Below are 72,089 nucleotides of genomic sequence, written 5' to 3'. Positions count from 1 at the left end.
ACCATCAACGATACATGCAATGATGGACAATAGGCATGGTGAGTATTATCTTCTCCTTTGTTTGATATAGTTGTTTTTAGTACATACGTAGATTTCGAGGATGAAATCTATTTTTTAGGACTGAAGGATGTAACAGCCTGCCAGAAATTCAACAAAGGAATTTCTTCAGGTTTTAGGAACCTCGTGAAAACTCTGAAAGTTTTCATTAATCGACCAATCGCATAGGTTTTTGTCTATCAGCATAGTCAGTGTTACCACTTACTATGGTTCCGGAAATGCCATTTTATTTATTTGAAGTATGTAGAAGCACTAGAATGAAAAAGGATCTGTGCCATTAGACTCAGAGGAATAGTTAGGATTTTTTAACACAATAAAACAATTTTAGATTTTCGGAATAACGTTTGTTTGAAAATGCATTTTCATTATTTCAAGGTACTTCGGAGTCGAATTTTAATAAACGATTTGCACTTTGAGGTTAGTATGATTATTAAGGATTTTACATTGCAAAGTTTTTCACTTTTTCAGTGTGAATAGTAGCCTTGGTGTTAGCACCTATATCAATGTTTTCAAAATCATACTGTGGAATGTCTAAATTAAGTTATAAAAGTTTTATTCGGACACTTGGCAAAATATTAGTCACACTTGGTGAGTAGTAGTGGACACTTAGCACCAAGAGCAATCATGAGATGAAAATGTGAAGGAAACCAAGTTTTGTAGTCATGCCACCTAAGCAAAACTCTATTCCATCCAACCATCCAATTTGTGCCAAACCAAATATAGTTTCAACCCTACAGAAACCCTAAAAAGTTGGAATCCAATTGAAACTCCGAATGGTTTTTCCAAACTCCAAAGTTTGCATCCAAACCCCAATTGAACCCGGTTTTAGTTTAGTGTTTAATCACGTTCATATCAAACATCCAAGGTTGGCCCTCCCATATCCTACTTAATTTAGCTTCAGATTGAAATTCAAAAATATATAGGTTCTCTCCCACTTCAATTATTTTAGTTCCAACACAGAATTTCAAGACCTTGCACATGGTATTCTTAAAAGCCTCTTTGCTGATTTTTTTATCTGCTGTAACTTTGCCCACTAGACAGAGTTTACCTCTTTCTGTGGTGTCTTTGATATCCTTCCCTATGATCACTACTTCATCCTTTTCTTCTTCTATCAGTGATAATTTATTCCACAAGTTTGCTAAAACTTCTCCCATCTTGCCCTCAGTCTTACTAAATTTATTGAAATTTAAAGATATAATATTGCACCTTTTTTTAATAGTGAAAAGATCTCAACTTACTTGCATACAGTAAAAATAATCACATTTAAGAAGAAACTTCTATATTATCATATATAAAAGTACGCTATACCTATATAAAGACCGTATGTTCAACTTCTGAAGATTTATTACAAGAATAATTTTACTTATCACACCCACACACCACACACCACACCTATTTTATTTTATTTCTTCATTTTTTCTATAACAAATATATGATGTATGGATGATAAGTAAAACAATTCAATTAGTTTAAGAAGAATAAAATAAAATTAATAAAAAATAATTTTAAAATATGTAAAATATGTAATGTGTGACGCCCCCAAATTCTGCTTGGGATCGGACGGACATTTGAAGCGTTGAAATATGCAACACAAGGTTACCTGCCCTCGTTCATGACATATAAGATGCAATATTCCTAACATGCATCTAGCATTATGCAATATTCGCAGCGGATAATATTTTTTTTTAGCAATACTATGCACCAAACCGAAATATCCTAAATATTTAAAACATACTTCATTCATAATGACGTACTAACAACTGAGATCACAACACTAATCCAAAATGGTTGTGATCAAAAGAGTGTTGGAGATTGAACGCCACAAATACAAGTAGTAATGAGGTAACTGATGTACTACCATCTACGTCACACCATTGTTTAGTTGATCATTTCCAGTTGGACGATTCTCGATTCTCCTTCAGATCCTGTAACAAAATCTACCATTCGGGGGGAATGGTAGTTGGGACAACTACAGTGAGATTTGATTACAAATCTCAACAAGTTAACAGGAAACTTCCACACAAGTTAATGACACATGCATGACAGTAAAAGCATGAATGCATAATCAAATCATAAGTAATCATAGCATAACTTGACATACAACATAACATAATTGGCATAACTTAAACTGAAACTGAAGCTTAGCATGAACGTGACTTGAAACATAACATGGACTTGAAACATAGCACGAACGTGAACTTGACATAACATAAATGTGAACTCGGAACATAACATAAACGTGAACATAACATAACATGAATTTGAAACATATTCTTGTCTTATGGGATTACCATGATTGCGTGAACGTAAACTTGAACATAACATAACGTGAAACATGACTTGAATGTGAAATACATGAACTTGGAATCTTATTCAATAGACTTAATCATTAAAGTGACCATATGGGTGCTACACAGGTCCCCTTGAGCCGTGTGTCCCTGCTGATTACCGCATCACATCACAGGTTTCTATACCAGCTGTGAGTGTGTTAATACATACTCCACAGTTGTTGTGGCCCCACGTATTCTACGTGTCACAATTGCTGTGTCTCATGTAGTGTATGCTCCACAGTTGTTATGGCCCCATGACTTATTTGTTTGTGCCACACTTGCTGTGTACACACGTAATATAATGTGTGGCACCATTGGCGTTAGTGCCTGGCGCGCTCCGGTGACCAGCTAATTATGCTCCATTTGCAACCTGTTGACTGTACTTCATCAACCCAGGAAATTTCACACCTATTTAGACACTCCAACGTGAACAAAGGAGTTCCACTAGGATATTACCCCATCCTAGCGCTTAGGATCGTGATTGACATGAATAACTTAACTGGCATACATGACATTTCGTAACGTGACGTAACATGAACGTAACATAAAAGACAGAAGTCCTGACGTAGCATAACGTGACATGAACTAAGATGAAAGACATGACATACTTCGAGACATAAATGTAGCAGACAACATTTCATAACATGGCATACATGTAAGATGCAACATTTCATAACATAGCATACCATGTAACAAACAACATTTCTTAACATGGCGTAACATGTGACAGTGACATGAAATACATGTAACATATGGCATACTTAACTTAACATGACATATTTGCAATGTATAGTAATACGTGACAGAATATCTTGTGTAACAAATGAATAATTCATAACAGAATAAATTATGTGTAACAGATAAATAATTCATGACAGAATAAATTCAGTGTAACAGATAAATATGTAATGACTTGACATGGCACATATGATAACATACATACATAGACTTTAGTTCCCTTACTTATCACACATTCATATTAAATTGATAGTAAGTTAAAAGCTAACTTAACTCGATTTTCGCGCTTCGAGACAAAACTTAAATGCGATCACGAGAAACTGAAAGTAGTGATTTCTAAAAATTAGAACTTAATCACTAACAATTAGAAATATGGAGAAATATCAACTTAGAGTAAAATTACCATTTTACCCTCTACATGTGAGAAAATGACCATTTTATCCCTAACTTAAGGATTTTGCATCATAACTCCAAAAATACCAAAATTTACATACCTTATGTAAATTTTGTCCTAAGATCAAATATCAATTCAGAAAAATTTAAAACTAAACACAACCATTAAAACTCTATAGGACCGAAACTTACATAGGTCATTTCCTTTGATTTTTTTGTTGTAATTCTTTCAAATTTCAAAACTCATGATTAAACCAAAATTTTGCTTCTACTATACTCATAACATATTCCTAAGAATAATCATGTTTTGAATCATGAACAAAAGTCATCAAAATCACTAAAACCATACTTGAACTTTTTGGTTTTTCTTCTAAGTTCAAAACAGAATTTTGTTTCTAACTTGTTTCGATCAACCTCTAGATCCATGACTTATAAAGATGTGATCTTCAAACAAAAACATCACATGGTTTAAAAAGATGTTCTAAAACAGATCCAAGCATCAAACTCAAGATCACATGGTTAAACATCAACCAAAACATAAATTTAGCCAAGAACATCATCACTTTGGCCTAACCAAATATCTCCTTGCATAAAATTTCATATCTTCGAAACTAACATCAAATATCTTCAAAATAACATTCTAACATGTATATAAGAGGCTTAGGATCTTCCAATAAAAATATCAAAGCCATTGGAATAAGATTAAACCATAAAAGATTTAAACTTTCTCAAAATAGAAACTGTTTTTCCTCTTCCAGTTTCTAAGTTTCTAGACCTAAGAAAATAGTTCACCAAAACTTTTAATCATGCAACAAATCATCAACCAATAATCATTTACACATGTTAACAGTACTTCGTAAAAATTTCGGACCAAGATCTATTCATTAGCTTGGTCAAAAACTCCAAAATATAACACACTCTCTAGTTTATCGCCCAAAATGACCTTTCTGGGGTATAAACAACTTTTGATGGATCAAATGATCTTCAAATGGAACTAATAAGGTATCCACGTAAACTAGACTCCAAAAGAAACAACTTTAATGAAGGAAAATTTGCGAGAAAACACTTACAAAAGCTTTGAAACGGGCGTTCAAAAGAGGTACGAAAAACTGTCCGAGAGTGTCTTTTGTGTTCTATGAAGGAAAAGTGTAAAAGAGAGTTGCTTTTCGTGGGAAGTGGACTGGAGAGTCTCTTACACAAGTTATGGAAAGTGATAGGACTGAAAGGAAGCTTGAGTGTTGCCCTTTTCTTCTCATAAAAATCAGTCCAAGATCTTTTCTCAAGGTGGAGTGTAAGAGTGAAAGAGTGAGGTGGCCTTTAGCTTTGTATTTCAAGAACCTTCTAGGCCCTTCTTAGCAAAGATCTGGACAGTGGGGGTACAAAACTTAGCCACGAAGCAATGCTAATGATAACCAAATTCGTGGGCCTTAATGGGCCTAAACCAAATGGGCCTAAATTTTGTGGTTTAAAGAGGGTTTGGGTTGCTATCAAGCCCAAATCCAATATCACTTGGTCCGATCAATTTTTTAAGGTTAACAAGGTTGGATAATGATGTTCTAACCCAAATTTGAAGGATTAATAGCATGTGGAAGTGATTTAATCAAGTGATTAAACACAATGCTAGAATCGGATTAGAAAGGGTTTAGAGGCCAACTTTAGGGTTTGGGAAACCGTTTAGGGTTTCGGTTTCAACCAAGCTTTTGGGCTTTCAATTGGATTCCCACCATTTAGGGTTTTACTAGGATTGAAGCCCTCTTTGATCTGGCACGATTTGGTTGAGCAGATGAAACAAAGTTTTGCTTAAGTGGCATGATTTCACAGATTGATTCCTTCAAATCCATCAAACGCTCCTCATGGTACCAAGTGTTTAATATTATTCACTAAGTATGGCTAAGATCTTACCAAGTGTCCAAATAAAATTTCTCTAATTTAATTTGGACATTCCACACTGTGATTTTGAAACACTACAATTGGTGTGCTTACCGAGATTACTATTCATTTCGAAAAAGTGAATCATAAACTTAGTACTAAAAATTCCTAAATATTCATATTAACCTACAATGAAAATCTTTTACCGAAATTCAACCTCGAAGTGCCCCTAAAAATAATTTCACAATTTCCAACAGACGTTTTGTCCGGAATTATGAAAATAGTCTATTGAGCCATAAAATCCTAAATAATCCACTGAGTCTAATGGCGTAGACCATAATGCATTCTGACACTTCTAACCACCTCAAATAAATAAAACTTATATTTCTAGCACCATAGTGAGTGATAACACTGACTATGTTGACAGACTAAAACCTATACGATTGGTCGATTCGTAAAAACTTATGGGATTTTTATGAGATTCCTAAAGTCAATAGAAATTCTACCAATGAATTTCTAGCGAGCTGTTACATAATGTGGGATGCTGTGTAGCATTCCTCTTACTACAATATTCTAATTGCACCGAATAAACTATGAATTAGACCTACGGGAAAAGAATGGGCTGCTTTTTTTTTGTCAATGATTAATAGATTTGGTTGTTTATTGTAAGTCTATATATTGGTGTTTTCCTTTGACGTGTTCTCTTAATGGTGAATCCAAAATGCATAAACTCTTGGCGGAAAAATGCCTATCCCTACTCCAATATATGTCACTAATAGGGGTGAAAACAAACCAATAAACTGAATCGAACTGGTGGGTTTGGTCCGGTACCGATTCCATTTTTTCCAAAACCGGTTGCAATCGATCCCGTTCCGATTTTTCTTTTTCTAATACCTGATTCATATATATATATTTTAACTTTTTATATTGTATAAAATATTTTTTATAGAATTTTTCTGTATAATTATATATAAAATAATTTTATATTATATGATAAATTACTAATTAATATAACATTAAATTTTATCTTATATAAATAACTATATACTATCACTTTAGTGTATAGTATTAGTAGTTATACTAATACTATATCACTATATATTATAACATACTATAATATATCACTATATTATATAGTATAATATATCACTATATTATATATTAATATATCACTATATTATATATTATAATATGTCACTATTGTCTATAATAAAATTAAATAGATATGATAATATATTACAATATATTGTCACTATATTATTATATACTTTAATATACATACTATATTATATATACTATATATATAATATACTGAAAAAAAAGGACCGAACCAGAACGGAACTAATAAAACCGAAAGTACTAGTTTAGGGATGTAATCGGTACCGTATTGGTTTTCCAAATCTTGAAATTGCTATATACCAGTTCTATTCTAAAATATGTCGAAAACTAGATCGAATCGGACCAGTTACACCCCTAGTCACTAATAATTATTCAGGTTTATATTAAGAAAAGATGCATTTTATATAGAAAAAATTCATTCCTGAGTTGATATGTAGAGTACGCTTAGTAAAGTGTTTACATATTATAATTTTATTTAAAAATTTTAAATCTTACAAATTAAATATTATCATTTAAGTGATGTAGATGGTGTGCTCTACACATAGGTTTGAAAATAGAATAACTCTTCTATATATAGTAGATATATATGTGATGTCAATTATGTACGCTAGCTTCTCATGTAGTTGTCATATTATGAAAATTGCGTGTTAAGTAGCTCCAAGTAAGAAACTGACTGCTCCTTAAAATTCAACTACTGAGAAAATATGTGATTGTGATGATCTAATAAAAACTACTGGGTTTTGGGAAAAATCACATCATGCTCTAAATCTTCAATTCCAACTCTTTTCTCCTACGCAATATTAACCCAATAAAAAAAGAGCAAAAATCCAACACTTCAACCCATAATTAGCTATTGATCTTCTTCTTTTATTGTTGTTATTATTATTATTATTATTATTATTATTTTACGAAGGGTACTTATGCATTCTATATAATATAGCCCAAGGATAATTAAGCAATTAATAAACTATCACTTCATGAGTTGGACTGACTTTATTTAACAACTTCTTGGACAATTGCATGTCCAGCTCTCTCTCTCTCTCTCTCTCTCTCTCTCTCTCTCTCTCTCTCTCTCTCTCTCTCTCTCTGTTTTTCTGATACTCATTGCATTTTTTCTGGGTTGAATAAGTTGGATTTCTATCGTTTATTGGAAAATGCAATTGACTAGTGATATAAGCGACCTTATTACCATATATATATATATATATATATGTATGCAATTGAAAAATCAGTTTGCTTGAATTTTCAATCTAATAAGTAATTAGTTTCTATTTAGGACAAAAGGGATATTTTGAACAGTTTGTAGAACTAGTTGTAGAACTAGTGGACATGCATGAAGAATATGTGTATATAGAACTAGTTTCTATATATATCTTGTTGCTTAGTTTTTGTCTATATGTGCATATGGGAACCTGATATTTTTCAAAGACCGTGACACTTAGCAAGGATTGGTTGAGACATTAACAATCATGGCATGACACGTCTTGAAATTTTAGACAAAAGTAGAACCAGTTTCTCACTAGCTTGGTCCAGCCAAACAAGTACTTTTCAAGTTTTCTTCCTTCCATCTCATTGATCAATTTGTATTCGTTGTGGAAAATATTTTCAACATCCGTACATCACAATTTAATGACTTTTGTTTTTATTTTTTATTTTCCAGGTCCAAAAATCTGACCCATGAAAGTGTTTTTTTAACTTAATTTTATTTTTCAATCTGATCATTAATTATTTCACACAAACTGAGTCTTTAATGATATGTATGCTATATAATGAAAATCCGCGTTCTGTAGTCAAATCCCATTACTTTGACCACAAAAAGTCCCTTAATTCCCACCATAAGAAAATATGGTTCTATTGTTGGTTCAAAAGGAGGAAATAGTAGTGAGATGGAATATGGAAATGGAGGCCCAAAAAAATATGAGTATTGCTGATCATCTATTAGTTGATGGCAAGAACGATGGAGGGTTTCTTCCTGGGTTTCGATTCCATCCTACAGATGAAGAGCTTGTTGGGTTTTATCTTCGAAGGAAGGTGGAGATGAAGCTTATTAATCTTGACCTTATCAAACAAATTGATATATACAATCATGACCCCTGGGATCTTCCAAGTATATATATATTCTCTTGATTCATTTTCTTTTAACACAGATTCAATTGTCCTAAATCTTTGTTACTTTCATTGGCATCATGTTCCCTTTGATTTATCTGTTTAATTTTGGTGGTGAAACTTATGCAGAAGTTGGTAGCTGTGCTAATGGAGATCAGAAAGAGATCTACTTCTTCTGCAGAAGAGGAAGAAAGTACAAGAACAGCATAAGACCCAACAGGGTGACAAGATCTGGATTTTGGAAAGCCACAGGAATCGACAAGCCAATATATTCTCATGTTGAAGGAAGTGCTCAGGAATGCATTGGTCTGAAGAAGTCATTGGTTTATTACAGAGGAAGGGCTGGAAAAGGTGGCACTAAAACTGATTGGATGATGCATGAGTTCCGTCTCGCAGCCAGCCAAAGCACCAACCTTATAAATAACCCAAAAAACTCTACCCAAGAAGCTGTAAGATTCTTTTAATTAAAAACCATGCATTTATTTCCCAGTCAAATTAATAATTAATTTCCTTTCCCTGTCCTAACACAGATATTATATATCTTAATTTTCAGGAAGTTTGGACACTTTGTCGGATTTTGAAGCGAGATGTTTCTAACAAAAAGTATGCTTCAGAGTGGCAAAAGAACAACTCTAAACGAAATCTGGCCGGTTATTCGAGCTCAATAACATGCAGTTCTGATCAGTCCAACAACATCACAGACGAGTATAATTCGACCTTTGGAGCTTTGGCTGCTGAGATTGGAAATGAGGGGAGACCTATGATCAGTAGTAGTAGTATTACTGATCATCCTATGGACGAAAAGAACAATATGTTATTGGCACGACAGCGGATCTTGACAGGTCAGGTTCCGTATAATATGGCCTCATCATGTTTAAGCGACGCGAACCCAAACGATGAAGATCGTCACGAAATATCATGTAAAGAAGGAAACTGGGATGAGCTGATGTCAGTGGTTGAGTTTGCTATTAACCCATCACTGCTATACTGTCTTAAGTAGATTAAGGTACAATATATAGATATATATATATATATATATATATGTGTGTGGTGTGAGAATAATAAATAGAATTATATATATATATATATATATGTGTGTACGTATGTATCTAGGTCATGATCTCTTAATTTAGAAAACCTTTTTGAGGGTTAATTACAAGTAGAAAACACATGAAAATTAAATAATGCAATATAGAATATTTCGTACTGCATGATAATGATGTTTTATGAGTCAGCATTATAACTGGACTTGTACTGTATCCATTATAATTAGAAGTAAAGAAAGATCAATGGGTGTGGATCTGCCTGTTCTTAATTCCCATTTTCCCATTATGATCACTACTTTTGGCTTGCATGCATGTGAGAATTGGTACCAGCTAGCCAGCTTGCTGCATTTTTTCTTGCTTTTTAAATGTGAAAGAACTAATTACTACCTATCTCTGACCTTTTTGTTGTAATACGCATATAAGTACTTGTGCCGAAACTACCGAGAGGGAATAATTTCATCCATTCATGAGTAGTACTAGTACTAGTTGTACTTGCGCCTAGCTAGGAGGGTCAGGAACACAGGAAACAGGCAGCCAGGGAAGCACTGGCCCCCACTATTTTACTTATGAGAAATGCTCAATGCAACCGCCTCTCATGCAATCGCGTAACCGCCACATCAGCTTAATGAAACGGTGTGTTTTACTTAAGAGAAAAATAAAAACCGAATGACCAAATAGACTTAATTGAAAAAAAAAAAAAAAAGGAAGAAAAGAAGAAGCATACGAGAAACGGGAGTGAAGAATTCATTTCAATACAGTAAAAGAAAACATGAAGAACAGCTTCATTCCTCACTGCATCATCGTCGTTTTTGGGTATCTCGTGTGTGAATCATAGTTTCGTTTCCTTCCTCACTGCGTCGTCTCCGTCTGTGAATCATAGGGTACCAATTTGGCCAGTTTTACCCATTTTTTTTATGTCCATCTCTGTTCGACCAGTTTGACAAAGAAGGTATATCTCATCGTGAGAGTGAAGAACTGGTAGATCGATCTTGTATTTTTTGTAGCTTCGTGTTGTCTCTGTGGCTAGCTTCAGGTAATATCGAAATCATCAAGCCAACAACAATAGAGCACTCAACAAATGGATGTGCAGCAGATTTCAAATTTTCACTTTTTCAGCTAACAGTTAATACAACTATTTAAATCTCCATCAAGATATCTTCTTAAATCTGACAGACCAAAATTTCTCATGTTGTTGCTATATTATTGTAAATTTCTAGTCCAGGACTTGTGAAATCGAAATGTTATTTGTAATTGAAATCGAATTCGAAATCAAAATCGGGGAGGTTACCTCAAGGACTTGATTGATTGCCCAGTTTCACAAATGAAATCTGTTGCAAAGTCAAAATCAAAAAAATCGGGGAGGTTACCTCAAGGCCTTAATTGATTGCCCAGTTTCACAAAGTCACTTTCGTTTTTTTTTTGGTGTCCATGTCTCCAACAAATCTGCCTTCATGTGTTTTCTTCGTGTGTGAGCTTCGTGTTAGGGTTAGGGAGAAGGGGGACGAACACACAGAATGGGAGAAGGGAGAAGGGCAAAAAACACCGTTTCATTTTGGTCTTAGGGTTTAGTCTTTGCCAGTGAAACACATTGTTTCACTTAAGTCCATTTGGTCATTCGGTTTTCATTTTTCTCTTAAATGAAACACACTATTTCATTAAGTTGATGTGGCGGTTACATGGTTGCATGAGAGGCGGTTGCATTGAACATTTCTCTTTACTTATTTATAGTAATCATTTTTTTTTCCCTTTTGTAAGTGAAACAAGTCAACACGATATTGCGAAACCAGCAACGTGATTGCAGGTTGCCTTATTTATCAAGATCCTCTGCACTGGTGATTGCAGGTTGCCTTATTTATCAAGATTCTCTGCACTAATTCGGTGCCTTCCGTCTTGCTCATAGTTGTTCTTCTTTCCTTCTTTATTTCTTTTTCTTTTAAGTTGTATTCTTTCCTTTCTTGTCAATATTTATTCCTTGTACAGAGTACAATGTAATCAAGTGTATATCAATATATAAATGGAATATAGTTTACAAGGTTTGGTGAGTTCAACCAATACCTTTTTACAAATTCTTTCACCTTTGTGCCAGAACAGTAACATACACGGATACATGGGTGTTTTGTTCTAGCGAGCATTCAGGCCATTCCAAATTATTTTGGTGCATCTGGCCAGATTCCGGTATTCTTTTTGGAAAGGATATTTCGGTCCAAACTTAATCATGACGGGAACCCAACTACTGTGACCCGTTCCGGTTTGGACTAACTAAAGTGAGTGATATGACTGATATGACCATTGATATGACCATTCTAGCTCATAGATTGTGTAATATGATAAGATTATCCTTATTTGTTAGAGTGATATCACTACTAAAAAAGCTCGAAGATTGTGTGATATGATAGGAATATGTTGGTTGGTAGAGCCCATTTCAACAACTACATTTTTATCAATGTATTAATAAATATTATATATATATATATATTACATTTCTTCAACTATATATATATTCCAATATAATTATTTATGTATAATTTATTTATTTATTTGTATAACGATAATTTCGAAACGATATATCAAAATAGACCGATATCGAAATATTTCATTCGAATATTTGAATCAAAACAGAATTCAAAACTATGATAGTAATTATTATTTTTAAAATTGTAATTAGGATTTTTCTGTAGTAAAGGATTACTGAGTACTATTAATAAGTTCCCAATTTAATAGATACATGAGTTGAGTTAATGTACATGAATAGCTGTGAGCATGACTCCATACATAAACAATAATTAGTTAGACTATAGATTTATATGTTATAATGTAATAATTATATGTTGGAATGTGGGCTGCCATAAGGCCCACGAAGAACCAATAGCCGAGTTAGCAGGTTGGAAGTAGAACATTGTGGAGCAACCATTATGTCCTATATGCAGGTTGGAAGTAGAAGACAGTACATGCATTATGGAGGTGTGAATCTGCCAGGGTTGTATGAAGTGCTTACTCAAAATGCCTCCAAAAATGTTATCTACCTCAGCTGTCTATGTTGCAGTGCTTTGAAACCCTTACCAGGATCATGAAGCCATAGGTGGTTCAAGAATTTGTTGTTGTGGCTAGGCAAATATGGTGGAGGAATTCTTTCATCTTTAAGGAAGCATTTGCACATCCCTCTGTCAATATTAGGGAGGCTAGAAACACTCTTGAGCTACTAACTAAGGAGAATCCAAGAAGAGACCTTAGAACCAGAAGGGCTTGCATTTCAGCAGACTCATCATGGCAAGCTCCCTCCCTTTGCACTATCTCAAGATGAATTGGGATGGGGCAATCGACAAGGTCCAAGGTCTCATTGGAGTAGGAGTGGTCACCAAGGACAGTGCAGAGCATGTTATTGCTACAATGAGATCCATCAAACACCTCTTCACTGACCCTTTACTAGTTGAGGCTTATGGGGCATTTCAAGTAGTGAAACTTGGACTGCACCTTGGCTTTACACAGGTCATACCTGAAAGGGATTCACTACAAGTTATAATGGCTCTCAAGAGTGATAAAGAAGGCTGGAGTAGTGCTAGTATGTTCATGAATGAAGCTAAAATGTTAAATGTTACTTCAAAGGTTTGCTAAGTGGGAGGTTTCTCATGTTAGGAGAAATGACAACTCTATAGCTCACTTGTTAGCAAAAGACTCTTTCATTTTCTGACCCTATTGTAACATTGGAGGAGATCCCATCATGTATTTCTTCCTTAGTTTAATGAAATGAAGATGATAATTTGACTTAAAAAAAAATAGCCGAGTCCAAAAGTAGTCCAATTGGCTGGCGATGTATCCAACTCGATCCCTGACAATGTAGCAAGGAGTTGATGAGCAAATGCCATCTACCGTAGATGGTTTAGATCAATCAGTTACAGTTATTGATCTACTAGTGATATCAATCTTAATTTTATTGTCAAATATATATCTTTAATCCACCTGAAGATGTCAATTCCATGTCACTAATTTTCTCTCTACGGATGTCACAAAATTTAGAGGTATAACTAGTTCTAATGCATTTTTGCAAAAGTATAATTATCTCAATGGGTGAGTTGTTACTTATTTCAGTTAGAAATAATTCAATCTCCTTCATGTGTAGAATAAGTTCTTCCACCCCATTATATGCCCACAATGTATATTCCATCTCACAAATGGAGGAAAGAGCTTAATAACACATGCATGTAGGGGATCATCAATACAACATTAACAAGGTGAAGATATAAAAAACCATGCACTTAAAACCATGTGACTTAGGCCCCATTTGGAACTTGGACTAAACTGAGTTGAGTATAATTTTAAACTAAGTCTAACATCCAAACATCCAACTTTCAAATTACTAAACTCATCTCAACTCAAAACCTCTTTATACGTGAGATTTATAATGTTTTTCAACTTAACACATTTTACACGTGAGACTCACAACCTTTTTCAACTTCTCATAAATACATCTAAACTCATCTTAACATTTAACCACATCTAAACTCATCTTAGGTGGGCCTCACAAAACTCACCCTACCATCTCAACCCACTACTATTCATAAAGAACTCAACTCATCTCAACTCAGTTCAACATCCAAACTGAGCCTTAGGCAAATGCTAAGTAGCGACTAAACCAAAAAACTCTCATATTATGTTACTAAACAATGCCAAGAGTAACAAGATGTGCACAACAACATATAGCATTGTAAGCAATAGGATTATATAATATCAACATAATTATAGTATATAGAATTCCCACTAACCTAATATATACAATAAAAGACTTCAACAAACCCATATGAGCCAAATGCTCGTGAAAAATGTTTGGAGCTAATCCTTTAGTTAGTTGATGATCTACTAACTTAAGATTCATAATTGGTGCGTTTATTGGGGAACTATGATTCTGAAACTCGATTTCCTCTTACAATGGGTGTCTTTACCAAAGAGCAAGATTGCATAGTAAATTTATTTAATGCAAGATTAATGTAGACTTTCTAAGACAACCTAAGGATCCCACTAAATAGACCATGAAGAATCTATAAGCCAAGAACATAAAGAAGTTTTATCAAGATCATTCATATCAAATTGAGAAGATAACATATGTTTTGTCTCTAACAGAAATGAGAAGATAACATCTATTTTTTCTCTAATTGAAGCTTGATGTTGCTTGAAGTATGCAATATATCATCAACATGAAGTACTAGAAAATATATTTACTCACACAAATCTTCAAATATATACATTTGCTAACAACATTCTCCCAGAAAAACCATAAGGAGGAAAATCTCATCAAATCAAATACTAGTACCTAGATGCATGTTTAAGCCAATAAATAGGTTTCTTGAGTTTGCAGACTATGTGCTCCTCTCGAGCTACTTGAAAAGATTTTGGCTGTATGGTGCATACATACTCATATAGAATCTAATTAAGAAAAATTAATTCAATATCCTTTTAATATAGCTCTAAGATATAATGAGTTAACTGCCATAATTATTCTGAAAGAATCTTTAATGAATATAGGTGAGAATGTATCTTTGTAATCAATTTCTTCTCTTTGATTCTAACTCAGTCATAAGTTTTACCTTGTATCTTTCCACTTCTATATACCTTAGAATTCTGTTTGCTTTTTTGAAAGACCAATCTAAAACCAATAGGCCTATATCCATCTTGAAATTCAATTTGATAATAACCATCATCACGATCATTCCTAAAGAAAATTTAGGCAAAGACAAATGACTAAGCATATATCACACCATATTCGTAAGAATATAATTTCTCCTTTTTGAAAGACTCACTGTTCAAAAATTCCAACCATAGTATATTGGCTTCATTACCAAATTGTTGAGGAACATTAAAAAAGGTCTAGGATTAAGCCAAGTTTCATCATCTTTTCCATAATACTCACCACCTTTGTTTGACCTTATTGCTTTAATTTTCCTTTGATACAACCAATACAAGTATAAAAATTTGAAAAAAATATAAATGAATTAGAATGCAATATGTTAGGTCTAGGGCCCGAGTACCCATACCCCACCCTCCCTCATCATGCATGTGAGGAACCTCCTAGTGCATAAAGGGACAGACCATTCTTGGAGTTGAGTGGAAGCCGAAGATTAAAAAATAAATAAATAAATAAATAAAAAGAAAAAAAAATGGTAGTAGTGATCGATTAGAGATGACCCACCTTAGTACAGGAAATCAGGAGTTTTTTGGGGTTAGCCGGTTATTATCGTAGGTGTGTGGAAGGATTTTCTAAACTGTTGAGTCCTCTCATAGCATTGATGGATGTGTTAGGTTCATCTGGACCGACCGATGTGACTGGAGCTTTGAAGAATTGAAGAGACGACTAACCACAAACCCTGTTTTAGCTCTACCCGAGCTGAATAAGCCATTTGTGGTGTTCACTAACATGTCAAAGTACATATTAGGTTGTGTTCTAATGTAAGAAGGCAAGGTGGTGGCCTATGCATCTAGACCACTAAAGGATCATAAAAAGAATTACCCCACCCATGACGTGGAACTAGCCGCAGTAGTGTTTGTCCTAAAGATATGACGAAAGGATTTGTATGGAAAAGAGTGCAAGGTTTACACAGATCACAAGAGCTTGAAGCACTTATTTACATAGAAGAACCTCAATATGAGACAGCAAAGATGGTTGGAGACCATCAATGATTACTTGTGCGAAATGAAGTACCACTTGGGCAAGGCTAACTTAGTCGCTGATGCCCTAAGTCAAAAGTCGAACACAAGGAACAAAGAGGAAACTTCGGAGCTAGATTTGTTGCTTGAAGACATAAGACACCTACTGGTGAAAGAAAAGTTACCAGGAGAGGTTCTCACCACCCTATAACAGTTGAGGATAAGTGGTTTCGAGGAATTACAAGAGCAATAGGAGAAGAATAAGAAATTGTTGGAAGTCCGACGAAAGATTTGTAGAGGTGAAGGACCTGCCCATTTTAGCTTAGACAAGAACAAGATCTTATTGTTAAAAAGGTGAGAGGAGATCCCAACCAACCTAGAAGTTATACAAGGAATTTTGGCAGAAGCCCATTCCTTGTCATATGCCATGCATCCGAGAGGAACAAAAATGTACCTAGATCTCAAAAAGGGATATTGGTGGGAAGGGATGAAGAGGGACATCGCCCATTTCATTGAAAAATGCGATACGTGTAGGATGGTAAAGGCGGAGCATCAACGACTGGTTTGAAACTTGCAACCTCTACTGGAAGACATCGCTATGGATTTCGTAGATAGACTACCTCGAACTCCTACAGATAATTTAAAGATGCAATATCGGTAGTAGTGGACTGATTGACCAAGAGTGCTTACTTCTTACCGGTTAGAACCACTGATACAATGAACAAATTCACCTAGCTATACATAAGGAAAGTGGTAAGGTTACATGGAGTCCCTAAGACTAAAGCATAAGATCGAGACCCTACGTTTACATCTCACTTTTGGAAGAGTTTACAAAAGACGATGGGCAGGAAACTGAAGTTTAGTAGTGCCTACCAGCCTCAGACGGATGGACAATTGGAAACGATCATTCAAACCTTGGAGGATATGAGACGATCGTGCATACTAGATTTCAAAGGACCCTAGGAGCAGTAGGGGTGGGCAGCAGGGCCCCACACCCCACTATCTCACCCCCGTCTACCCCGCCCCCACATGAACGGGGTGGGCCTTCATTCCGTAGATGCGTGGGCAAGGGGCCCTACCCGCATCTATGGCCTCCAGTAGAGGTGGCAGCCGGAAGGGGCCCAACCCCACTCTGGGTTTCCCCCGCCTCGCTTATATATATATATATATATATATAATATATAAATAAATTTATATGTATTGATATATATATATATAAAAACCAGGCATGAAACGACGTTGTTTTGGCTATGACAAAATGACGTCGTTTCATGCATGAAATTGTTTTTTAACTTAATAACATATGACCAAACGACTCCTTTTTTTCATAGACAAAACGATGTCATTTGGGCATATGTTAAGACCCTTACCCTCCCCCGCGACTCACCCCTTCTCTGACTTCTGTGAAATCTCTCTCTCTCTCTCTCTCTCTCTCTCTGAGTCTCTCTCACTCTCTCATCTTCGTCGCCGTCCAACGTCGCCATCGTGCCCACTACGTCGTCGCCATCGCCGTCCATCTGCATCTCCATCACTGAAGGTAAGAATTTGCTCTCAGTCTCCGATTATATTTATTTAATTTTTGGTTGAGTTATAGAATGAAGATTGGATGAAGGATGAGATTTAATCAGAGATGGAGGATGAAATTGTGTGCTGTGGAGACTGATTGTGTGTGAATGATTGAAATTTGAATATGTGATAGTGATTTTCATTTTTGTGGGTTTCAAAATTCAGACTGGAACCCAAAATTAATTTAGGTTTCGAAATTCGGATTAGGGCTTCAAAGATTGGAACCCTAAATTAGTTTAGGATTCCAATCCAAAACTCCTAAATTAATTTAGGATTTCAAAATTCTGATTTTTCAAATATTAGAACCCTAAATTTATGGTCTTGTAATGTAGATCTACTAATGTTTTGAAATCTAGTATGTTGCCCTTGATATTTGGGAAAGAACATTTCATGATGTCTGCCTTTTAATAACTGGACTCAGCAGGGTCTATTTATTCTACTGAAGTTAAACGTAGAGTTTTTGAGAACCATTCTCTCCCATTTAGCTTGGATGAATGGCCCAATCTTGAGGGTTACATGTGTTCCTTGCACCCCAACCAGCTTGATGATTTCACCAAATCATATATTTTGATGAATATTTTACTGCCAAAAATTGGGAACAATGAACATCGTTGAACATTTAAGACTAAGATATAGAAATTTCCTGACATGTATAAAATGGGATGCAAGTTGCCAAGTCCTTGACATGTCAAAATTAAAAGGGAGGTTGGTGTAGTTTGCAATAAATTTATTTTTAAAAGATGACATGCTAGAGTTTGTGCCATGGGCTTGTTTGGATTGAAGGTTTTTTTTTAAACTTCTGAAATCTATGAGAAGATTTTTATAGAGAGATTTTTATGGTGTTTTGTTAAAGTGGTGGGGCCCATAGCAAATATGTTTGGATTGAGAATATTTTTTAGATATTTTTTATTGTAGTTTGAAAAATTGGTGGCATACATTGCAATGATATTTGGAGAGAAATTATTGCAAGCGGGTTTTGTGATAGTGGTGTTGGGTTTTGTGTTTTTTAATCACAAAAACAAATGCAAATGATTGTGAGTAAATCCATTCATCATCGTCCTTTCATTATCAATTGGCATCTTTTGATTGTTAATATTAGTAGCATGTTTTTGTTTTAATTTCATATTTGTTGATTGTTTTGGAGAATGTCTTCTTCTACTCCTTCATATTTTAGTACTAGTTGTCCTACCCCTACCAGGCCTACCTTAACACCTAACCGTACACCCAGCACTAACCCTAGTGACACCTATCTTGCCCCCAAGTCCACACAAAGTAAGAACTTCATTTCCATAGTTTGATATCAGTTTACCAAACTATAGGTGACCCCAATAACCCCCAAGCAAAGTGTAACCACAGTGGTAAACTCTATGGTTGTCATTATAGGAAATATGGTACATCACAGTTAAAAGTGCACTTAGAAGAACAATGCAAATGAGTCTAATATTGAGATCTTTACAAGAGGAGAGTCAATCTAGATTAGAGACTGGACTTAAAAAAATGGCGGATGAGAGTAGTGGGGGTTCTACGTTGAAGGGGTATACTAAGTATGATCCCGATAAGTATAAAAGAAGGTTAGCTCGTATGGTTATTATGGATGAGCTACCTTTTTAGTTTGTGGAGGGGAGAGGGTTCCAAGAATATTCTAGTTGCTTGGAACCTAGGTTTAATATTCATTCTCGCCACACTGTGGCAAATGATATTAAAAAACATTACCAAAAGGAGAAGGATTTGTTGAGGAGCCAATTGGTGGGTCAAGTTGTAAGCCTCACTACCGATACTTGGACATTCGTCAAAAAATATAATTATATGTATTTAATTGTGCATTTCATTGACTGTGATTGGACACTACATAAGATAATTGTGAAGTATTATCTAATTTTCGATTACAAGGGTGAGACGATTGGGAAGGCCTTGGAGGCTGCAATAAAGAAGTGGGGGTTGGCACGGGTTTCAACGGTTATAGTTGATAATGCCTCATCTAATGATGTCACATTGGGATATCTTAAAACCTATCTTAGAGAGGCAAATAAGACAATCTTGGGTGGTGACTGTTTGCATGTTAGATGTGCTGCACATATTTTGAATTTAATTGTGTCTGATGACTTGGGAGATGTTGATGACTCGGTTGCAAGAGTCAGAATGACTGTGAGATTTGTGATATCTTCTCCTACTAGATTGGAGAAATTCAAAACCGCTGCAAAGAATGCGGGCGTAATATCCAAGAAGGGTCTTTGTACTGATGTTCCTACGAGATGAAACTCAACCTTTTTTATGTTGGAGGCGGCCCAAGAATATAAGGTAGCTTTTCAATTATTAGGTGATGAAGATATTCAATATGTTAAATATTTTGATGAGCACGGAGGATTAGGAAATCCTATTGATGATGATTGGGAGGTAGTTGCTATTTTTGTAGATTTTTTAAGGCTTTTCTATGAGGTGACATTGAAAATATTGGTTCTACATATAATGAGTTTACTTAAAAAATATGTAGAGTGAAAGAAGAATTGGATGAGATGTGTATGAGTGACCATACTAGGAAGTTGGAGATGACATTGATGATAAGGGTTAAATAGGACTAGTATTGGGGGGATTTGGGTAGGACCAATATTTTGTTATATTTGGCTGTTGTTCTTGACCCCCAGCTCAAGACTGATGGCATGGTATATGGTTTGTGACTTGTGCATAGGGCCGCATGGGCTAAGCTTATTGTAGGCATGGTTAAAGACACCCTCGATAGATTGTTTAATGAGTTTACCGTGATCAGGGATGGTAGCGCACCTACACCTACACCTACCCCCAACACCTCCTCCAGAAGCTGGGGTGGGGAAAAAGCGTACAATGGTGTGGGTCTAAAGCCTCTCACAGAACCCCTAACTAGTCCATCAATCTATAGAGGCAAAGTCAGAGGTAGACCGATATTTGGCAGGGGATCTTCTTCCATATACGGAAGGGTTTGATATATTAGCTTGGTGGAAGATCAATGCCGTGAAGTATCCCATTATTAGAGAGATAGCCCGTAGTATTTTGGCCATCCCTATTAGCACCGTAACCTCAGAGTCGGCATTTAGTACCGGAGGGCGTATATTGGATCCATTCCAGAGTTCTTTATCTTCTACCACTGTGGAGGCATTGATTTGCACGTAGAATTAAATAAAAAAGACTCAAATTCATGTTCTGGATGTTCTTCACTATAATGAGGCCGACGAGGAAGAGGGTGGTGATCAGCCTGGATCTGATAATCATTGATTTCAATGTTTCATTTAATTATTTTGATTTATTTTATTTATAATTTATATTCATTTCATCAGTATTAAATTATTAATTTCAAATTTAATTGTTGTAGTCATACATGATACGACGTCTACCTCCGCTGCAGTATGACTTCACTATATTGGACCCCGACCCACCATCACCATTTGCCACATAGGTTTGTACAATTTGTATTATCCCTTAATTTTTTTTCGTATTTATTTTATTTTATTTTATTGTATCTAATTGCTTTTATAATCTTACTGTCATATCCGTAGCTCAAGTCTCAATCCTAATTCCAAGTCAAAATTCAAATGATATATTCTCAATGTCGCATCTTGATTCCCATCTCATCTTGATTAGTCAGATTTTAATAATTTTTTCACTTATTTCTTGTTTATAATTCTAATTTATTTTTCTATTCAATTATTAATATTTCAGATTTTATGATCTCACAACTCACAACAGGCAACACTAAATTCTATTTCCACCCTTGGCCACCCGCCTCAAATGTCAAAGTCAAAGTTCAAAGTTCCCCATTGTCACTTTTATCATTTAATTACATATTCAATTCTTTGTAATGTTGATACAATCAACAATGTCCCTTTTATGTATGTAATTCTGTAATTGTTTTCCTTTTCTCTTAATTTGTATTATTGTAATAATTTAGTTATTATAGTTTTATTATAAATTGTATTATTGTAAATTGTAATAGCTTAGGAGTTAGGACTTAGGAGTATTAGACTATTAGTAGTACTTCTTTAATCTTTTTTGTCTTAATTTGTATTTTTTTTTACTGTAAATTTATTGCAAGGTACTTGGATGGGATACTCTGCCCCGCACCACGGGGGCGGGTACTGGGTGGAAAAGTCCCACCCTCGTCCCATATGAGGCAGGGGTAGGGAGGGGATGCTACCCGCACCTTAGGGAGCATGACGTCGCACTTATTGAATTTGTGTATGATAATAACTATCAGGCGACTACCTAGATGGTCCCTTACGAGGCACTATATGGGCGAAAGTATAGGTCGCTTATATGTTGGAATGAAGTAGGAGAGGCCAAATTACTGAGACTAAAAATTATTCAAGAGATGACGGACCAAGTCAAACTCATACTGACAAGGATGTCTATGGCCCAAAATAGGCAGAAGAGTTACGCCGACAGTAGGAGGAGTTAGCTAACCTTTGAAGAAGGCGATTGGGTGTACCAATGTGTCCCCAATGAAAGGTGTTAAGAGAATTAAACTAAAGGGGAAGTTGAGCCCAAGATACATTAAACCCTACCAAGTAGTGGAAAAAGTCAGAGGTATTCATAACACGTTCCACGTTTCCTCACTTACGAAAAGCTTTGAGAACCAGCAGCCTTGGATACATGAACCATAACTAGTTTAGATACAATCGAGTCTTACGTAAAAAGAAAGGTCGATATGTATCATAGATATAAATGAGCAAAGATTGAGATTTAAGGTCATACCCTTGGTAAAGGTACAATGCGGAGATGTGGGAAACAAGAAGTTTATATGAGAAAGTGAGAGGATCACGAAGGAGCAGTTCCCATATTTATTCTAGCCGCAGTCATGAGCTGTAACACATAAAGTAGGGGTAAGATGGACTATACACGAGGAAGGACACAACCATAAATAGGTCATCATTTTTCCTAATCTCCAAATCAGAATCAATGAGCCTTGGGAGATGTAATGTTGTAGGAGAAGAGAACCACTAGGTGAGCAGCCATGCCACCCAAAATCATGCGTCGATTCTTAGAAGAACGACGTGAGAAGGTCATGATGGTGCAAGTGTAGCACAACGAGAAGGAAAGAGGAAAATGCCGGAATGTGACAAGCAAAATGAGGGCAAGGGTGAAGGTTCACCAACGTACTATGAAACTGAACCTAGCCTAGATGCTAGGATATGAAAGACCACAACTGACAAGCAACATCGAAGAAGAAGACAGAGGAGACATCAGGAGTCATCCCATGTCTCGACCGCTGATGAGGAAGGACAGCCCGTTGACGCAATTAAAGGAAAGCTCTATTTGCAGTTGAAGGCGACTAAAGGCATCGACATGTCTCCTATCTGGGCATGACTCCCTTGAGAGGACAAAACAAGGGAGAGCCCTACCAGATTTTGAGGAAGAAATCCCTTATAAGGTGCAGAGGATGTGAGGAATCACCTGGCACGAAAGGAGACAGATCATTCTTAGAGTTGAGTGATAAGCAAAGATGAGATCTCGCTTTTGAGACTTTATTCAGAAGCACTCGTGAAGTCAACTACTTTAGGAAGCAAGGAGCAGAGAGGACAACAGACTTTCCGACGTAGGAAGGTAAGTTGGCTTCTAAGACCGTTCAAAGAAATGTGGGGTGAATGTTGTGAGTAAGAGGCACTACATTATCTTTGTAGCTTCTCTGCCCCCCATTTTAAAAGCATGAATAAATATTTGATCATTATGTAACACCCGGTCCAGCCAAACTACTTTACAGAATGTTTTGGGTTTATAAAAAAAAAAATCGTTCGGGATTACGAGTAAAAATTTTTTTTTAGAAGAGAGTTTAGGCCTAAGATATTTTTGGTGGTATAAAATGTTTTTTAATAGGTTGATAATTAGGTTTTAAAGTCTTTAATGGATCAAGTGGATGTTCATCAGAAAATTTATGGGATAAGTGTATTTATTTTAGGTTGAGTAGAGATCCAAAACTTTAGATAAAAGCCATACAATAATCTCGTTAAGGGTCCAAGACGTGGTCCTAAGTATATATTTTATTTTTTTATTTTTTTTACTTTATGTTATGTTATGTTATTTTATTTTATCTTCTTTTCTTTTCTTTTTAGACGTAAGAAACCAGTCCGTGGAATTGTTTTCCAGACACCATCGCTCAGTTTGTGTCCATTTTCCTTTTTCATGCAGTGTTCCCATCCTCTCCTCTAGGTTTCTTATCTCCTTACTATTTATATATCTTATATATATGTGTTAAGCATCCTCAGTGCCGCTGCCCTTTCTTCATGCTTCAGCCATTTAAACTCATCTGAGCTTCCACCCCCAACCTCAGTACAGACCACAGCCAGCCACTGAAGAACCATCTTCTCCGTTAAACACCAACCGAAGAGCTCGGTTTACATCCAGTAAATCGCCACACCCAAAGCCAGTCCACGAGTCGTAACTCCACCAAACACAGTTCGCGCCCGTTCCTCCACCTCTCATAGTCCATCACCCAAGTCGTGCGCCACCACCCTCTCCGTGTAAAAACCACCTCTGTAAGCCACGAAACTCCCCTATTTTTAGCCACCCGAAACAGAGATCCATCCACCAAACCACTGCACTGCACCACACCGCACCAGCCACTCCAAGCCTTCGCCACTCGCACGGAAAAGGGTTGTCGGACATCCTCAGGCCACCTCAGCCGGTAACAACCCCCTCACGGTGAGTACCCCTCTCGGTTACTCTCTCCTCTCTCTCCGCTCTCTCTCGCACTCCCTCCCGCTTATCTCTCTCTGCCTCTCTCCCGCTTTTGCCGCCCAGCGTAGGCAGCTTTGCCACCACATGCCCGCCCCAGCTCAACAGCCATGCCACCACGGTATTTCCAGCCCAGCCGTCGCACGCAGCCCCTAACTTCTCCTGGTGTAAGCCATGCCGTCGTTACTTCTGTTATTTGTGTTTCTGTTTCCGTTCACTGCTAGTTTTCCCTCATAAGTTATATATATATATATATATATGTATATGTATATATATGTAAATTGTTAACTAATAAATGAGTACTATTATCAGTTTACCCTTAGTGTATGTACTAGATATATGTTTTCGTATGAGTGATATTTTTGGATTTATGTTTAAATGGGTTTTGTTTGAAGTCTCATAAAATAATTATTTTTGTGTAAATAATATTTTAATAATCATTTTATTGAGTTTTGTAATTATTTTAATACTTGTTTGATTTAAATTTCTTATTCGGTGCAAATTCGACTAAGTGGATATTGATGGTTTTAGAAAATGATGGTATTTTAGGAATTATGAGAATTTTAGGTTTTGAGGATTTAAAATAGGTTCTTTTAGCATTTTAGGTTTAAATATCGAAATACGAGATTGAATAGAAATTTATGAAAATCTACGTGATTATTTTATAGGTGACGATTAAGCTTGTTCGGCTTTGTTGAGGAAATTTTCGAAAAAAAAAACTAAGAAACCCAGGTAAACGGGGTCCCTATGCTAGATTTGCATAAAAATAAAATGGACTGAGGTTGATTTTTGAAAATATGTATGTTTTGTTATGAAAAGAGATTTGAACTACCTCAGTTATTTGTTCTGCATTACTCATGAGATTCTGTTTAAGAATAAAGTATTTTCTGGCATGACTGGTGTAGACATGAGCTATTTTGCATCCTGTTTCTGAACTGTGCAAAAGAGAGCGAATATGAAAGTTAATGCATAAAATTATGTTTTGTGATTTCTGAAAACTCTATTCTATTTTGAAAATGTTCTGTACTATAATATGATATGATTTCTGAAAACACTGTTATGTTCTGAAAATATTTTGTACTCTAATATGATGAAATTTCTAAAAGCTTATATTTTGTACTCTAATCGGGATGTGGTTTGTGGATGGTGACCTATTTGACCTACCACGGGTGCTAATAGTGGCTTCTGTTTGGGTTGGTACTAACTGTTCTGTTTCTGGTGTACCCATTTTGGAAACAAAGTGGTTTTCTGGTGGTCTTTCCTGTATGCACACTCGAGGCTCCGAGAATAAATAAGGGAAAGATTCACATTCTGTTTCTCCTCGGTTAGCTACCGGGGTTTGCACAACCCTACCACGGGAGTTAAACATGGCCTCTGATGCGATATGATGCTCTGGTACGATGGTGGTCAGTTATGCTATGCCAAAAGAATTTGAATAAGAATATTTTTGAACTTTTGCTCTGATATTTTTGATAACATATTCTGACTCTGCATTCTGAAAATAAAGTGTTTTGTTCTGCATTCTGAAATCTGTAAATGCTCATGTTTGCATACTAGTATATGTTCTCTACTTACTAAGTTGTTGATAACTCACCCCTTATCTCCATAATGTGTTTCAGATAATTTTGATGCAACAACTAAGAATCAGGAATAGGGAGTACTTGCAAGCTTTGTGGATCATAGAAGACTAAGTGCCTTAGGGTACAATGACTTGTGGAGTGTCTTTTGGTAGCGTTGATATTTTATGTGACTTTGGTATGTTGAGTAATGAATATTTCTAGTCTTTGTGGAAAAGTTTATGTATATCAATGAGACACCACTGATGTGCCCTTATGTAGGAACATGGATATTTGTGTTGAACGAATAGGTTAATATGTTATGGAGACTCTGGTTTATTTTAAAAGTATTATTTGGAAATGATTTTTAGGTGATATGAGTTAACTCTCCAGACCCTCGTGGTCAGGGCGTTACACATTATGTTTATGCCTATATTTATGCACTGATTTTCAATGTTTTAAATGTTTGGATGTGTTAACTCTTTTCAATACATGACTCTGGATCCTAGTGTGGGAACCCAATATCTCTGTGAGAACGTCTATCTCTATGTTAGAAGTTGGTAACGTGAATCTATGATCATGGGACGAGATGGAGAATTCTCCGAACCATTCCTATGAAAAGTCGCCACAAGCTTCATACGAGAAGGAGAATGCCTCGTGGGGATTGGAGTAGATCAAGTATGAGGAATATTAGGGTGATTTGAGTAGGATCAACGTTTTGCTATATGTTGCTATTGTTCTTGACTCGCGAAATTGATAGAATGATGTTTGGGTTTGAAAACACTAGCGGGAAGGAATGGGCGGATCAACTTGAGCTAAGGGTTAAGGACACTTTCAATGGGTTGTATGATGAGTCGCCACATTCAGGGGTTAATATAAAGGTTTCACCATCCATCGCATCGCCTCCAACCGAAGCCAATAGTCCGAAAAAGCGTAAGTGAGGTATGAGATTTGGCAATACCCATGAGCTTTGAAAGAATTTAGACGTCTAATCAAACTTGAAAATGTACTTGTTGGCATAATCACACCCATATGTGGAGGAATTCAATATCTTACCTTGGTGTACGGTATGCCATCAAGTATCCCGTCCTTAGAGAGATAACCTCCAGTATTTTGACCATTCATATTGCTACCTGAAATTATTCAAGTACCCCTGTAATGCAGCGGAAATATCTACCAATTTACTCAACAAATTTGGTTACGAAGGGAAACCCTTTAAAGAACTCTTTGAAAGTAAAACCCTACGACAGCCAAACCTAGGAAAGTCAATCTTATTATTTGAAAATCAATTACAAGTAATCTCAATTACAAAACTTTTGTAACTTGACTCTCTTACTTGACCAGACAAACGCCCCGTTTGTCTTCTACTATAGTAGCAGCCAGAACCTCTGGCGATCTTCAAACTATTGACTTCCATCCTGGAACTCTAATGACTGAACTTGATCACTTCCACTCCGACATGGAGTAAGTACACACTCAAAAAGAGAAATCCTTCACAAGAATTCTCACAACCTCAAGCACTTGGATCTTTCTCAAATCTCCAAGCTCTCAACATAAACACTGATCCAAAGGATACCTGAAACCTTCAGCCGAAGTCTCTTTAAATAAGCTACTTAGTGGTTATCCAATTCTGCTGACGGTTACATTTAGTTATAATTCTGTTACGCTGCTAACGGACTGCTAATGGCCAGCGTTGAAGCTTCATCAGATAACTGTTTTGGATAACTTATTGATAGTTTGAAATTCTTTCTACTTGATATCTTCTTTTTGAGTCTTCTATTCAGATCACTTGATATCTCCTATCTTTTTGAACATTCAATCTTGATCAAAAGTCTTTTGAACGTTTATCTATTCAACCACTTATCTTAGGATTCAAATATTCATAAAGATAAAGACAAACATTTCTCTATTAATCTATTTATCTTTGAATTTAAATATTCATAAATAAAGATAAAGACAAACCTTTATCTATTAATTTACTTATCTTAGAATTTAACTATTCATAGATAGAAATAAAAACAAATTATATTCATCTAATAATTCAAATAGGTCCTAGTCATCTAATCCTAGCCAACAAAATTTTACATCAACAATCTCCCCATTTTGCGGATTGGTGACAAAACCAACTTGATGAATGTAATATAAAACCTGTCAACAGCACAAACAGTAGACCAAGAGACCGATTAGAAATTCCAAGCAAAAAAATAATGACATAGAACAATGACTAAGATTAAATTTCAGAAGATTTAAAATCTAAGCATGTTCTAGTCTTGAAATTGAATTATATCTATATTTTAGTTCTCCTCCTCAATATTAAACTTTATTAATCAGAATAATAAAAATTCATTCAACTCCCCCTCAACAACACACTTTACTCAAACTCCCCCTAAAATTCACAATACAAATTTCATAATATCCGAAATAAATCAATCTTCCATTATATCTCCCCCTTTTTATCACTAATCTGACAAGACTCTCCCATGTGTCTCAATTTTTCATGATTTAAATGCATCTTATGTATGAGCATGAATGCAAGTAAAATCATGATAAAATGAATGAAGTAGTTTGGTTGAGACATAAAAACAAACACTTGGTGGGCACTAGTTTAAAACCGAGAGGTAGAATGCAGGAGCCTACCAAAATTTAGCCTTTTATACATGATTAATGTAATCCATAAAGATCAAAAGTTCAAGCAGACACTCAACCAAACAACTCATAGCACAAATCATCAACGCAATCCCATATATATATGATTTGAATAAATTCAAAATCTTATATAAGGAAAATGTATGATTTGAATAAATTCAAAATCTTACCGTGATGAAGACTCTTTTAGGCAAGAAACTCAAAATCGAGTATTTCTCTCAAGTAGATCGTATGAGATGAGGATGCGAAGAGGAGTGCTAGGGCATGCTTATGCGAGGTGTCGTGTGTTTGGATGAGTATTATCAGGGCACTGGGAGTGTTTGTAGTGACCGAAATCACTTTAAGTCACTTAAGTGACTAAGGGTCGTGCGAGGCACGCGCTAGAGGGTCTCTCTGGGACTCAACATGGATATACACCAGTGCCCTACTAAGACTTAGTCAAACTAATATCACCCAGATTTATATCACTACCCAATATCCACCCAACCTCCAATAATATTTTATATTTTTATTACTTTTACTCATTTTTCATAAGAGAAAAATAATAATAATAAAATACTAAACATAAAAATAATTTTTTTTTTACTTATGTATAAACTACAAGGCAAATAACATGCATAGATGCATCTTAGTTCAAACATAGTGTCATTCATAAAAAAAATTCAATAGAGTACACCCTCTTATTTGCAACAATCATCATAGATGTTCATACCTCATAAGATCATCAATATCAAAGTTCATGTGAGTGTGTGAGTGAGCAAACTTATATAAAAAATAACTCTTTATTTCTTTTTCACTTCAATATATTTTTTATAATATTATTCATAAGTATTTTCTTCTTATAGATGTTCCTAAGAGTTTGTCACTTATCACAAAAGTCAAACTTTATGTTAGGGCCTAGATACATGAGTATCTCCTCCAAACACTAGTTTGCACAATCCCTTTTAATGTCCATTTTTGTTGCTCATCTTTTTCTACAATGATTTGAGCCACGATTCTTTCTGAGGACTTAAGGGATAGATCCGTGTATGGTGTTTGTCTTTTTCCGCAATGATATAACAATGATTTTTTCTATATGGATCAACAATTTGTGTTTTGCAAGAGAATATCTCTTTATTATTCTAGGTTCAACTAGCATTAGTCAATTCAAGGCATAAACTCCTTCCATGGTGAACATCTCAATAATAAATATGGAACTTAATTATAAGGTGCATACACATAAGTTTCTCACAGTGCTTTGTAAATGAACTTTGTCAAGATGACCCAAAGGGTTAGTATGCATAAAGTGAACTGCACAAAGTAGAGAGATGCATAAGTTCAAAAATTTATTTTGTGAGAACGCATGTGCTCAAAACTTTGACATATCAAGCATGCACTTCCAAAAAAAAAAAAAAAAACTAGAAACAAACCAGAAAAATTTTTCTATTATTTTTCTTATTTAAAAATTGAAAACAGAAACATAAACTAAAAGCAGAACAATAAAATGCATGTCCTAGACTAATAAAATGAATTGCAAGGAATGCAAGAACATGCAAGTGGTCCTATCAATTAATGTGACACGACATCTTCTTTGACCACCCACTTTGCTTTAAATTTTGACATATTATTTTCATCAACACTACTGTAGCCTTAGGATCTGCATTTAGCACCGAGAGCATGTATTGGATCCACTTTAGAGTTCATTGCCTAATAGCACTTGGAGGCTTTGATTTGCACTCAGAATTGGATCAAAGGGAAACCAATTCAGGTTCGGGGAGGTAGTAGACTTGGCAAAGAGCTACGAGGAGGCAATGGATGTTAATCACCCTGAAAGCGGTAATTGCTCTTAATTCATTTTTTTGCTTTTGCTTACAATAGATTATATTATATTTATTTGAAAAACTTAATTTTAAATTCAATTATTGTAATGAAAATTTTGAAAAAATAGGCTCTGTCTTAATCTACATCTTAATTGAAGTTCTTTTCTTTTGATCATATTATTAATTTCCTTTTTTTTGTGCATTTTATGATGTCACTTAGGGGTTTAACCGGTCCGGTTTGGGACAAATTTTGGGATTGAAGTAGTATACACTGGTTTTGAATTTTCAAGAACCGATACAGCATTAGTTACCCTCCTAAACCGATATTTCCGGTTTTATCGGTTCCGGTCCAGTTTCGGTCCGGTCTTCCAATTTTTAATATATATTAAATCTCTAATCTCTTATACTTATATATACATTAATATATATAAATATTAGTAATACACTAATACTATTAGTATATAGTAATACTATTGGTATAGTATTATTACTATATGTTAGTGATAATATAGTAATTAATATACTAATGTATATTAGTATTACTAATATATTTATCAAAATGAATATGTTGAGAATTTATTAAGCCATAAAATGTAATTAATATATATTTTATATTTAAAACATATGATCAAATAAATATTCATATTTAAGATTAAAATTTTATGTTATAAATTATAATATAACATTATTTCATATATAATTATAATTTATAAAAATTATATATAATATAAAAAATATTATATATAATATTAAAAATTAATTAAAAATATATAAATATGCGAACTGGTCTGGTCCTAGAAAACACAAAACCGAGACCAGGTCGATTATGCTTGATTTTTAAAATGGAGGAACCGGTCTCAGACCAAACCAACAGTCCGGGCTGGTTTTTCGGTTTATTTTTACAGCCCTAATGTTACTTAGAGTTGGCAAATGCTTTCTTATGTTGTTACCTTTTCTTTTTTTTCTTTTTTAAATGTATTTCAATTATTGTAACATTGTTATTCATTCAAGTTATTTGACAAATTGTACTATCTTTAGATTAATTTGTCATAATTTTATATTAATGTGTAATAGTTTATACTACTTTGTAATAGGTTAGGATTATTAGTTAGAAACTTTATTAAGTTTATTTAAATTTGGAGATAACATTTAATTTTATATATTTTAGATTTTAAAATTTTGTATTTATATATGTAATTTTAAATTGAAAATAGGTTTCGGCCCAAAAAAGGCACAGAAAAGTCTTCTGGGCTCAACGAGCCCATTGAGGCTCACGTGGTGGCGGACAACCTACCCACCTACTACGGGTAGGTAGCACCCCTAGAATTAAGGGTGTCTTAATCCTTAAAGCAAATTAAGATTTGTAATTGCCATATTAAAGGAAACTGATCCTAGTTAAGGTTTTGATGGCCCTAAATAGGAGAGACAGATTAGGATTTCCAAAAAGTAAGGATATCAAACAACATTCAATAAGCATGAGAAAACAAAGGCATGCTATTGCAAGTATTTACAAAACTCTTGGAGTCCAAAATACAAAGGAGACTCCTCCACATGGCAAACCAATATGTACAGCCACTTTATGGTCCTAAGCATCCTATATGGAGTAAGAATACTAAGAATGGTAGGCAAATAATCACTCAAAAGTCAAAACCATTAAATTTCAACTTATAATGAAATTATATTAGAATATTATATATTAAGGTCCCGCTTGGATAGTGAGATGAGATGGTTTTAAATAAAGTTAAATAAAACATTGTTAGAATATTATTTTTTTAGATTTGAAAAAGTTGAATTGTTTATTATATTTTGTGTGAGAATTTGATAAAGTTATAATGATGAAATGAAATGAGATGAAATCATTTCTGTATCCAAACGAGGCCTAAGTCCGCTGCTAACAATGACTTGAATGAAAGAATAGTTTTTAATGGGTTAATTATAGAAGATGCATATATGTCAATAGTAAGGCAAGTAAAATAAAATTAATCATATTACTATGCCAAAACAAAAAAAGACCCATTATGTTACTATGCCAATAGTGGCATATAATGCCCTTTTATTCGGCCTTATTAAAATATTGAAGGAAAAAATATATCTCATTAAATTAGTAATTTTCATTAAAAATTAGCAATCAATGGATCTATTGAAGGTTAAATTTTAGAGAAATTGAAAGACAGACTCTTGATTATCATGGTTCATTTGACACTTTATGAATAGCTCTCAGCTCAGGTCTCGTTTATTTTTATAACTATTCTCAATTCATCTCGTTTCATCTTACATAATCTAATCATTTTATTTTTTTTTAAATTTTCACATAAAATAAAATAAACAATTCAACTTTTTCAAATAATAAAAAAGTAATATTAAAAAAATATATTTTAATAACATTTTATTCAACTTTAATCTCAATTCATCTAATTTCATTTCATCCCTATCCCTGCTTGAAAAGTTTCCATAATGGTGCGGGGTATCGTAACTAAGCTACAAATTTCATTTTATATTCACAAGCTCGAGCTTTTTATTGAATTGCATTTTATATATATTTCACGAAGAACGCATTTAATTTTCAAGCAAGTCCATCCTTATTCACGAATTATATTATTTTGACAAAATAAATTGTTTATATTATATTTTATAACTTTGTCTACAAATGTTGACTAACAAACTTTGACATTTTGCTAATATTTTTATAAAACTTATATCAATACATATATTAATTATTATACTTACAAGGATTCAAGTAACATGTTTACTATTGGAAATATAACTTTTTCGTATCTATTTAAATATTTAAAATAGAGAATTGCTACAGCCATAAAAAATTTTTACAAAAATAAATTTACAAATTAACATGTCTTTATGTGATATGCTAAATATATTTTATAATCTAAGTAACTTTACAATCTGACATACCACATCAGTTTGTGAGTTTATTTTTTTAAAATTTCGTTGAGACTAAAGCATCTCTCTTTAAAATATCCTCACGATAAACTTAGAGATAAAATTATAAGAAAAATAGTAAATATGAAGATATTCGGGTTTTATACGACGAGCCGAACTTTGTACCAAATTGTATCATTTAATAATTTATCATAATCTTATGTTAAAAAACGATTCATATAATAAATGAATTGAATTGAACTCAAATTTGACCAAGCTGATCTCAAACACCTAATCAAGCAGTCTTTTATTTAAGGCCCTAACTTTGGATTTAACAGAAATAATTATTTGTAATCTATCATGCAGGACTTTTTGAGTTTTTTGGCCCCAAAACAAACACGTCTTATTTATGGGGTATATACACATGTACATACATACACACACAAACATTTCGACTCCTCTCCCCTTTCAAAACACCTTTTATGGGTATATACACAAACCTTTTTGCTTATTTGCCTTGTCCTTTCAATTTCTCTTTTCTTTGGCAAAGAAGGGAACTTTAGAAAAGAAATGAATATGTGGAAAAGAAAAAGAAAAGAAAACATTACACAAGGGAGCAGCTATCTTAATCTGATAAAGAGCATACAGAAGTGTGATTTCATGAAGAAAACTCTGCTTCTTGAATGTTGGTAGTTCGCCTATGCATCAAACCAGTGCTCGAGTATTCAACCCCACTTTCAGGGGACGAAATATTAGATGATACGGAGGACTCAGCTGTGCATGAATTGGGTTTTGGCCAAGGAGTTTGAACCCTGAAACCCTGAGAAGTATGAGAATATGATGGTCCTGGTCTCTCTCTCTCAGGTGTTGAGCGCCCTTGAGCTTCTTCAGCAACTCGTCTTAAAAGGTTCATCATGGTGGGAACAAACCTTGATGAAATTGAAAGGAGTCCAGCAAGCTGGCAACAAAGCAAACAAACATACAAAAACTAGAGCAAATCCTCCACGGACCAGGAAACTACTCTAAGGGACTAGCGTTTTAACAACCTGAAGTTCAAAACACTACTTTAGGACCTTAGGTTCAACCAAATAGATTAATGAATTAACTTTTTTTTATTAGTAGATTAATGAATTAACATACAGCCAAAAAGTTTGTAGGGTACATGTTGTAAACTGGGTTTTCATAACAAAATGAAAATTAGCAGATGATTATTACAAGTATCATAGACTGATACGTGCTTATCCTGTAGGCTGTGGATGTTGGAGGTGGTACCATCTAAACACGGAACAAATAGCAGTTGCTTATAACATTCTAAAGGGTCTTATTTTCTAAACTAGGAACTCGTAAATTCGGTTCTATCTTGTTTTACCGAAAGAGAAGTCTATTTTAAATAAAGAGAAAAAGTGATACGCAAAGAGTAGTTTTTGTTCAATACTCACAGTGCCATGTTGAAGTTCTCCACCTATATCCATCTGTACCCACAAAGCTTTCGACAGTAAAAATACAATAAATAAAACCATGAGGTAGAGAGGATTCCTGTTTCATTTGAGAAAAAAGAAACCAAGTGTCAATGAACACAATAGGAGTGAACGCCCAACATGTTAAGAACATCAAAATGTATAACTACCAATGCAGGAATTAAGCCCCTGGTTGAATTAAAACTACCTTAAAAGAAGCATAAATTCATTAAAACCAAGGACAATCATAGCCAGTATCGCCCATGGAGGAGGCAACCAATTGTTACTCTTCCTAAAAGCCTCCTGCCGGAAAAGAAAAAAAGGAAAAGAATAAAGAAAAGCGATCATTCATGAGTGTGCTCTTTTGGGATAGCTGCCAAGATAATGTCAAAAAGATCATGAGTGATTCTATAGCATCCCGCACAAAACTGCATACAAGGTAAACACAATGATCAAGAATCACACGCTGAAAATCAAAATAGGGGCATTTCACATCATAATAATAAAAGTTAAAAGTTAAATGCTACCAACTCCCGATAGAATTAGTTTCATATAGGACATAGACCAAATTGGATACAACATAATCATTCATCAATTGCAACTTGGTGCAGAGGAGAGGCTTAAACAAACGTAGGTGAGATTATAATTTGCGGGAAAAAAAAATATTTAACATGTAACGTATCTAAATCATTATCTTAGTTGTGTATTTGATTCTTTTAGGACTACAGTACTTTTCCCAATATGCATCAAGTCTTCAGAAAACACAATGTCAGCAAACTCAGATTCCACGACACATTAGTCTTGGCCTATAAGACTCCAATTCCAAAATGGAGAAATCTTGGCCTATAAGCACAAGAACAGTGTAATCTTGGAAGCAAGTATTTTCAATATTGCACATGAGGCAAACGCGGCACCAAACAAGTTCCATAGAAGTAAATACTCCAGTCAAAAGAAAATTGATTAAAAATAAATTACTTAATTCAACACAGATTCTGCAACAAACTGCTGAAATACAATGGGCATGCTGCTTTCCCATAAATGCATAAATTATCATGTTTCCAAGTAGTCAACCATCCTGCTGTGACAAAGAGCACAGGAAAAATAGGCAATCTCTCAAAGGAAAGGGTGGTAGTATTTTGGCTCTCTGATCCTTCTTATTCCTTACTACACATGAGCCTGCTTAACTCAAGCGATTGAGTCAAATTTTAAACTATCATCTATTCATCAAATGGCAGGTCTTTATTAAAAGATCTGCAATCATGCTTGGTAACAGTTACCCTTAAAACAGCTTCTCAGACTTGCCTAATCTACCCCTTTTCCGATATTCAACAAAATATTTCATTCAATTTTCAAACCATTTCCATGAAACTCAGAACTTGGCCCCAACACAAGCCTTTAACCTAATTTATAAATATCATTTCTACTGCATAATTATTAGTTTCCAGCTATGCAATTCCTTGGCTAGTTAAGGAATTCATTATTGTACAGCTTGTTTCAATGAAATCACAACTCAAACTAGTAGCAGAAACTCAGATATTGCATGCACAAATTAAAGTGCATGTCATGAAACAGCTTCATATGGTACTAAATCAAACTTTGCGTACATTAAATTTCAAAGCTTCCAAGCTCTGGTCAGCACATAAAATTAAGACTAGTCAGTACATCATAGGCACAGGAACTTCCCAAACAAATGGAGAAAGTTATTCATTTCGAATGCAACAACCAGCAAGTAATTGCAATAAAACAGGAACAGAATGCATATGAATCTACCTGTGCTGAAATTGCTTGACTAACTGTATACTCAGTCTCTGCTTTAAACTGTCTCCACAAAGACTTGCACTGCACTGGTGTAATTAACGTATCCTTTGGGGAAACCTATATTATAGCTGATCCTCGATAAGTAATCAATTTGGTGATTAGAGCATTATGCTAAGACACTACCAGAACCCACTTGTAGTACCTCCTCCCATGTGCTTGAGGCAAGAGGGTCTGTACGTGCTCCAACACTCCTATCTTGAGAAGAGGGTACCGTAAGAGTACCATCCATGAGAGATGAAAAAAGTAAATTTTCAATCTTATCAGGCTTCTCATCCAAGCGTACGGCAGCCATGACAGATAAAAGCATTAGAGCCTGCAACAGATAGATCATTGATGAACCAGCAATTCATATTGAACTCCATTAATAAAAGCCATATGCAGATTACCGCCGAACGTGCATCCTTTGTAATAGTTCTAATATCTTCCTTCCCAGTCCAAACCCTAGGCAGTGAATCATTGTCATGATTGAATACAGTTGAGAACCTGAGAGTTGTTAACCAAGCAGTAAGCCGTTAAAATACCCAAAAGCAAATATATATATCAAGAAAAGAAAGAAAAATTCCCTTTTCTTAAGCTTACTACCTATCCTTCATACGGATCAAAACTTTCCCAGCATCGTCTCTTGCCTTTTTCTCCACCAAGCTTCTAGCACAGTCCATTAAATCTTGCATCATTTTGTCAAGTGTTGCTTGATCCAACTCAAAACCACCAATGGTAGCTGAAAACTCTGATACAGCAACCTGAGTCTCACGTTTAAGAAGCTTTCTTATCGAAGCCCATGCATCTTTCTGACCCGCTTCGAGTAGGGATTCGACAGGTTCTGTCAGTGCTAGGGCAAGTTGTTTCTGAGAAAAAAATGTATCTGCATTTAGCACTAACTGAAAACATATGAACTGAATTGAAATTCATACCCAATTCTTTTTTGAAACCAAAAGCGATTGAATTAAATTTCAATTCATGGGCTTAGAAACATGAATAAAACTGAATTATAAGTCAAGTGAACTAACCAACAAACGACTAAATCGCATCAAATTTGCTCCAGTTTCCCTTAATTACAATTAACAGAGCAATATTTACTAAACCCCGAAACTATCAGTATTTTGGGCACATGCATCAATTGAGTGCCATTTCAATTCGAAACCAATCTCAAACAGAGAAATTGATTGCAAAGCAAAATCAATTCATTTCATTTACGAATATATCTCATCATAATAAATTCAAATTCAATTCAATCAAGAACTGGTCCCATACAGAGTCTCAGTGATTTGGCTTATATAGAGACATGATTCAAGGAACCCCGGTCCATAAGGCAATCATGAATAGTTAGATTAATCAATAGCAATACCTCATAATTGGCCATCATTTCAGACAACTTTTCACTACGAACAGAGGATGCATGAGCATCAACATCACGACGAAGTTTGTCCCGGACTTTTGAAGCATCCCAATTAGCCTGTCGTATGGTAGCATCTAAAAGAAGAACATAGAAGGTCGCGGGTAAAGGAGGCAGATGCAGTGGACTAACAAACATCCACGTACAATTTGAAAATAAATCATGCCAAATCAGTGAATAAAAGATGAAAGTGGTAGACAACACAGAAGATGTCAAAGTAAATCTTACATCGTAAAGATTATGCTCCTAAGGCAAGTAAAAAGCAGTAGGTACAAGAAAACCCAAAATATCCTTTAAATAGGGGTTTAACGTTTTGTAATACTATGCATAAGGAACTTGAGATATTGATGTAAGAAGATGCATCATAAACCAAATCCATACCAAACAACTGCAACAATGAAAAGATTGAGTTCAGAAAACATTTTTTGATACTTAAACAAAACTTTATTGATAATAATAAATGGGCTTAGCCCAAGCACCCAGTTAAGAATTATAAACAGATACAAGGAACTCACAAAGCTTTTTTTTTTAGTAAGAAGCAATTGTATTGATAAAGATAGGCATAGCTCAAGTACACCAGAGGTATACATATGAGTATACCAAATTAAGAACTAGAAATTGTTACAAGGAAATCATGGAAGCTGAGACCATTTAACTCTAAAGCAATGGCCCACATAAATAAAGTCCTCCAAAACAAACTCCTAAACTCCTCCGAGGAGCGTTCATGATCCTCAAAGAATCTATCATTCCTTTCACTCCAAATACACCAGAAAATACAAATAGGCGCCATCTTTCACACCGCTGCAATCTGTGGTGTCCCTATGATCCCTCTCCAGCTAGCTAATAGTTCTACCACTGTTCCTGGCATTACCCATGCGACTCCCAATCTGCTGAAAAAGTAAGTCCATATGTCTCTTGCAAAATCACAATGTAATAGTAAATGATCTACCGTTTCTCCACTATTTCGGCACATACAGCACCAATCCGTAATTATGAGTCCACACCTTCTTAGGTTGTCCATGGTTAGTATCTTCCCTAAAACTGCTGTCCAAACAAAGAACGCAGCCTTGGGAGGTGCTTTACTCCTTCATATGTTCTTCCAAGGAAAATAGGGCCTATCTTGAGCTGTAAGAATGTCATAGAAAGAGCGTACCGAAAATTTTCCGTTCTTAGAAGGCCTCCATTCCATCATATCGTCAGCTGGAACCGCAACAATGATGTTATATAGTAAGCTGAAAAAATCCACCAAATCACTCACTTCCCAATCTTGTGCCTCCCTAGTGAGATTAATGTTCCACTCCTGTGAACTTTGTCTAACCACCCTCACATCAGCCCACCATAGCTTCCTTTTCTCTTGCTATTCTGAAAATATTAGTATAAGCATTTTTAAAGGCCATATCTCCCACCCACACATCATTCCAAAAATTGATTCTACTACTCTCCCCCAAACACAGCCTAGTATTATTCAAGAAAGTCCCCCACCCTTGCCTTATGTGCTTCCACAACCCAACACCATAAGCCCCCCTCCCCTCATTAGAATAACAGCCCCCCCCCACCCATACTTTCATCAATCACCCCTTTCCATAAGGCTTCCCTCTCATGATTATAACGCCACAACCATTTTCCTTATAGAGTCTTATTAAAGGATCTAACATTACAAACCCCCAACCCACCAGCTGCTCAAGGGGGTGCACACTTTATCCCATCCAACTAAGTAAAATTTAAACTCATCCCCTAGTCCACTCCACAAAAAGTCACGTTGGAGTTTCTCAATTCTGGATGCAATGCTTACCAAGAGGGGAAATAAAGACAAGAAATATGTGAGAAGGTTAGATAGCATGCTCTTGATAAGTGTGATCTTCCCCCCTTTCGATAAGTATAACAGTTTCCACTCGACCAGCCTACGCTCTAATTTCTCTAACACCTCCTCCCAAATTGTCTTGGCTTTAAAATTTGCACCCAAAGGAAGACCAAGATACTTTAACGGCAACGAGGAGACCACACATCCCAATAAGCTGGCCAACCCACTAAGATTTCTCACTGCATCCACCGCAACCATCTCCGTTTTAGCAAGATTGATCCTTAACCCGGATACCGCTTCAAAACAAAGTAAGATAGCTTTTAGAGATTGAATATGTCCTGCATTATCCTCACAAAACAGCAACGTATCGTCAGCAAACAAAAGATGAGAAATAGTGATGGAGCCATGGTTAGAAGCCCCCACTTTAAAACTTGAGAAAAACCCCCCCTCTACAGCCGCTGACACCATTCTACTAAGTGCCTCCATCACGAGGACAAATAAGAGTGGTGAAAGTGGATCGCCTTGTCGTAGTCCCCGCAAACTATTAAAGAAGCCCACCAAATCACCATTTACCAAAATCGAGAAACGAGCCGTCGACACACAATGCATCATCCACCCCTTCCATCTTTCCCCGAATCCACATCGACCTAACAAATAAAATAGAAAATCCCAGTTGACGTGGTCATAGGCCTTCTCCATGTCTAGCTTACATAAAATACCTGGTACTCTCGACTTAAGCCTGCTGTCTAGGCATTCATTGGCTATAAGAACTGAATCCAGTATTTGTCTACCTCTCACAAAGGCATTTTGAGAATTAGAAATGATCTTATCCATCACTGTGCTCATCCTGTTGGCAAGTATCTTGGCTATTATCTTGTATATGCTGCCCACAAGACTAATCAGCCTAAAATCTTGCACTTCTATGACACCAACCTTTTTAGGGACAAGTGCAATAAAAGTAGCGTTTAAACTTTTCTCGAATTTTCCAAACGAGAAAAATTTCTGAAACACCTGCATGATATCTCCTCCCACCACCTCCCAACAAGTTTGAAAAAATGCCATAGTAAAGCCATCTGGACCCGGCGCTTTGTCCTTGTTCATTTTTCTGACAACTAGTCGTACCTCTTCCTCTTCAAATGGTCTCTCCAACCAAGTCATGTTGTTTTGATCAATGGCCTCAAAAACTAGACCATCCACTTTTGGCCTCCATTCATATGGTTCTGTCAACAATCATTCGAAATGTACAGCAACGTGATCTTTAATTACAGCTTGATCTGAGGATATACCTTCATCTATAGTCATGGACTCTATGGCATTAAACCTCCTGTGTGAGTTTGCAGCTCGATGAAAGAAGTTTGTACATCTATCCCCCTCCTTGAGCCACAAATCTCGACTTTTGCCTCTACGAGATCTCCTCCATTAATATCAACCTTTCTAACTCGGATAATACTTGGCCTTTGCATTCATTCTCATCTTCAACACCCTCCAAACTTTGTAGTTCTTGTAGGAGACTTTTGTTTTTTGTAATATTACATTTCGAAAAGTTTATTCATTCCATATCTTTAAATCCACTTTCAAAACTTTCAGTTTTCCAACCAATATATTGCTTGGAGTGCTCTCTAGTTGATATGAATTCCACCATTGCCTAACCAATTCCACAAACCCTTCTGTCTTTAACCACATATTCTCAAATTTAAAAGGTCTTCTCCCCCTAGAATTCCTCAACAGTCTAACATTATAGGAAAGTGATCAAAACATACCCGTGGAAGTCTCTTTTGACATACATCTGGAAATTGCATTTCCCATGAGGGAGATATGAGGAATCTGTCCAGCCTTGACCAAGCTTGGTTATTAGACCACGTATAATCACCTCCCATAAGAGGAAGGTCCATAAGTTCTAGCTCAAATATTAAATCAGAAAATTCACCATTGCATGATTATGTCTCCCCTCCCCAGATCTTTCGTTGGGAAACCTTGTCACATTAAAGTCTCCACCAATGCACCAAGAAACCTCCCAACAAGAGCATAAACCAGCCAGCTCATCCCAAAGCAAATGTCTTTTGCAATATAAGTTAGATCCATAAACCCCAGCAAAGGCCCATACAAAACCATCAATAGAATTTTTAAAAGAACACCCCACCGAGTATTCTCCCTCAAATTCTTCAATATTCTCCACCACCCGAAGCCCCTTGCGAAGGTAAGTATGATCATCTTACATACTGACAACTCCAAATACTCCAGTATGGTTCTTCTTGTAATAAGCTTCAACTTCGTTTCTTGCAAACAAATAATGTCCATCTTCCATTGTCTTAACAAGGATATTATTTGGAGGCGTTTGTCAATCTCATTCAATCCCCTCACATTCCATATCAGAATTTTTGGCTTCATTTAACAACCATACCAGCCCTCCCTTTATTCCTATCATGACTTGCACTCCCCTCCTTACTGACATAATTAATAGACCAATCCAGTCATTGCAGTTCTCTATTTCTTTTTGGCCTTGCTCCCTGTTGATAATGGCCTGCCTCAATGGCTATTAGCAATGCCCTAAACTGATCTGCATATCCCACACACGAAATCCCCACACAACTCTGTAGTTCTTCCACCTTTTCATAACCCAGTCTGCAGGTAAAAGATGCATAAATCTTATCGGGGAGGGATCCTCCCCTACAGGCTCTTCAGCCTCGGATTCAGCATTGAACAAAACTAAGGAGCCTTCACCTTCCCTCTCCCCCTGCTCCTCCTTCACATTCACCAGTGCTCCCATATCTTCAGAATCAGACCATTTCTCACCCTCCCTCAGCATGCTCTGTGTTGGCCCAATTGCGGCTCGTGTTGATTCACCAACATTATCCCTTCCTTCACCTCCTACCTTACTCCCCAAAAATTCCCCCTCTTCCATTTTTGGTGCCTGTGAAACCACCATAGACTCTTATCAGATTCCTATTTTTTCTTCTTCTTCTTCCTTCGGCGATGGCATCAGCTTTGACGCCCCACCAGATGACTCCCCAAGGGCCAGCGAAACTTTTTGTGTAGGTGGTGGCTCCGTCGTGTGCGTTGGCGCTGATGTGCGAAGCCCTCACGATACTTTGATACCATTTTGGCTTTTAGGTTTCCAAACCCAATTCGGGCCTTCCACCACGTCCGGGCCTTCCAACAGCCCAACTCCCTTCCCCTTAAACACCCCTCCAACGGGCCTTGCACTTGACCCAAGCCTACCCCAGTCCACGCCAGTAGGAATTAATGCTCCGCACCGTTTTGATCCCTGCCCCCTGCCCTCCACTCCGCACCGTTTCATCCCTTCCTCTTTATCCTCCATATACCGAATTAAACCAAACATCTGCCTCTGCAACTCTCCCACTTGAGCCTGCATCTCTGACAGCGTCCGAAGTACTTCTTCCTTATTTGGGCAAACAATTCCCCTGCCATCGTCCCCTTTACGCTGTGCCTCTGTAGAGATGGCGACATCACGCATGCTAGTGTTAACAATAGGTGTTGGTCTGGGTTTCTGTAGAGCCTCCTTATACGACTACGACGAAGGTTGAGCTACCAACGTCGCTACCATCTTCATTGATGCTGACCCAACGTGACAGCCTTCTCTGCCCTCCTCCTTCAAAACCTCCACCATTTTCCTCCAACCCTTCCCCTCTTTACCTTCAGGAATGATAATGCAGTTGCGCCAGCCCCCCTGTTTGTATTCCACCAGAGCCATGAAAGCCCCTTGTGCATTAGAACTTCTCTGAGCTATGAAGCCCGTCTCCTTCTCTGTGTGCTGAATAAAATCCCTTTCTCCCTAACTTCAAGCAATCCTCTAATGCTTTTGTGAACCACCATGTTGTGGCTAACTCCAAATGAAGGTTCTTTACCCACTTCCATCCCCTCTCAGTAATATGCACTCATCTTCCCTTCCTTACTACCTCAAAGTTCTTAAAATCAATACTAACAACATTCAACGTACCCATATCCTTCCCCACACTTTCAAGAAACACACACTCAGTCTCCCATGAACCACTTCATCAACCAAGGGTGAAAAAGTGTATGGAGAGAAAATAGGTGAGGAGAGAAAAAAAATTAGTTAACTCACAAAACATAGCCCATTGAAATCTATGGCTATTGCCAATTGGGATTTCAGAAAACATATCATAGCAACAAAATCACATGCATCAAGCATAAAAAATGAGAAGACTAATGTACAGAGGGAGCATACCAAAAATCTGCTTAGTCATTAAATCAAAATCTGAAGCAATCAAGAAAATATTTTATTTTTTTATTTTTCTATAAAAAAAATTAAAAAGATGAAGGTGAAGGCTCATTGCCAAAGGCTATCATCATTCGATTGTAAACATGCGAAGGGGACAAATGACGAGGAGTTAGAGCAGCATATGAGGCATAAGGTTATTGATAGCAAGGTAAAAATAGAGAGAGATGCAAATTGCAAGTGGTACATGACTTAAACGTAAAATAAGACCAAGTCCACAAACTACATGGACAGCAGTATTATGCAACCGGTACATGTAAATCTGTGCACAAATCAGACCCAATTCTACAAACTACATGGAATGGACGAGCTTAGAATGTTGTATGTTTTTCTTTAATACCTTATTCTATTGGCTGATTGTAATAGACCTCAACGGCATGAATATTCATGACTTCACTGTATCCCTAGTCAATTATGCATAGGTGTTACTCTTATATATGTCCTGTGTTTTTGGGCTATGCCTACTTTTTATCATGAATAAAATTCTTATCTACCGATCCAAAAAAAAAAAAAGATTCTACAAACTACATGGACAGCAATGGTAATCGATTCAACTTTTCAAGTGCCTACTCAAATTTCTTTAATGTTGACATATTGCACATCAAATCTAAACTGTCGTAAACATATATTATGAAGCAGCTAGAAATTGCACAAGAAAAGGAAGAGTCAACCTCATTCAATATATAGAATAAACAAAAATAATAATGGTAAAAACAGAGATAGAAGCAAATTGCAACTCGTACATGACTTACGCACAAAATAATATCCAAGTCCACAAACTACGTGGACAGCAATATTATGCAACAGGTACATGTAAACCTGCGCACAAAGAAGACCCAAGCCTACAAACTATATGGACAGCAATAGTAATCCATTCAACTTTTCACAATGCCTACTCAAATTTCTTTAAATTTCTTTAATGTTGATAATTCGCACATCAAACCTACAGTGTGTCATAAACATATATTATGAAGCAGCTAGAAAATGTACAAGCAAAGGAAGGTACAACCTCATTCAGTATAAAGAATAAACAAAAATCATTAGCATAGACATCAAACATAATCTGTGCATATGCTGTATTGATTAAAATTTCCTCAACTATCACCTGCACATCCTTGGTCAAACTCAAGCATACAAGAGCCAGTACAAGTACGAACGGATGCAGCAAAACCTTCTCCTTTGATCAGTGACTGCTCCAGTTTATTCTTAAAACTCTCAAGTGCTTTAGAACGCAGATGACCCAACAAGGTGGAGTAAGCAGGGTGCACAAGCTGGAAAGTTCACGAGACATCAAGAATCAATGGAAGATAAACTATAATCATAGAAATGGAAACTAACAAATGACATATTTCTCTGCAAGACTCAGATTTACAACTGTCTATTTCACACCAGAATATATATTATATTTCCAGGACCCTTGTGTGAAATAGAAGAAAAATTAGTTTAAAAATGATTTTTTGCCACCAAGAAGAAGTTTAAGTTAAGAATCCTTTTAGATAAAAACTAGATCGGTTTAGGACAGAAAAGCAGATCTGGTTAGGGAAAAAGAATCACTACTTGGAAGTTCCACTGTAACCCCTGGTTATTTATAAATAATACTACTAGATTATTATATTGTATACTTTGTTGCCTTGGTTGATGATAATATATTGTATATAAATTATGTATTTTATTATTATTTAGGAATAGTTAGAAAAGACTAGGATTCAGACCCTTAGAGAATTTAGTGTGCGAATTTCTGGAGCTTAGAACAGGGTTAGGAAATGACAGTGGGTTAGAATAGGGCTTAGAAACCAAAAATTAGTCCCAAGATCCTTAGGAAAGCACAAACCATGACTCGGACCATGAACCTGCACATAACCACCACAAATGACCTAAACCAGTTACAAGGGTAATTTACAACGATGTAATGCATGGGATGGAAGAGACACACGTCCAACCGACCTTTCCATCTTATAAATACATCTCTTTCTCCTCCGTAAATCAGTCCCGATAGTTTTCCAGCCGTTTCACATTCATCATCTTCTACTTCTCCTACTTCTTTCTTCCCTCTCATCGCTGTGTTTGCTGCATGAGACCTGGCTCAACCTCGCAAGAAGACCAACGCTGCGAGGTTTACCGGGAGTTTGTGTTTTCACTGTGAGGTCATTGTGTTCAAGGGCCACTAGGCCTCGTTCGTGCGCTGCTTAAGGAACACCAGTAAGTCTTTCATGTCGCAATACCCCGCAACACATGTACGTAACACACAGATCACGTCACTTATGCTCTGTTTTGCTAACCAAAAACAGAGAAGCATAAAGGTTGTTGTAATGCAACCTTGCATACTTGACCACCCCATGAACGTGTCTTTAGGTGTTGCCAATCATAAGAACAGGAAGGGAAGCCGCTGCATCATCACCCCACGTCTACACACACCACTGCAGTAAGTTTCCATGTATGCACGAATTCATGTATTCTCTCCCTTCACATACGACCCTTAGACGGACTTTAGTATCTAGGAGAGTACAGGCGAGGAGAGAGTTGGGAAGGAAAGGCAAGGAGAAAGGGGGGGCGAGGAAGGGCAGCGAAGTGATAAGCGAACAAGTGTTAGGCGAGCAAGGTGTTAAGAAAGCAAAGTGTTAGGTGAGCAAAGTTTGGGCGAGCAAAGAGTCATAGTTCAGGGAACTTAGATATCCCTAGGTTCAGTGCATGATGCATATTACACATAATGTTTAATGATTAAGAATGTTTATATACTATTGCCTAAATATTATAGGTTTGGTTCAAAACTTAGAGACACGCATTGTTAGCTTAATTTACACGAGAACTGAGGTAAGTATCTGTGATCATGCTCTTCACACATTGCTTTGTGTAAACTATAAGGTCTTTTTTGCAACTGTATATGCATAGTAAATGTTATAAAGGAAAAAATATGTATGAGTCATTGTTGGAAGCCCCTTCTCACGAATCCTATCTACAATGAAAGTAATTGTAAGTGATTTTAGGGTCCGCATGAAGGATGATGCAACTGAATATTATATAGTATGACTATTTATTTTAAAGAATGAAAGGCGAGGTAAGGTAAGGTAAGGTTGAAGAAAAGAAAAGAAAATGAAAAAGGTATGTCTGCATGTGCTTGAATGAATGAACCATATGATAGTGAAGACGATACCCCGACCTCCTTCTTTGAGGGGAGAACATATTGTGGCGTGTTTCACCAAATGAAGTTTAAACTCTTCATTAATTCCCCCCATAAGAACTCACGTTGGAGTTTTTCCTAGTATTCACTCTTGTAAATGGCTGCAAACGCTCATTTGTCCACGAATACGCTTCCCTCCTTTTATACTTCAAATACCTCTTTTTTCTTTTTTTGATTTAAATCATTATATGATGAGCCACCGTGGCAGGGAGCGGGAATAATGAAAGGAAGTAAGTTGGCAAATTGGAAAGAGTACTTTTGATTAAAGTGACCCTACTACCTTTGGATAAATACATCATCTTCCAACTAACTAATTTCCTTTCCTTTTTTCTAGCACATCATCCCAAAATAGATTTCGATTTGAATGCAGTACCCAGCAGGAAGACCAAGATATTTCATGGGCAGCTGAGATATCTTGCATCCCAAAATGGAAGCTACACTCTCCCCATTAGGAACATCCCTCACTGACACTACTTCTGATTTGGACAAGTTCACCTTCAAAGCATAATAGTAGAGCTCTCAAAGCTCAAATTTGATCAACACAAAAGATTAAATGGAAGGTTTGAAAAAAACCTAAATGCAACTTTTATAGCGCTCATACCAAAAAAATCTAGCGTGGTAGAGGTAAAAGATTATCGTCCCATTAGCTTGGTGGGCTGGTTGTACAAAATTATTTCCAAAGTATTGGCGAATAGGTTGAGCAAGGTGTTGGAGAAGTTAATATCGAAGCCTCAGAATGCCTTTGTCAAAGGTAGTCAAATCCTTGACTCGGTGCTTATTGCCAACAAATGTTTGGATAGTAGACTCAAGTCGGGAGAGCCAGGGCTCTTTTGCAAGCTAGATATGGAAAAAGCATATGACCATGTCAACTAGAGTTTCTTACTTTACGTGCTCGAGAGATGTGGCTTTGGTATGAAATGGTGTACATGAATCCATCATTGTATCTCTACGGCATGTTTCTTTATATTGTAAACGGCACTCCAAAAGGCTTATTTAAAAGTTCACGGGGATTGAGACAAGATGACCCTCTATCTCTGCTACTTTTTATTTTTGTGATGGAAGTCTTTAGTAAGATGATTTCAAGTGTCATGGAGGGTGGGTTCACATCTGGATTCTTGGTGGGAGAGGCAACTACTGGCTCGCTCGACATATCTCATTTATTATTCGCCATATTAAATGAATCTGTGTAACAACAGAAGATAATATTATAGTGGTGAAAGAAGCCTTACATCCAGTGCCTTTGACTCCAGTTGCTGCCGTTTTGCATTTCGAACACCTTCATCAAAGTAGACTGCCTCCATGTCATATCTGTTGGGTTGAATTAAATTGTGACAGTGCAAAAGCAAGGTTGGAGCACACAAAATCAAGTTAGAAAATAAACATAGTCCAACACTATTGACATCAATATACAATTAGATCTTTGGATAAAACCACCACTCCTGATTGAGACTCTTGTTGCTGATTTTATCAGGGCAATAATGATGGCAAATATGCAGAGCTGGGATGCACTCAGATTTAAGTACAAAACAAGGTGTGAGTTCAGAACTTGATTCAAAGGATGTAATTAACGGTTTCCCACCAATATGTTGGACAAAACCTCTAAATGACAAGTGGTAACAGTGTTTCAGCTCACATATCATAGGGTAAACATCTTAAGCAATGAATATATTAACAGGACCTCTCCATTTGCCACATGTAGTATGATGTAACAAGCCAAGAAGTACAAAACTATTGCTCCTAAGTTAGCATATTTAGGATATGAACATTAATGGATATGCAGAACGGAACTAACTCCGACAAATATGCTTCTAAAATTGAGCTGAGCCTTTTCCCAAAAGCCAATACTGGACCTGCTTGAATAGCTGCTTCCAATTCCAACCAACCCTGAATTAAATTCAGGTCATGACAAATAAAGATGGTCAGTCTAGAAGCACTTATGACACACAGAATATATAAATGAGTACCTTATCGGAGGTCAAGCGACTTAGCTTCTCATTGGAAATCTCTTCACAACGGACAGTGGCAACCATTATCTGATAAACAAACAGATAAATGCGTGTGAAAGACCTACACTTCCAAGAAGGAACAGAAATGGAAGATGGAAGAAAACATAAAACCTTATGAGCAGGGAGATCCAGATCCTTATTCTCTTTTATAACTTTCCATATCTGCTGTGCGCTGAAAGAAAATCCAGATGCAGGAACAACCCCACGTCTATCACCCGCAAGCCCTCCTGGAGAAATAGAATGAAAAAATCGCTGCCTCAGTTGAGCAACCTGTATAAGACAGGGTAGCTGTAAGCCTATAAATACCACTATGAATGCAACAAAATCAAATCTTCTAAGAATTGCTCAACTGAGGCCTTGGTGTCGAGGATTGTAAGTTCCAATAAACCTTTTAGAAGTAAGATAGTTTATTATAAAATGCCAAACAAGTATCCTGTGGTACAAGAGAAGCATACAAGTAGCTAAGTGAATAAAGTCACATTTTAAGGATTGTGATAATGAATATAAAATTTCAAGAAATGAAAACAGTCGAGGGGTGCTTCAAGAACAGATAGCAACTTTTCATATCAATATATTTAAACATGCTCATATAAACATATATAAATAAATAAAAGAGTCTAGACATTATAAATTAAAACACTTCATGAGCTGCTGCTTATATTAATGGACTACCTCCTCTTTGAACTTCTCCTCCTTATCTTCGTAACTCGATAAAGCAGTGATTACAACCTTCATATCAAAGTAAATCAAGATATAAACTAATTACCAAGAAAACAAAGAGCACAACAACCAGTCAGAGAGTATATTACGTTGAAAAATTCATTAAAACGAGTATTCTTATGGGCCTGGGGCTTGGGAACTGCATCCCATATCTGCAGAATATATAACCTATTAGAAATTTTGAAAAACAAAATTATGGGTAAGAATATAAATCTCAGTGTGAGCACGAAAGACAACCTTCTGAATATCTTCCCTTAAAATAGGCTCCAAATGTTCAAGTGGGGTCTATATGGACAGACACAGGACAAAAATTAATGCCTAATAAAATGGTGCATTTGAAGAATAGAGAATAAAGTATATTTGGTAACATCTTGCGAATATTTTGACTTAGTGCAGACCTTTGTTTTATCACGTATGACAAATAGGAGAGTTGTTTTACGGAGGCTAAACAAACGCATCATCACCTACATACAGTACAAAAAAACCAGGTGGTCATATACTGATCAAGAAATCGTGACTAAAAGCAACATAGCTACACAGCACCTGAAAAACTATTTTTAGAAGAGGTCTATTTGCAGCTTGCTCCCGACCAATATCATGGCACCACCTGTAAAACAGATCACATCTCCAGTCGGAATCTAGCATGATTTCTCGTTACATATACATCCATAAATATGCATATGTTGCATTCATATGTAAACAATATGTCAAATTCTTTATTTTTCTTCAACGCACTGCAAACCAAAGGTTTATCATTTGAACATCCTCTATAATCATGAAAGCACAGTCCTTTCTGGAGACTCAGAGATTTGAATTAAACAAAAAAAGAAGGATAATGTTAAAAACATTAAAAAAAAACTTACATATTTATCAGCACGATGTCAGAAATTGCCAAAGCAAATAAAGCACTTTGTTTCTCGAATGTAGTATCATCCTGGTGAGAGAAACAAACAAAACACCATAAGCATGGACAAAATTCCTGCAGTACTATGAGTTTGATAAAAAGAAATATCAAGTTACTTATCCAAAAAGAAAATTCTGAAATGAAAGTTCATCCATCCTGTTGCTAACACAAGAAACCAGCTATAGAACCAAGTGTGACGGGCCTCGACAGTTCACAGATGTTCACATGCATCATTGATAAACAACAAGTGTAAAGAGACTGCAGTGTTTAACAAATTCTTGAAAACACCACAATCCATAATCTATCATTGCTGAAAGAGGCCCATGTTAGGCCTGACACAGTAGCATCCCACACCATGCAGTTCATCTGAAGACTTCTTGGATTCATATAGATAACAGTACAGATTTATTATCATATGATATGCTTAAGACATAATGAAGGATTAAAAGAAATTGAAAAAATCAGTAATTTAAGAAACAAAAGCTTGACTGTCAGGTTTTCTCAAAATCTTACAAGGAACTATGCTCAAGGGAAATAAAAAATAATAATAATTATTTGACAGTGAATAGGCTGAAATATCTTCCAAATCCACTGCTGCAAATATTTTTCCATGCCTATGTTCCAAAAATCAACTTCACCACAAAAGATAACAACAATATACGCTCAAATTGGCACAAAGCAGGGCTATCAATTCCATACTGGCATATCAGTCCCCACACTATTTTATGCTGTCTTTCAGAAAGGATAAACTATTCATCCTATTGGCAAGTTTCCCCTTTTCATATCACCACTATGTAACTTGCACCAGTTGTTCTCCATAAAAGGTAAGAGGGACACCGGCAACCAGGGTGAGAGAGAATACAAAGTCACTAATTTCTTTTGTGATGGTGACTTGGAAAAAGCACTGAGGTCTGTAAATTGAACATATGTAGATACACACATGCACAGATGAAACTAACACAAGTCCCTCCCCAAAAAGGTGAGGCTAACAAAAAACTAATCGAGGACAGCAAAATTCTATTCAGGCCCCATTTGGATTCAGAGATGAGTTGAATAAAATATTGTTAGAATATTATTTTTTAATATTATTATTGTTTTGGGATTTGAAAAAGTTGAATTGTTTATTATATTTTCTGTGGGAATTTGAGAAAGTTGTAATAATGAGATGAGGTGAGTTGAGATGAGTTTCCAATCCAAACCGGGACTCAGTTTGGAAGAGAAGGAATGCTGTGATATCTGCCCCTACATAATGCTGGAGAGCGAGCTACTATAACAACTCAAAGATGGCTTTTAGGTGCCATTGGTCAAGATTGGAATCCATAAGTTTTGCTGAATAAGCACAAAAATACAGAGAGAAGAGGGAGAGAGAGCGAGAGAGAGGTTTACTCAGTGGTATTCAAATTTTTTGGTCTTCCAAGCACAATAACCAGTGAAGAGAAAGATCTTAAGAGAGGAAAATTACTCAAAAGAATCAAATATTTGTGGCATTTAGAAAACACACAGCCTAAAAGCAAGAAGGAAGGATAAGAGAACTGTCAAATTGGTCTAAATACCCTTTCTATAGGGTTTGCTTTCATTATATAGAAAAGATTTACATATTGATTGCCAGAATTCTAGCGCCTAAAAATCTATATAAGGTGAGGATTTCCAATCTTATTTACAGGCTAATTATCTGCTAAATACAATCTAGATATGAAGGAAAAACATTCCTAAAATAGTACAAATCAAATCCCGTAACATCCCCCCTCAAATTGATGCTGGTAGATTAAGAAGCATCAATTTGTCAACCAAGAACTGATGCCGGTGCCGAGAAAGAGCTTTGGTGAATATGTCTGCAGTTTGATGTTCAGTTGAAATGTGAGGAAGAGTAATCACATGTTTGTCAAAGGATTCAAGTATGGAATGACAATCGACTTCGATATGTTTCGTACGCTCATGGAAGACAAGATTAGCTGCAATCTGAATAGCACTGGTATTATCAGCATGAAGAGGAGTAGAATGAAGCTGAGGGAAACCAAGTTCACCCAATAACCCACAAAGCCATGTGATCTCCAAGCATGCAGAAGACATTGCATGATACTCAGACTCAGTGGAGGACTTCAAAACTCTGTCTTGTTTCTTACTCTTCCAAGAAATGAGTGCATTGCCTAAAAACATGCACCAGCCAGTAACAAAGCGACAAGTATCCACACATCCAGTCCAATCAGCATCACTATACCCCACCAACTATAAGGAAGATTCCTTAGGAAAGAACAACCCGCATGTAGAGGTACCCTTTAGATATCGGATAATGCGGCGAACAGCGGCTAAGTGAAGATGTCGGGGGGCTAGCATAAATTGACTGACCTGCTGCACAGCAAAAGATATGTCAAGACGAGTAATCGTCAAGTAGTTCAAACTCCCAACGAGTTACCAATACAACGATGGATCTGATAGAAGCTCACCTTCCTCCTGACGAAACTTAAGATTTACCTCCAAGGGAGTAAGAACGGAATTACCAGATTGGAGACCAACCAATGAAATCACTTCCTATGTGATTTGTGCTGGTGTAATAATGTACCAGTCGAAGTAATCTGCACTTCAAGGCCAAGAAAATACAGCAGGGGACCAAGATCTTTCATGTGAAAAGAAGCCTTGAGATGCTGTTGTAATTGTTTAATTAACTCAGTATCAGAGCCAGTAATCACAATATCGTCAACATATACTAGAAACAATACAATTCCTGTAGAAGTCTTGCGAAGAAATAGAGAGGAATCAAACTGACTCTGAGTAAAGTGAAAAGCAAGCAGAGTAGAGCAAAATTTATCAAACCATGCATGTGGAGTCTGTTTCAATTCATACAAGGATCGGCGTAGCCAACAAACCTCTGAGGAAGGTGTAGCAAACATGCCGGGAGGTGGAGACATATAGATTCCTTCTTTCAAATCCCCATGTAGAAAAGCATTCTTCACGTCCATTTGCCGGAGAGATCAATCCTGCGACGCAGCAATGGCCAAGATAGTCCGTACAATAGTCATTTTGGCAACAGGGGCAAATGTCTCTTCATAATCAATACCATACTCCTGTCGGTTCCCAAGTGCCACGAGATGAGCCTTATATCTGTCCAATGAGCCATCAGACCAAAACTTGACTGAGTATACCCATTTACAACTAATAGGTTTGACACCAGAGGGACAAGTCACAAGATCCTAAGTATGATTGTCTTGAAGAGCTTGGATTTCTTCTTGCATGGCCTGTTGCTAACATGCTTGGGTGGTTGCCTCAATATAAGAGTGAGGGACAGAAACAGTGTCGAGAGTGGTAATAAACAAGATATGAGGAAAACCATACCTATCTGGTGGATGTATAACCCGGGTGGAGCGCCGAGATATAGGAACCGCAGAATCAGATGACGGAGCAGTGTTTGGAAGAGGCGTTGAAGGAGGACATCTATGATAAACCAAACCTAGTTTAAATCGCTCAATAGAAGAAGACACATCATCAAAAGCTGGTAGAAGAGTAATAGGAGAATCAAAAATAACCTGAGACTAAAAGAAATATTGATTTTCCAAGAAAATCACATTCCGGGAGATTCGGAATTTGTTTGCATGAGTTTCATAACAAACAAATCCTTTCAGAGTAGGGCTATATCCCATAAAAGCACACGTGATAGACTGAGCAGTAAACTTGTGACGATCAACAAGTGGCAGATGAACAAAACAAACACACCCAAAAGTATGAAAGGATTGATACTTGGGAGATATGTCAAATAATCGAAAATATGGAGAATCATAATTTAGAGTGGCAGTAGGCGAACGATTGATCAAATAAACAGTAGTAGATAAAGCTTCTACCCAAAACTTAGAAGGTACAGAAGAATCAATCAATAAAGTACGAACAACATCTAAGAGATGACGATTCTTACGCTCAATGACTATTTTGTTGAGGGGTATAGGGACAAGAACGCTTGGAAACGATTCCTTTTTGCTGAAGATAAGTCTGAAAAGAATGAGACATATATTCCCTCCTGAGTCGGAGCGTAAGATTTTGATACAAGTACTGAACTGTATCTCGACAAACACAACAAATTTTTGAAAAATGGAAAACACATCAGCTTTAGAACGAAGAAAATAAATCCAAGTAAATCGACTATAATCATCGATAAACGTCACAAAAGAACAATATTGACAATGAGAAATAACAGGACTAATACCCCAAACATCAGTATGCACAATCTCAAAGCAATGAGTAGCACGACTACCATGCGTAGGAAAAGGTAGAGTTTTATTTTTACCAAGAAGACAAGTAGCACAATCAAAAGATACAGGAGAAGAAGAAAATAAATCTTTATTGCCCAAAAAATCATGTTTCAAAAGATGAGTCAAGACAACAGAATTAGGATGACCCAATTTCTTATGCCAGACTTCATTATTATTGGCAGTAACCGTACAAGCAAAAGAAACAAAATTAGGAATAGAAAACTGTAAAGGAAATAGACGTCCTACTTTAGGCCCCTTCACAATCACCATCCCCAACACCTGATCCTGCACAAGACAACCACCACGAGAGAAGTGAACATCACAGTTATTATCCACCAATTGTCCAACAGAAATCAAATTGGTAGATAATCCAGGAGAGACAAAAACATTTCGAAATGAAGAGCCCAAAGTACCAACAGCAGTAATAGGAAGTGTACTACCATCAGCAATCTGAATAGTCTGCATGCCTCCATACTTACGAACACCATGGAGACCCGCCGTACTACCAGTCATATGATTTAACACACCCGAATCAACAATTCAAGAAGAAATGGAGTTAGGATCCGTACCTTGCAGGCCTAAAGCTGTAAAAGCAGACAGAATCATCTGTTGGACCATGGTAGGTGTGAGAACAGATGAATCAGAATTTACAATGGGGGGCGCAGAAGAAGACGAGGGCCGAAAAGCAGCTTGAAAGTCTTGGGATTGGCAATTCTGAGGCCGCACTCGACAGCCTTTGATGATATGGCCCTCCTTCTTGCAATAGTTACAAACTTTCTTCGGACAGTTGCGAGCAATATGACCGAACTCCTTGCAACTAAAACACTGCAACTTGTTCCTCCCTCTCCCTTGAGCTGCATAGGCTACATTCACAACCTCAGAAAAGACCTTCTCATAAGTCATACCCATCTGAGTGGATAACCGCTTTTCTTCACGCAATAAATGTCCCAAGCAAATATCCAAGAAAGGAACCAGATTACGGTTCAATAAACTGGCTCGAACAGGCTCAAATTCAGGTTGAAACTTCATAAAAAATTGATCGCATTAACTCTCAGCATGAACCGCGTGAAGAGCCGCAAGTGCCGCGGTGGGAACCTCAGCATGAACAATAGCAGAATACTCACTCCAAAGATTAATAAAACCAGAATAAAATTGCTCAATGGTCAAATTACCTTGGGTGTAGTTGCTAATTTCCAGCTCTAATTGGAATTTCAGAGCACTGTGGTCTTGGTGATAAATATGATGCAAGTAGTCCCACATAGCCTAAGCTGTAGTAAAACAACGAAGATTGGTGACAAGATGGGGCTCAATCATCCCCAATAGATAGGAGATCACCTTAGCATCTTTGACCTCCCAATTGGCAAATTCCTTTTCATCAGTGGGAACTCGAATAGACCTATCAATATGATTGGATAATTCTTTCCCTTTCAAGAACATTTTAAATTGAAATGCCCACGTAGAAAAATTATTTCCAATAGACCGTACTATAGTATTTTCAATAGACATGATGAAAGCCCACTAAAAAATCAGCCCAAGCAGTCAAAAAAAATAACAGCAAGCCCAAATCATTTCAATTCCAATTCCAAATGAAAAAGAGGCCCAAGCACGCAAGACAAATAAGAGAAAAGCCCACGGACAAAGTACGTAGGTCCACGAAAGAGTAAAACAAAAGGTAAACAGCCCAGCACAAAGACTCGGCAGACCGATACCTGCCCAGCACCCAGCACAAACGGCAACAGACGTCGCGGATCACCTCACCACCACCACAGAGAGAGCCGACGTGCCCACAGCGACCCAGCCACCACAAAGCGATCACCGAGAGAGAAAAGACAGCCCAAAACCAGAACAACGGCTACCAAGAGAAGGTTGAACACCACTCAACCACCACAGAAAACGTCAAACACCACCCCAGAAAACGTCGAACACCACCACAGAGGAGGTCGACTGCCACAGAACAGTAAACCCACAACGTGGTTCACCACATAAAGGATCGATACACAAAGAGAAAGATGGAACTTGCCGAAACAGAGGAAAAAAAAAAATTTCCCGTCACACACGAAGGATTAAGACCACAGAGATGAATATTAGAGTAGGGGCTCTGATACCATGTCAAATTGGTCTAAATACCCTTTCCATAGGGTTTGCTTTCATTATATAGAAAATATTTATATATTGATTGCCAGAATTCTAGCGCCTAAAAAACTATACAAGTTAAGTATTTCCAATCTTATTTATAGGCTAATTATTTGCTAAATACAATCTAGATATGAAGGAAAAACATTTCTAAAATAGTACAAATCAAATCCTGTAACAAGAACTACCCTGACAAAGTACTTCTAGAAGAGAAAACAAAGGAAAATCAGAGAAGGGCAGCTCAACTTAGGACATTTAAAATGTGGCAAGTTCCTTTTCAAATCACATCACAATGAAATTTAAAGGAATAGGGACTATATAGGGGAATTCGGGTTATGGTTGGGTTATAAGAGATGGCAATGGTGCTGTCATGTGGAATTAATTTGCTTTCAGATTTCGAGTTTTATATTGAATGGATGTAATCTCATTTTAACCCTCCCCCCTTAAAGGCCTCAGTATAGGCCTTCCTAGACCTATTAAATCCCTAGAAAGAAATGAAAACATATTCTAACCAAAACTTTAATATATCAGATACCAAATTGTAATTTCTAATCCCACCTGACCGCCAAATTAACAAAAATCCACAATGGGATTTTCACAAGTTGCAAATGCATCCAACCAGACCACAAATCTGCTACTTAAAGTAAAAAATGAAGCAACAAACTTATCAGAGCATACGAAAATACATGAAATCAATCAAGGCTCAGGTTTTTTATTTTGGGGGTGGCTGCATAAATAGGTCAGTGTGTGAACAGTTTGTATCCTTAAATTTAAAATGAATATAGCCGTATTGGTTAACTTCTGACATCTACCGATGCATCTGTCATGGCAAATACAGAATAATTATTGCCACATAAATAGAATATGAAATCTCAACAAACCTGGGAGTAACGAAGCTCTATTTCTTTTGTTTTATCTTCTTTATACAAAAGTTATAAATTTTAATAAAATTATCCTTACCTCGCCTCTTTCCCTCCCATCAGTGCCCTCCAAATCCATGGCAACCGTGGAAGGCTCAATGCCAACACACTTAGCTATCCAAATGCCTTTGGTTGTTTGACTCCTACAATAAATCATAATTACATTGCCTGTCTCTCATTAGGAAGTCAACACAAACAGCCACAAGAAGCAACGAGAAAGTGTCTTTTGGTGAAACATGTAATAAGAAACTAACCAACCTTCCCTTATATGCATCCATCTCCCTGAAATTTGTATGGAAAAGATGATTCATCAAGGTGCTCTTCCCTGCTCAGCAGATGAAGGGGAAAGAAAAGGGGAAGTTGGAAAAAGAAAAAAAAAAAGGGCATTTAGATCAGTTCACGAAATCAAATCGTACTCAAAGAAACTCACTATGAAGGGAAAGAGAAAACAACATTGATAAAGTCATACTTGGTAATACTCTAATTCAAGCATCTCTCAAAAAGAAATCACTGAGAAACAGGAACCCCCTGAGCAAACATAATCTACATGCATTAGCCACCCCTGAGGTTAACAAGAATCTTCCTTGCTTTTTTTCTTTTTTTCTCTTTGTTTTTTTTTTTTTTTTTTTGACATTAAATTGGCATTCCACCCCAAATATGTCACCTAAAAGCATAAGCTAATACAACTTTATTTTTTCACCCTCTAATTGCCCATACACATAAGAATTTTTTCACCTTTTTCTTTGATGATAAATCACAACTCATACCAAAAACGTAATAGATGAGAGGCAAAATTTAATCATTCCAAAGTCAAGTTTAAGCTCAAACCATTGCTTTGATATCATGTTAAATCGTCACTTAATCTTAAACCTAGAAAAAGAGAAAATGGAAATCTTCTCCTCCTCATCAATCCACTATATTTTCCCTTCCCTTCAGTAGTAACACCTTAAACCTCAATCACTCTCACCTCAACCTTCCTCCGCTGATGGACCCTTTGAAGAACTAATTAATCAGACGATTAGGAAAGTTCATTAAAACTATTATTATATAGTGGTAACATATATTAATAGCGAATGTGCACCAAAGTTAAGATCGACTGCCACGTCATGGTTTTCATACTCAGCATTGAAAGAATAGTGTTATTGACAAAAGGCAATTAGAGGATGCAATATCACGTCCAAGTTGCGAACAGAATATCAGTTCGAGGATAGAATAACATAAACTTAACCAATACCATGCATAACTAATTTTCCCTACGTTGAAACTAGACTTGAACTGATTTATACCATACATTGCAGCAAATTGGATGGGATAATCATTGAATACCGCAAGAAATGGAGAAGCGTGATTGACAAAGCTCGAGAGAGGTGAAGTGTAAGGAGTAAGGAGGAGAAAAAGCTGAGAAGGATTGAGCTGTGTAGTGGGTTCGTGTGGGTGAAGAGGTGAAGTCAAGGATTTAAAGAGAAGGCAAATCGGTGCGTAGCACTTTAGTGAAATGGTGCGTAGTGGAAGTTAACGGAATTAACTAACTGAAGCAGTGGAACGGGGCATTTGATCCTTAAGTGAAGCGGTGCGTTTTGCTTAGAAGGGAAGAAATGCAATGGAGGCTTTACGACATCATTTTATGTTTCTTTTTCATCTGTTTGCATAAATACCGAAGTGAACTCTAATTCATTTGTTCAGTTGCTTAAAGTCCATTCTTGGAAGTATATGGAGATTTAAGGTTCCTCAAAAACCTTATTTCAAGAATCAATAAAGTGGATTCTTGGTTTTTTTTCTTTCGTTTCTTGATTTCATTCTCGCTCTTGTTCTTTCCTTGCGTGTGGAATTTTGGGTCTTGTATTGGTATCTCAACAAATACCTTACAATTGGTACCAGAGAGGCCAATCCTCGCATGGCTGGAAGGTACGCGTGGAGCTTTGAATTTGCAGTTGAATGGGTCACAAAAGCAACAGGAAGCTGTTTAACGAAAGTTGGTTGACCATCATCATGCAATTCACAATATTGCAAACATGTTAGAACAACTTTCTAATATGCTCAAGTCTTTGGTTGAAAGTAGACAAGTTGTACCTCCTGTTGATGTTATTCATGGTAGTGGTAGTGGGTTTCCTAAAGAAATATCAGTTTTGCCTTGAGGGGTGGCTTGATTTTCCACACCTTTTTTTTTTTTTTGACAAGTAAGAGGTAAATTTTATTGAAACGAATGAAATAGGCATAGCCTATATGCACAGGAGGTATACAAAAGAACACCTAAATACATTCTAGAATCACTAAATTAAGAATAAGAAGTCATGAACATTGTTTCCATTAAGCACAATGGCTGAAAACCAAAGCAATAACGTGTGTACAAAAAAATTCTGAAGCTCCATCATTGTGCGCTCCCTATCTTCAAAGCACCGCGCATTCCTTTCCACACTTTGATGGAAATGATCATGCGGGTTGGTTTTTTAAAGCCACCCAATTTTTTTATTTTCATCAAACTCCCTTGAATCAAAGGCTTTTAATGTCAACATATCATATGAAGGGTCAGGCCTTGGTTTGGTACCAAGATGCCTTAGATGGTGGAGTCTTTAATGAGTGGGATACATTCATCAATTCTTTGCAAATCAGATTTGGCCCCACAGCCTATGATGACCCTATGGAGGCCTTGACACACCTCAAATAAACCACTTATGTGACCAGCTATAAGGCTCAACCTGAGGCTTTGTCTAACAAGCTTATGGGCTTGTCAAAGATGCATAAATTGACTTGTTTCTTGAGTGGGTTGAGGGATGAGATTCAGTTGCCAGTCCGAATGTTCAATCCCATTAATCTCAATGCAGCCTTTGGATTAGCAAAAATCCAAGAGGAGTATGTGTTGGCTACCAAGAAGTCAGTAAGGAGTGGGGGAAATACTTATGATAGAATGCAATCTGATTCAGTATCAAAAGTGAACAGATTTCAGAAACCAATCCCTCCAGTCAAGAAAGTTTTTTCTACACAAATGGATGAGAATAGGAGGAAAGGGTTGTACTACCATTGCGATGAAAAGTAGAATCCAGCACATGTGTGTAAAAAACCTAAGGTGCATGTGCTGAATGGGGAGGAAAACTTGTCTGAGTACAGGAGGGTATTGAGGATGAGAATGCAGTGGGAGAGAAGGTTGGGAGTGAAGAGGAAAGTATGGAAATATCCATTCATGCATTGTCTGGATGCATTAACAACAACTCTATGAAGCTGCTGGGTAGAATTGAAGAGTCTTCAGTGGAGATTCTAGTGGACTCTAGAAGTATCCATAACTTCCTAAATCCATTAGTAGTCAAGGCAGCTAAGTTGAGAGTGGAAAAGAGAGCTAGCATGCAAGTTAAAGTTGCCAATGGTGATACTATTTTGAGTCAAGCAAGATGTGAGGAGACTCTTAACATCCAAGGATCTAAATTCAGAATTCATTTCCACGTATTGAGATTGGGAGGATGTGATGTCATGCTGGGAGTTTAGTGGTTGAGGACTTTGGGACCCATTAATTGGGATTTCTCCACTATGGCTATGAGTTTCAGGTTGGGGTAGTCAGATGTGATTATGCAAAGGTTGAAGAATGTAGAATTGAATGTTAAAAATGGGGAAGGGTGCTTGAAATCTTCCCTAGTGAATCAACATGGATGGTTCCTGCAGTTAGTGGTACATGATTCTCATCAGACATTACACAGTGGGATTGATGAAGTTACTGCAGTTGTTGAGGAGTTTGCTGACATTTTTGCTAAGCCAGTGGGATTACCTCCTAAAACGAGTTTTGATCATCAAATTCCTTTGAAGGAGAACATTGGGCCAATCTCAGTCAGGTCCTATCGGTATCCACACTACCAAAAGACAGAAATAGAGAATATAGTGAAGGATTTGTTGAAATCAGGTGTGTTGAGGCCTAGCCAAAGCCCTTTTTCTTCAACTGTCTTATTGGTTAAAAAGGTTGATGGTTGATGGAGAATGTGTGGATTACCATGCCTTGAATCAAGAAACCATCAAAGACAAATTTCTCATACCTGGCATTGATGAGTTACTTGATGAGTTGTTTGGTGCCAAGTTTTTTTCAAAAGCTGGATCTTCAATTAGGTTATCACCAGATTCGAGTGAGGGAATGAGACATTGAGAAAACAGTGTTCAGAACTCATGAGGGCCATTATGAGTTCTTAGTAATGCCTTTTGGCCTTACTAATACCCCTGCAACTTTTCAAGGGCTGATGAATGACATATTCAAGCCCTTCTTGAGAAGGTTTGTCTTGGTGTTCTTTGATGACACCCTTATTTACAGCAGCACATTACATGATTATTTGAAATACTTGAGGGTGGTCCTGGAGGTGCTGAGGCAGAATACTTTGTATGCAAAGAGGTCTAAATGCAAGTTTGGATTGGAGGAGATCGATTGCTTGGGCCATGTAATCTCTGCCAAGGATGTGAGTGTTGATCCTTCAAAAATAACAGCTATGCTTGAATGGCCACTTCCTGGATCTTTGAAGGCGCTGAGAGGCTTCCTTGGTCTCACTAGGTACTATGGGAAGTTTATAAGGAGTTATGGCACCATAGCAGCACCATTGACTGATTTGTTAAAGAAGAATGCTTTTGTTTGGAGTGACACTACTACTCAGGCTTTTATCAAGTTAAAGAAGGCAGTTACTGAACCTCCTGTCTCGAGGTTACCTAATTTTTCCAAGGTCTTTACCATAGAGTGTGATGCTTCTGGTATAGGCTTGTGGGTTGTCCTTATGCAAGAAGGCCAGCCAATTGCCTTCTACAGCACGACCTTGAAGGATAAGGCTCTCTTGTTGTCCACATATGAGAAAGAGCTTTTAGCTCTTGTGTCTGCTGTGAGCAAGTGGAGACCCTGGCCAAGCCTTCAAGATTAAAATAGATCAGCAAGCCTTGAAGTATCTCTTGGAGCAAAGGGTTCGAATAGAATTTCAACAAAAGTGGCTATCCAAGTTAATGGGCTATGACTTCACCATTGACTACAAAAAGGGCAAAGAAAATTTAGTGGCATATGGACTCTCGAGGAAGGCTGAGGAGGAGTCTGCTAACCTAGTCTTAATTACTTTTCCTACCCCAATATGGATTGAAGAACTGAAGAGTAGTTATCAGTTGTCTCCTACTGTCAGTGAAACTGTTTCTAAGCTTCAACAAGGCTTGGAAGGTCCTAAGCATTACAACATCCAGCAAGGCCTGTTGTTGAGGAAAGGCAAACTGATACTCGTTCCTAATTCTTCTTTTCAAGCCAAGATCCTACAACATATTCACAACAGCCCATAGGCTGGGCATGTGGGGTACAAGAAAACACTGCAAAGGGCCAAGATGGATTTCTTTTGGGAAGGCATGAGAAGTGACATTAGAAGGCTTGTTAAAGAATGTGTGACCTGTCAAACCAGCAAGCATGAAAACTTGTATCCAGCAGGGCTTTTACAACCTATACCAATTCCTCACTCTCCATGGTTGGATGTCTCCATGGATTTTGTGAAAGGGTTGACTTCATCTAATGGTTTTTCTATGATATTTTCTGTTATTGACAGACTAACCAAGTTTACTCATTTTTTTCCTTTGTCTCATTCCTTCACAGCGAGCAGTGTGTTAAGTATTTTTCTCAAGACTTTTCAAGTTACATGGGATGCCCAAGACAATTGTTTCAAACAAGGACCCTATTTTCACAAGCTCTTTCTGGAGGGAATTGTTTAAGTTACATGGTACCTCTGTTCATTTCAGTTTTGCCTATCACCCATAGTCAGATGGGCAAACTGAAGTTTCGAACAAGCGTGTGGAAGGTTATTTGAGGTGTTACACTAGTGATAAACCGAAGGAGTGGAGTTCTTGGATAACCATGGCTAAGTGGTGTTACAACACCACTTGCCATACATCTATTGGCATGTCTCCCTTTGGAGCTATTTATGGGTCCATGCCTCCTAAGCTGCTTTCATATGTACCTAGAAAAACTGCTAACGCAGTTGTGGATCATCAATTGAAGTCTAGAGAGGAGTTGTTGTCCTTGTTAAAGGAGAACCTACAGAGGGCTCGGGAAAGGATGAAGTTATTTGCTGATAAGAAGAGAACTAAAAGGGTTTTTGAGGTGGGGATCGGGTTTTCTTAAGGTTTCAGCCTTATAGGCAAAAAATAGTTGCTATGCGACATTGTTTGAAGCTGTCACCAAGATTTTATGGTCCATTCCAGGTGATTGAAAGGATTGGATCAATGGCCTATAACCTGAATTTGCCAACATCTTCAAGAGTACATCCTGTTTTCCATGTCTCGTGCCTAAAGAAAAAGTTGGGTCAAGGTGTTTCTCCACTACCAGTGTTACCACCAATGGATACACAAGGAAGACTTTAACCTAAGCCTAAGGCAATACTGGAGAGAAGATTGAAGAAGGTGGGAAACCAAGCTGCAACAGAAGTACTAGTTAAGTTGGACACCACTTGAGGATAGTTCTTGGGAGCTATTATGGAAGCTACAGAACCTTTACCCACACTTTGTGGGCAAGGCCCTTTGAAAAGGGGAGGTGTCAGGGCCTTTTGGACAAGGTTCTTAAAGGGGTGGAGATTGTAAGGAGTAAAGAGGAGAAGACGTTGAGAAGGATTGAGGCTGTGTAGTGGGTTCGTGTGGGTGAAGAGGTGAAGTCGAGGATTTAAAGAGAAGGCAAAACGGTGCGTAGCACTTTAGTGAAACTGTGCGTAGTGGAAGTTAACGGAATTAACTAGCTGGAGTAGTGGAACGGGGTGGTTGATCCTTAAGTGAAGCGGTGAGTTTTGCTTAGAAAGGAAGAAATGCAATGGAGGCTTTACGGCGTCGTTTTATGTTTCTTTTTCATCTGCTTGTATAAATACCGAAGTGAACTCTGATTCATTTGTTTAGTTGCTTAAAGTCCATTCTTGGAAGTATATGGAGGTTTAAGGCTCATCGAAAACCTTATTTCAAGAATCAATAAAGTGGATTCTTGGTTTCTTTTCTTTCGTTTCTTGATTTCATTCTCATTCTTGTTCTTTCCCTGCATGTGGAATTTTGGGTCTTGTGTTGGTATATCAACAGATACTTTACATGAAGTGAAATAAAATGTAATGGACCCTTCTACTACACTACAGATTGACTATTTCTAGGTAGTCACCCTCCAAGAACAAGATCAAGAATTAGAGAGAGAGAGAGAGAAAAAAGTGCACTGAATTCTAGAGTTGGCCTCCATTCCAACTCGTGAATGCTTTTATACTGTGTAATCAAGATGTAAACCAAAAACAACTACGTATCAGAATCCATATTACAATTCCAACTTATTAAGCCAAAATGACGACACTCTACCTCTTAACCAAACGATGCCGTTCTACTTATACACAACTCACCCACATAAAACCGCACTAATAAAACGACAAATTATCAAATTTCACTAACTAAACCGCCATCCATGAACTCAACTTCATAAGCTTTGCAACTCTTCCTCACACACAGCCTCCCCTTTTCTCTCTGCAACTCTTCTTCACACAGCCCCCCCTTCTGTCATCAACCTCCACCACAGCCCAAAAACACTTCTTTAACATACCCTCCCCCTTTTAAGAACCTTGCCCACAAGGTGAGAAAACCTGTCACAAAGCTGCCAATAAGACTCCCAAGTAGCATCTTCCACTCCAACTTCTTTCCACTGAGTCAAGACCTCCACCACAACCCTATTATTAATCTTTCTACTTCTGCGTTGTAAAATGTAATCAGGTTCTGGTACTAATTCCCCTTGTAAATTGACTGGTGGCAATGTTGACGAAGGAGAAATATGTTGGCCCACTTTCTTCAAACAAGAGACATAAAAAACTGGATGGATGGAAGAATGTTGAGGCAATTCAAGCTTGTAAGCCACCTGACCAATCTTCTTTATGATCTGCCCATAGAACTTAGGAGACAATTTCACGTTTCTCCTAGTTGCCAAGGACTGCTGTCTGTATGGCTACAAACTGAGAAATACCCAATCACCAACCTCGAACTCCCTCTAAGTTCTACTCTTATCAGCCTGATACTTCATTCTCTCCTGAGCAGCACCCAAATTAAGCTTCAATGTAGACAATATCTCCTCCCTAGTCCTCAGCACCTCATCTACTGCTTGATTAGCAATTAAACCAGGAACATAAGATTGGAGTTTAGTTGAAGATCTACCATAAACCACTTCATAGGGAGTGAGTTTTGTAGAGGTATGAAAGATGGTGTTATACCACCACTCAGCTAGGGTTAACCAATCAAACCATAACCTTGGCTTGTCTCCTGTAAAACTTCTTAGAAAATGCTCCAACCATTTGTTAACTGCCTCGGTTTGACCATCACTTTGAGAATGGTATGCAAATGAATAAGAGAGAGTTACTCCTTGTAGCCTGAATAACTCTTTCCAAAATGAACTAGTGAAAGTGGTCCCTCTATCAAAAACTATATTCTAAGGCATACCATGCAACTTAAAGACGTTATCAAAAAATACTGATGCCACTTTTCCTGCTATGAAGGGGTGTTTTAAGGGCATAAAATATGAATACTTAGACAGTCTATCCACAACAACCACAACAACCATAACAACAGAGTACACTTTTGAAACTGACAGGCCTTCCACAAAGTCCATGGACAAATCTGTCCAAATATTTTGAGGCACAGATAATGGTTGTAGTAAACCAGCAGGATGTATGTTTTCTACCTTATTCCTCTGACATACTTCACATTCTTTAATGTAATTCTTCTCTTCACGCTTCAAGCCAGGCCAATACAATAAAAATCATGTCTAGCCCTCTGCAGTGACTTGTGAAAGCCAAAATGTCCAACAGATGGGCTAGCATGTAAGAAATTCAACACTTTGAGCTTCAACTCATGACAGTTTGGTATATAAATCATCCCTTTCTTAAACAGCAATCCATGCTTAAGAGAAAAGGAAGAAGTGGAAGGAGATCCTTCCTTCAACAGTGACAATTGTTCCTGAGCCAACACACCTGCTACATAAGTTTGCTTTAATTCTTCTAACCAAACTAGGGTGGGATATGAAATAGCAGACAATGAAGCTGAATCTTCTGGAGAGTCCCTTCTAGACAAGGCATTTGCTACCTTGCTCTCAATCCCCTTTTTATATTCAATGGAAAATTCATAGCCCAACAGATTTGAAATCCATTTTTGTTGTGCTGTTATGCCCACCTTTTGCTCCAACAAGTACTTTAGATTAAGGTGGTCAGTTGTAATGACAAATGCAAACCCCAACAAATAAGGCCTCCACTTTTTTTATAGCCAACACCAAAGCTAATAATTCTTTCTCGTAGGTAGAAAGCAGCAAATTCTTACCCTTGAGAGCTTGGCTAAGAAAAGCCAATGGTTTCTGATTTTGCATCAATATAGCTCCTATACCCACTCCACAAGCATCACATTCAATCACAAACTTTTGAGTAAAATCTAGTAATGCTAAAACTGGAGGACTAATAAAAACCTTCTTCAACTGTTGAAATGCTACAGTGGTTGCCTCTGACCATTGAAAAGCATCCTTCTTTAGTAAAGCAGTAAGTGGAGCAACTATTTGGCCAAAGTCATGAATGAACTTTCTATAATATCTTGTCAATCCCAAAAAACCCCTCAAAGCCTTAAGAGTTTTTGGAATTGGCCAGTTTACCATAGAATCTAACTTCCTTGGGCCAACCCTCACACCATCTTTAGAAATCAAATGACCCAAATACTCTATCTCTTGGCATGCAAAGTGGCACTTGGACTTTTTGGCAAACAACTGATTCTGCTGTAAGATCTCCAAAACAGTTGACAAATGTAACCAATGAGACTTGAGATCTTTGTTGTAAACCAAAATATCATCAAAGAACACGATTACAAATTGCCTCAAGAATGGTTTAAAAAATCATTCATGAGAGCTTGAAATGTTGAGGGAGCATTAGTGAGTCCAGATGGCATAACAAGGAACTCATAATGTCCCTCATGTGTTCTAAATGTTGTTTTGTGCACATCCTCAGCCCTCATTCTAATTTGATGATATCCAGATCTCAAATCTAATTTAGAGAAGACAGTAGAGCTAAATAGCTCATCTAGCAACTCATCAACAACTGGTATAGGATACTTATCTTTAATTGTGACTTCATTAAGTACTCGATAGTCCAAACACATTCTTCAAGTACCATCTGACTTCCTTACTAGCATAACAGGAGAAGAGAATGGCGACTAACTTGGCCTTACGACACCAGACTTGAACAATTTAGCAACAATCTTTTCAATCTCTGTCTTCTGATAATAAGGATATCTATATGGTCTTAAACTCACAGGTAGTGCCTCATTCTTCAACATAATCTGATGGTCTCAAGACCTATGAGGAGGAAGGCCTTTAGGCTAATAAAAAACGCCACTAAACTTCTGCAACAACTCAATGACTTCACCACAAGTAGGAGGTTGATCATGAGTGTTCTCCACTGTCATCAACTATAACCATAACCCTTTAGATCCCACCTTAGAAATGGTAGAGATTTCCTTATCATCAATCAACTCAATGATAGAAGATGTGATACCCTTAAGACATACAACTTTGCCTTCATAACAAAACTCCATCTCAAGTTCAGAAAAATTCCACAATACAGATCCCGGTGACAAGAGCCACTGAATTTGCATCACAACATCACAGGCACCCAATGTAAGTGTAAAACAATCATGAGCAACAAACTTAGTGCCTTGCATTTGTACTGCCACTAAAGTAGCTCTGCCCATACTATTCAAAACTTCCTCATTAACAACCCTCACTTGAATGGGCTGATCTTTCTGCACAACCAACTCACATCTAGTAACAACTGAAGTATCCACAAAATTGTGGGTACTACCAGTATCAATTAAACTCACCACCCTTTTTTATTAATTTGGCCAACAACCCTCATTGTCTTAGGACTTGGGAGTGCCCAAAATAGCCTGCAAAGAGATAGGAGCAACATCCCCATACTCTTTAGATTCTCCATTTAATTCAACGTTATCTTGATCGTACCCCCCCCACAAGTTCATTAATAGGGACATCCATACCTTCTAACAAATAAACCCTTGGTTTAACACACTTGTGGCCTTGATGCCACTTGTCATCACAGAAGTAACACAGGCCCTTTTTTCTTCTTTCCTGCATTTGAGCCTCAAACACCTTCTGATAAGGTAACTTAGCAATAGGCAATGTTTTGGGCGTACCCAATATCGAACCTCCGAAAGTCTGACTACTAAAATCCATAGAATTACCCCTCCAGAACCTCAAGTAGTCAAAACATATTATTCTTGGATCTTTGCGAAACCAAAGGCATCATTTAGAGTAGTGGGATTCATTATCCTCACTAGCAACCTTACTTCGTCTTTCAAACCACTCAAAAACCAATTCAATTTATTTCTCTCAGAGATGCCTTTGATTCTATTAGAAAGTAATTCAAATTCTGCTTTATAGGAAGTAACAAAACTAACCTACTTCAAACGGGTCAATGCCTCCATTGGATCATCATATGCTGATGAACCAAAACATACTTGCACAGCCTATGTAAAGTCCTCCCAAGAATGAAAAGTATCAGCTTCACTCGCATCCTAGAACCAAATTAAAGCTTCCTCATCCATATGAAATGATGCCAAAAATATCCTCTAGCTGGGAGGCACCTGATGATACAAGAAATACTGATTAGCTCTGTAAATCCATGCCGAAAGATTTTTTCTCACAAATCTTGGAAAGTCTAGTTCAATTCCCTTAGCAAATGATCTGTCACCCATATCACGACCGTGTCCTTCACCAACCCCTTCATGAAAATCACCATTTCTACCTTTTTGACTTTCTTGATGATTTCTCACATTCTGTCCATTACCTTCAGACCCATTACAAGAAATTCTTGAAATATGTTGCAAGAGTTCCGAGAACCTCTAATCTTGATTTTCTTTTCCAGTTTAGTAGCTTCTTGTTGCAAAAGCAGAATTGTAATAGTTTCTTCAATACGCTTTTGCTGCCTTTCTTGTTGCTGCCAAACGTGATTCACTGAATTCACGATCTGTGCATAAGACCGAGTACCTTCCGCCATTGTTACTGACTACTGATACCTACTGTAATGGACCCTTCTGCTACACTACAGATTGACTGCTTCGAAGTAGTCACCCTCCAAGAACAAGATCAAGAATGAGAGAGAGAGAGAGAGTTAGAGAGAGAGAAGTGCATTGAATTCTAGAGTTGGCCTTCATTCCAACTTGTGGATGCTTTTATACTGTGTAATCAAGATGTAAACCAAAACCGACTGCGTATCAGAATCCATATTACAATTCCAACTTATTAAGCCAAAGGAAAATTCTGTAAACTATACTATCATTTCACTTTCATCTCACTAAGTATGATGTGGCACATTTATCACCGTGAATGTGTCACATACCACTTCGTATGATCAAAATAGGATGAGAGTGTAGTGTATAGAATTACTCTAAGCCAAAACGACGACACTACCTCTTAACCAGGTGATGCTGTTCTACTTATACACCACTCACCCACATAAAACTGCACTAATAAAACGACAACGTATCAGATTTCACAAAATAATTAAACCGCCATCCATGAACTCGACTTCATAAGCTCTGCAACTCTTCTTCACACAGCCTCCCCTTCTGTCATCAACCTCCACCACAGCCCAGACACACTTCTTTCAGCCCATAACATAAAACTCTGACAAAACTGAGAAGAACGAAGGTGAAATCGAAAAATGGACGTACCGCTGCTTTGGGGACCCATGATGGAGACGACGGCGTAGGAGAGGCCGCAGTCGGTGAGCTTCACCTTGTTCATGAAATTGTGAAGCCCTTCCGCATTGAACTGGCCTTTGGCGTCGATAAGTTGGGTTGCACAGCAGTCTTCCTCCATCGAGAAATCGAGGTTTCAAAGAATGACGCCGAATTGGGAATAATCAATCAGAAAGACAGAGAAGTCGAGTTTTCCTGGGAGTTCAAGCTTGCTTGGGATTCCTAAGGAGAAGACACTAGAAAGAAGCAGAACACGTCCCACAAGCTAACTATAGAGCGAGAGTCACTTTTTTTTCGTACGGTGCTGCCTTGAGTATCAAGTTTCTCCAGCCAATTAGATGTTGCCACCTGAATGACAAAGAATAACCGGTACTTGAAGGGAGAAATTTTCGTAACTTGCTTTCCATGCAAGTTAATAATATTGCTGGAGCAATGTTGGTGATAAATATTAAATATATAAATTTTGTGAATATTTTTTTTATAAAAATAGATTTTATGAATAAATAATAAGTTTTTATAGGAGGTTTATTTTTTTTATTAAAGTTTATGTGAGATTTATCTATTTGAGAGGTATACAAATCATTTATCATATTATTCAAATTTGGCGCATTATTTAAAAAAAAAAAAGTTGATAAATTTAGGATTTATATAAAAAAAAATTATCATTTTCATTGTAGGTTTTTTCTTTTTAAATAAAAGTGCAACACTCTATAGCTATATTCTAATATTATCTTTTTTGTAATAGTTTCCAAAATATTAGAAAAATGAAATGTAGCATAGTTTTTGCATTAAAATGACCAAATTATGTTTTGTAATTTGTTAAAAATATAAATATTAAACTTTTTAACTTGGCTCTTTATGGCTTAGGCTGCTAGGCACATTAGTAGAGAGTATTGTTTTAATTTATGAAATTAACCCAATATCTTGTGAAAGTTAGAAGATTTAAAACATTGAATAAGAATTTGAATGATATATTGACTTTCATTTATGTTAGGTTTGGATAGAAAGTTGAGATAATATGAGTTTAGATAAAAGTTGAAAGTTGCATAAAATTATTAACGTCATGTTTCATATGCCTTTAGGTCGGG

The 72,089-nt window shown here is 36.9% G+C and overlaps 2 protein-coding genes across 5 annotated transcripts; one reads left to right on the top strand and one right to left on the bottom strand.

Moving 5' to 3' along the window:
• Positions 1 to 8,303: 8,303 nt before the first annotated feature.
• Positions 8,304 to 9,927, top strand: LOC109004731 (putative NAC domain-containing protein 94). Its single transcript, XM_018983378.2, has 3 exons — positions 8,304 to 8,613; positions 8,742 to 9,061; positions 9,166 to 9,927. Exons 1-3 carry the CDS (start codon positions 8,352 to 8,354, stop codon positions 9,610 to 9,612), a joined length of 1,029 nt encoding a protein of 342 aa, XP_018838923.2. The 5' UTR covers positions 8,304 to 8,351; the 3' UTR covers positions 9,613 to 9,927.
• A 23,788-nt stretch (positions 9,928 to 33,715) lies between these two features.
• LOC109004730 (protein ROOT HAIR DEFECTIVE 3 homolog 2-like) lies at positions 33,716 to 71,277 on the bottom strand. 4 transcript variants are annotated; one of them, XM_035689487.1, is made up of 23 exons: positions 58,304 to 58,358; positions 56,920 to 57,154; positions 55,780 to 56,606; positions 55,457 to 55,495; positions 50,932 to 51,002; positions 50,612 to 50,675; positions 50,467 to 50,532; positions 50,306 to 50,353; positions 50,158 to 50,220; positions 50,021 to 50,077; positions 49,460 to 49,618; positions 49,307 to 49,375; positions 49,135 to 49,226; positions 48,572 to 48,650; positions 45,270 to 45,435; positions 38,058 to 38,182; positions 37,295 to 37,557; positions 37,099 to 37,195; positions 36,855 to 37,025; positions 36,665 to 36,769; positions 35,103 to 35,197; positions 34,877 to 34,973; positions 33,716 to 34,395 (listed from the first exon to the last, which is right to left on the bottom strand). In XM_035689487.1, the coding sequence occupies exons 4-23, from the start codon at positions 55,478 to 55,480 to the stop codon at positions 34,096 to 34,098; spliced, it is 2,211 nt and encodes a 736-aa protein (XP_035545380.1). In that variant the 5' UTR covers positions 55,481 to 55,495; positions 55,780 to 56,606; positions 56,920 to 57,154; positions 58,304 to 58,358; the 3' UTR covers positions 33,716 to 34,095. The 4 variants fall into 4 exon arrangements, with proteins under 4 accessions (XP_035545380.1, XP_018838917.1, XP_018838922.2 ...); XM_018983372.2 differs by lacking the exons at positions 55,457 to 55,495; positions 55,780 to 56,606; positions 56,920 to 57,154 and adding exons at positions 58,522 to 58,588; positions 70,975 to 71,277 and having other exon boundaries at positions 58,304 to 58,406; XM_018983377.2 differs by having other exon boundaries at positions 55,780 to 57,154.
• Positions 71,278 to 72,089: the final 812 nt, after the last annotated feature.

The sequence above is a fragment of the Juglans regia genome, chromosome 4 (assembly GCF_001411555.2).
Source record: "Juglans regia cultivar Chandler chromosome 4, Walnut 2.0, whole genome shotgun sequence".
NCBI classification, from domain to species: Eukaryota; Viridiplantae; Streptophyta; class Magnoliopsida; order Fagales; family Juglandaceae; genus Juglans; species Juglans regia.
Note: the sequence above shows the minus strand (reverse complement) of the source record. Positions and strands in the feature narration are given on the sequence as shown.

Excerpts from the sequence above, each read along its gene's own strand:
- LOC109004730 (XM_018983372.2), bottom strand. The coding sequence starts at position 71,122 with ATGGAGGAAGACTGCTGTGCAACCCAACTTATCGACGCCAAAGGCCAG. Across the intron at positions 50,221-50,305 it reads TAAGGGAAGATATTCAGAAG|ATATGGGATGCAGTTCCCAA; the intron begins GTTGTCTTTCGT and ends TATATTCTGCAG. Across the intron at positions 34,974-35,102 it reads GAATTTATGCTTCTTTTAAG|GAATCCTCTCTACCTCATGG; the intron begins GTAGTTTTAATT and ends CAAATGAAACAG.
- LOC109004731 (XM_018983378.2), top strand. The coding sequence starts at position 8,352 with ATGGTTCTATTGTTGGTTCAAAAGGAGGAAATAGTAGTGAGATGGAAT. Across the intron at positions 8,614-8,741 it reads TGACCCCTGGGATCTTCCAA|AAGTTGGTAGCTGTGCTAAT; the intron begins GTATATATATAT and ends AAACTTATGCAG. Across the intron at positions 9,062-9,165 it reads AAAACTCTACCCAAGAAGCT|GAAGTTTGGACACTTTGTCG; the intron begins GTAAGATTCTTT and ends CTTAATTTTCAG.